At 52.0% G+C, this 52,701-nt stretch overlaps 6 protein-coding genes across 14 annotated transcripts; 3 read left to right on the forward strand and 3 right to left on the reverse strand.

The window, feature by feature from the left end:
- Window positions 1-477: 477 nt before the first annotated feature.
- Window positions 478-1,534, reverse strand: LOC118585684 (lens epithelial protein). Its single transcript, XM_036190509.1, has 2 exons — window positions 1,288-1,534; window positions 478-1,201 (listed from the first exon to the last, which is right to left on the reverse strand). Exon 1 carries the CDS (start codon window positions 1,522-1,524, stop codon window positions 1,339-1,341), a length of 186 nt encoding a protein of 61 aa, XP_036046402.1. The 5' UTR covers window positions 1,525-1,534; the 3' UTR covers window positions 478-1,201; window positions 1,288-1,338.
- Window positions 1,535-1,557: 23 nt separating this feature from the next.
- On the reverse strand, window positions 1,558-9,458 carry Flad1 (flavin adenine dinucleotide synthetase 1). Of its 4 annotated transcripts, none has more exons than XM_036190507.1 (8): window positions 9,384-9,458; window positions 8,767-8,989; window positions 5,970-6,714; window positions 5,128-5,275; window positions 4,478-4,576; window positions 4,204-4,393; window positions 2,295-2,368; window positions 1,558-2,193 (listed from the first exon to the last, which is right to left on the reverse strand). In XM_036190507.1, exons 2-8 carry the CDS (start codon window positions 8,845-8,847, stop codon window positions 2,058-2,060), a joined length of 1,473 nt encoding a protein of 490 aa, XP_036046400.1. In that variant the 5' UTR covers window positions 8,848-8,989; window positions 9,384-9,458; the 3' UTR covers window positions 1,558-2,057. The 4 variants fall into 4 exon arrangements, with proteins under 4 accessions (XP_036046400.1, XP_036046399.1, XP_036046398.1 ...); XM_036190506.1 differs by having other exon boundaries at window positions 9,137-9,458; XM_036190504.1 differs by lacking the exon at window positions 9,384-9,458 and adding an exon at window positions 8,536-8,601 and having other exon boundaries at window positions 1,974-2,193; window positions 8,767-8,908.
- Window positions 9,459-14,635: 5,177 nt separating this feature from the next.
- On the reverse strand, window positions 14,636-18,378 carry Cks1b (CDC28 protein kinase regulatory subunit 1B). Of its 2 annotated transcripts, XM_036189781.1 has the most exons (3): window positions 18,246-18,378; window positions 15,595-15,722; window positions 14,636-15,123 (listed from the first exon to the last, which is right to left on the reverse strand). In XM_036189781.1, the coding sequence occupies exons 1-3, from the start codon at window positions 18,302-18,304 to the stop codon at window positions 15,071-15,073; spliced, it is 240 nt and encodes a 79-aa protein (XP_036045674.1). In that variant the 5' UTR covers window positions 18,305-18,378; the 3' UTR covers window positions 14,636-15,070. The 2 variants fall into 2 exon arrangements, with proteins under 2 accessions (XP_036045674.1, XP_036045675.1); XM_036189782.1 differs by lacking the exons at window positions 14,636-15,123; window positions 18,246-18,378 and adding an exon at window positions 17,648-17,948 and having other exon boundaries at window positions 15,661-15,722.
- Window positions 18,379-18,647: 269 nt separating this feature from the next.
- Window positions 18,648-29,940, forward strand: Shc1 (SHC adaptor protein 1). Of its 4 annotated transcripts, none has more exons than XM_036189777.1 (13): window positions 18,648-18,806; window positions 21,964-22,131; window positions 22,654-22,724; window positions 23,238-23,301; window positions 23,421-23,540; window positions 23,921-23,974; window positions 24,273-24,324; window positions 24,499-24,625; window positions 26,440-26,626; window positions 26,710-26,779; window positions 26,863-26,994; window positions 27,134-27,372; window positions 28,223-29,940. In XM_036189777.1, exons 2-13 carry the CDS (start codon window positions 21,967-21,969, stop codon window positions 28,349-28,351), a joined length of 1,410 nt encoding a protein of 469 aa, XP_036045670.1. In that variant the 5' UTR covers window positions 18,648-18,806; window positions 21,964-21,966; the 3' UTR covers window positions 28,352-29,940. The 4 variants fall into 4 exon arrangements, with proteins under 4 accessions (XP_036045670.1, XP_036045671.1, XP_036045669.1 ...); XM_036189778.1 differs by lacking the exon at window positions 18,648-18,806 and adding an exon at window positions 18,832-19,499 and having other exon boundaries at window positions 28,223-29,013; XM_036189775.1 differs by lacking the exon at window positions 18,648-18,806 and having other exon boundaries at window positions 19,515-22,131.
- Window positions 29,941-30,173: 233 nt separating this feature from the next.
- Window positions 30,174-35,252, forward strand: Pygo2 (pygopus family PHD finger 2). Of its 2 annotated transcripts, none has more exons than XM_036189779.1 (3): window positions 30,174-30,642; window positions 30,981-31,030; window positions 32,640-35,252. In XM_036189779.1, the coding sequence occupies exons 1-3, from the start codon at window positions 30,540-30,542 to the stop codon at window positions 33,702-33,704; spliced, it is 1,218 nt and encodes a 405-aa protein (XP_036045672.1). In that variant the 5' UTR covers window positions 30,174-30,539; the 3' UTR covers window positions 33,705-35,252. The 2 variants fall into 2 exon arrangements, with proteins under 2 accessions (XP_036045672.1, XP_036045673.1); XM_036189780.1 differs by having other exon boundaries at window positions 30,303-30,364.
- A 1,639-nt stretch (window positions 35,253-36,891) lies between these two features.
- On the forward strand, window positions 36,892-50,122 carry Pbxip1 (PBX homeobox interacting protein 1). The gene is made up of 11 exons (XM_036190660.1): window positions 36,892-36,960; window positions 39,544-39,631; window positions 43,106-43,232; window positions 43,437-43,507; window positions 43,575-43,734; window positions 46,064-46,291; window positions 46,406-46,429; window positions 46,693-46,775; window positions 46,876-47,004; window positions 47,598-48,814; window positions 49,234-50,122. Exons 2-11 carry the CDS (start codon window positions 39,578-39,580, stop codon window positions 49,325-49,327), a joined length of 2,187 nt encoding a protein of 728 aa, XP_036046553.1. The 5' UTR covers window positions 36,892-36,960; window positions 39,544-39,577; the 3' UTR covers window positions 49,328-50,122.
- Window positions 50,123-52,701: the final 2,579 nt, after the last annotated feature.

Genomic DNA, 52,701 nt, shown 5'->3' on the forward strand with positions numbered 1-52,701 from the left:
TGCTTCCCAAGTGCTGAAGCTAGCTAGTCTGGGTCACCACAGCTAGTGTACATAGTATCCACATGATAACAAAAGTCAGGCATAGCATGTTCAGTAGGTGCAAAGCCCTGGGTTCAGTCCCCAACACCAACTCAAACAACCAACCGGACAACCAAACAATACACAAAACCCAAAAAGGCTCAGAGGAAAGGGAGTTGACAGGAAAAGGGTTAAGAAGAGCTGGTTCCAGAGAGGGAGGAGAGGAACTATGCATGACCTCCAGGTCAGTGTTGCAGGTGAGAGAGGTGGGCGATGGCTAGGCCAGCTAAGAGAGAGGACGGGGGTATGAGTAGGTGAGGCTGTGAACCAATTCTATACTTGTCCATCAACCGCTCTTTTTTTTTTTTTTTTGAGACAGGGTTTCTCTGTGTAGCTTTGTACCTTTCCCAGAACTCACTCTGTAGATCAGGCTGGCCTCGAATTCACAGAGATCCGCCTGCCTCTGTCTCCGAGTGCTGGGATTAAAGGCATGCGCCACCACCACCCGTCCATCAACTGCTCTTGATGGAAGGAGAGCGTATGCTGGTGGCAGCTGAGGGGAAGTGAGGAGTCAGCCTACCTCCTCAGACTGTGTCCTGAAGGAGGTGTACCCCAGGCCTCAGAGAATACGGCTCTATCCATTCTGCCCACCCTACACAGAGGCTGGGAGGAACCTGGCCCTTCTGTTTGCCTCTTCTATCCCAGCACCAGAGTCAGCAAACCTGGTTCTCAGTCTCACTTCTCCAGAGATCCACCCTTCTTCCTTGCCCGGCGCCCTGGCTCTAAAGCCGTTTCTGGGCATGCTTGCCCCCATTCCCCTTAGACGTTTAGAATTTTTGGCCTCAAGGCTCATTTATTATATGTGTAGATCAGTGATTATCAGAGGTCTTAGGGGCAGTCCACTCCTGGTTCTTCAAGTACATGGTAAGATTAATCATCTGAGTTGGTGGGCCCACTGTGCCAATTTTGAAGAGTACTAGATCCTGCTGCAATCTTGTTGGAGTCTTAGCCAGCAAGCCAAGCTCGTGCCTACCGGAAGTACACCAGAGACGGGAGCTGGAGATGGGTGCCCCAGGATGAGGCAGGTCAGACAGACGGACAACTCAAAGCAGGGTCCATATTTCCCCCTTCACTTGTTGAGGCCATCCTTGTCGAGAGGCAGCTGGCTCCGGGAGTCTTAGAGCTACAGAAAAGATGGGAGAGCTGGGCTGCAGGTTCTACCACAGAAGCTGCAGCCACACCTCCCGATGGCTACCCTCCCCGTCCCACCTGAGGGATGCAGGTCTGGGTGTCAGGGGTGACAGATGGTCCCCAATACCGCTAATCCAGCAGTTCCTTGATACACCAACAACAGAGGAGGATGTAGGCAACTTCCTTCAGGGTTCGATGTAAACCCTCCCACCCTGTGCCCATCTTAACGACCGGCACCTGGAGACCAGTTCCTCGAAGGACATTTCCAAGAGAGAAGGGCAGGGCCTGGGTTAGGGGTTGCATTGGTGGCTTCATGCGGACAGCAGCTCAGTGGAAGGGTGTGGACGCTGCCGCTGGGGCCTTTTATCCACTGTCCCCACCCCTCAGACCTCATGACTAGAGACAAAGGCTCTGGGGTCTAGCAAAAGATGGTTCTGGGCCTTGGAACAGGCTGAGTCAGCCCCATGGACAGGGATGGTGGTGGTTAGAAGGGGGGCTTGGCCTCTCATCTTTCACCCTCCCCAGTGAGGAGAGTTCAACTTCCCTTCCAGGCAGGCAGGCAGTCCTGATTGCCTTCTCCCGTCTGGTAGCTCTGGCTAAGGCTGACAGAGTCATCCCTAGCAGCTCCTTTCCGGGACGTTCTGCTGGACTCTTGGGCCAGAGTGACCACTGCCAGTTCAGAGCTGGCAGCCTCGGTCCAATCCTGCTTCCCTTGACCTTGAAGCAGGAAGGTACAGCCGGAGCAACAGGCACCAACACCAGTGTGTGAGGTACGGTTTACTGACAAGACAGCCCATATTTCCCAGGCCTGCTCCCTTCCCTCCGTCTTAGCCCCAGCTGGCGTAAGATCATGTGCGGGAATTCCTTTCCTCGTCCTCGTTCTCCAGCAGGTACGCTGGACGGTAGATGGGGCGCCCTCCTGGGCTCAGGCACTTCAGGGCTGGGTTCTGCACTGTGTTCTCCTGACTCCCCAGTGATGTGTACCTGGAGTGTTGAAACAGGAGCACATGGTGGATAACAGGTGGGTTCTCCTTATCCCAGCATCCTCTCACCCCCCACCCCCCACCCCCACACAACAGCCTTACCCTCGGTCGTACAGGATACAGTATGGGACAAACAGTTGACGCAGAAAATCCCAGATGTTTCTGTAGCTCCAGTCCTGGGAAATGACAATTGGTCATTAGAAGTCTCCTCACACCTACCACTGCCATCCTGGGGACGGACCCACCAAAGGTACTTTTGTCCCCCTTGGCCTTGGAGAAGGCTTGCTATCCCATCTCTGCTGTACTGTGCTCTGTGTAGGCAGGTTTTAAGGAGAGAGCTGGAGAAAGTCCTCACCCCCTGCCGGTCCCCATTCCACAGCCACCTGCCCCTGTGGTGGAAGCTCTAGGATGCGGGAGGACTGTGTTTAAGTCTAGAGCTTTCTGCCACAGTGGAAGTATCTAACCCCATATTGTGTCTTATTGCGGGCATGTAGCTAGTAGGACTTAAGAAGTCAGTTTTTGGTCTGGAGAAATGGCTCACGAGTTAACCGCACTGATTGTTCTCACAGAGGACCCAGGTTCAAATCCTAGCGCCCACATGGTGGCTCACAACCATCGGGAACTCTAGTTCCGGGGAATCTGACATTCTCTTCTAGCCAACTCGAGCACCTGGTGTGCACTCGGTACTCAGACATACATGCAGGCAAAACGCCCATACACATATTTGTTTAAAAAGGGCCTTTCTCCTCTCCTCCTGGCAGGGTCTTACTATGTAGTTCATGCAGTTCTCAAGATGGCCGTCCTCTTGCCTCATTTTCCCACCTGCTGGGAGCTGAGGTGTGCACCACTAGGCATGTCTTACACATCTCAGGCTGGCCTTGCACCCACTCTACAGCTGGGAATGACCTGAACTTCTGTCCCTCATACCACTCCCAAGTCCCCAGGGGTACGTACGTATGTACACCTAGAGTGGTGAGCTAGAAGGCAGGTGGGTGGTGGGCGGCCTTGGGTAGGTGGCTAGACACTGAACCAGGACTTTGTGGATCCAGGGAAGCACTCCACCGCCTGAGCTCCATCCCAGTTTATGTGGTGCTGGGGGTTGAACCTAGAGCCTTGGACAGGCTAGGCAAGTACTCTACCAACTGAGCCCACCCCAGACCTAAGAACTTACTTTTAAATTTTATCAAAAAAAAAAAAAAATGACATTATGAATCACATGCCATAAATTTCACCTTTTGAAGTAAAGTTCAGGGCTTTTGTTTGCTTTAGACAGTGTTTTACCCAGCTGGCTGTGACTCACTACAGAAGTCACTATGCAGTGCAGGCCGGGCTTGAACTCACACAGTCATCTTTCTTCAGCTTCTCAGTGGTCTTAATCATGTGTGTCTTTTCCTTTCTATTTTTGAAACAGGGTCTCATACGCCCAGACTGGCCTCAAACTCACAACGTAGCCAAGACTTACTTATCTTGAACCTTAAAAAGTTGTGTGTGTGTGTGTGTGTGTGGGTGTGTGTGGGGTCAAAGGGCAAGCTGTGGGAGTCAGCTCTTTTCTTCTACCATCTGGGTCCTGGAGATCAAAGTGAAGTCATCAGATTTGGCAGCAGGTGCCTTTACTGGCCCAGCCATCTTGCCAGCTCTGGCCTTGAACCTCTAATTCTCCTGAAGGGTGGAATCATAGGCATGAGCCACCAGACATGATTTTCAGGTGTGCTGGGCAAGCACTGTATCAAATGAGCTACATCCTTAGCCCCATGATCTAGATTTCATTTCAATTCCAGTTCAAGTATGAACACATGACTACTATAATACTGGCTAGCATAGGCCCAGGCCACTGTTTCGACCACAGTGAAAAGCACAATGCCTGTCACTCAATTACTGCTCAATACTGGTCAAAAGGGTGAATGAACAAAGGCCCTGCCTCCCTTGGGAGACGGAACCCCTGGGCTCTAGCCTCCTCCCAGTGGGCAAGGGGATGGCACAGAGGGACCAAGCAGACATCCTGTGGCATTACCAGCAGTGGGTTGACACGCATGAATGAAGGCCAGCCAGGGTCGGTGGGAGTGAAATGGCTGAGGCTACAGGAGTAGGGGTCAGTCCGCCGGGTGCCCATGAGGACAGCCTCCAGCTGGGGGTGCCTTTCCTGAAGCTCACCCAGGGCCTGCTTCATGTCACCCTCAGCTTCCAACACCTGCAGGTTATACCTTAGGAAGGAAGAGGATGGAGATGAAGGTCAGAGTAGGTACTGCCAAGGCCCTCATGGAGCCCAGACTTCCAGGTCCCAATACCTCTTGATGGTGTCTTGCAGAAACTGTTCCAACTCGGGGAAAGTCGAGATGCTATGGATGTACAGGATCTGGAGAGGCTTTGGAGCATCAGGAAATTTCCTGGGGAGAGTAGGGATCCAGACTTGCCAGGGTGGACAGCAAAGGTGCTCTCCAGAGTTCAGTATCCTGTTTGGCTCCTAGGATCAACACCCACCATCCCACCACTTTCTCCTCAAACCCCCCCTTTTTTTTTCCCGAGATAAGGTAGCCCTCTTCTGACAAGGCTCATATGAGGTGCATACACAGAGCAAACACTCCCTAGGCTAGTCTCCAGTTCCTGAGTTCAGATGAGGCACCGTCACTGCCTCGTCCGACTGCTAGGCTGCTACCATGCCAGGTCATATGACTTCTGGTAACTCTCACCTGCACAACTGTGACTTCCCTGTGTGTGTGTGTGGGTGGTTGGTGACTACACACCTAAACCCAGGGTCAGACATACATCAGATAGATGCTCAATAAATACTGGGGGGGGGGGGGTGATGGTCGTGCTCGACTACCCAGCTACCTTCTTCCCAAGCCCCACCTGTGCACACTTTTTCCCTTTCTGGGATTGAGAGCTGGAGGTTTTGAGTAGGTATTTCTGGAACCTTAGCTCCCAGGGGTAGGCTTACCTCTGCACAGCTGCATGGAAGAGGTGTAGGAGGGCAGTACAGTCCTTGCCACCATTGAAACCGACACAGAGCTTGGAGAGGTGGTATCTATCGAGGGCAGTCTCAATGGTCTGTAGGGCACTTGCTACCTTTTTCCCCAGAGAAGATCCTACCATACAGGCAGGGAAGAGAGTGTCAACTAGGTAAACATGGCTGTCACAGAAGTCATGTTACCCTTGCTTAAAAGTTTTCACTATCTTCCCAGTGTTCGGGGATTGAATCCAAACTCTTTCATGGTGTCCTGCCTTGTCTGTCTCCCTGCCTGCTACTCAGCCCCACCTCACATGACCTTGGTTTTAGTCTTGCCTCTGGGGCAGGGACTGAGGGGTGGGGGGATGGGGTGTTCAGGTTTCCTTTCATCCTCTGCAGCTCCATCTGCTTTCTTCCAGCCTCCTTTCACACTGTTCTCACCCACCTCCAGGTCTAACCAAATCCTGGTCTCTCAGGTTTTTGTCTTTGGTTCAAGGACCCTTTCTCTGACCCAAGGTCAAAGCTGCTATCCTTGGGGTGGAATCCGCTTCCGCCTCACATCTCACCTACAATCACCTGTTTGCAGCTAACCCATTTTGTTGAGCCATTACTCCTCAAGGTAGTGCACACCTGTTCTGAGAAGCTGGAACAACCCCAACACCCATCAGAGTGCCGGTGAAATGGGGTGATCAGTAGTTACTGGAAGAATGCACGGGTCAACAGCAACCCTCTTCTACTTTTCCCTGGCTGTGGGGAGCCCTCTACAAGCATTTCTAGACCTAGCGGAGAACCCAGACTCTGGTCCACACTGCCTTCCCCAAGGAGACTCCTACCTGACTGAGCAAGTTTGTATACAGCCTCACTAGCCTGCTCAACAGCATTGGGCAGGTAGGGGACCAGTGATCCCTGAGGCAGATGTGCTGTCAGATAGGCCAGGCATTCCTCCAAGGGTTCTTTTTCCTCAGAGTCTAGAATCAGCTTCACCTGGTAGTAGTTGCTGCCCCAATCAGGGTAGGAGCCCAGGTTAAGCCTACGTCCAAAGTGGGCCTGGGCCTCAGTCAGGACGGAGGCGATAGAGCCCTCGGCAGCAGCCACGTACAACTCCTTCATGTGGAATTGCACAGCTGAGTTTTGGAACAGTCCTTTCAGTCCCTCCAAGGCTCGCCTCAGCAGCTCCGGAATTCCTGGGAAGAGGTAGACGTTTCGGACAGAGACCAGCGGGAACCTGAAGGGCTGGCCAGTGCGAGGATCAGTGCCATAATGCAGGCGGGCAGAGGAGGGTACCAGCGACAGCTTCTCCCAACCCTCCCCTCCTAGGGTTTTGATGGCTGCTTGGAGCTCAGGATGTGGTTTGAGCTCCTCCCCAAAGGCCTGTGCCACTGCCTCAAATGTTACATCGTCATGAGTGGGGCCGATGCCTCCTGCGGTGAGGACATGAGTGAAGCGGCTGGAGAAGGAGGTGACCTCAGCTGCAATGGTGGCCACCTCATCAGGTACAACAGAGACTCGGCAAACCTGGACCCCCAGGGAGCGCAGTGTCCGGCACAGAAAGTAAGTGTTGGTGTCTTGAGTGTGTCCCTAGGATCGGAGGAAGGAGACTGTCAGTGCTGGGGGATGAAGGGCAGAGCGGGGAGAGCTACATCTGTCTAGTGGTGGGGTGCTCTGTTTGGGGGTACCTCCTTAGGCTGCCAAGGAGCCTGGAATGGGAAGAGGAATGAGAAAGCCCATTTGAATGGAGAGAAGAGGGGACCCTCCTTGGGGCTGCTTTGCTACCCATTCATTCATCCTGGCCTCACTTGCATTTAGATTTGGTTGTCAATTCTGCAGTTCGATCCTGATACCTTTATAAACTCAATCATGAAGTCTGTGTGGCTCTTTCGACCTCGTCACCAACCCTAACAGCTTTAGTTTTAGTCCCTGGCTTCAAGTGCCTATTGGGCAGTCTCACCACGTCCCTGGGTATTGCTGTTTGGCTCAGTGGCATCCCAGACACTGCCCATGGTCAGCCAGGCCTTTTACGTTGTCAATCCTACCTCTGAAAATCCTCAGCACCTTCTCTCTTTGCTGTTCTCACTTCCTTTAGGTTGGGTCTTAGCATCTTTCCCCTGGACAATGCTGACAGCCTCCAGCCACTATGCTCCGTTCCCTGTCTTCTAAGGAACCTTTCTATTCTTTTTTTTTTTTTTTTTTTAGCTGAGGATCGAACCCAGGGCCTTGCGCTTGCTAGGCAAGCGCTCTACCACTGAGCTAAATCCCCAACCCTAAGGAACCTTTCTAATGTGCCACTGTGATCACTGAATCACTTCTGGGCTCAAAAAACACGTGTTGTTTCCAACTGCATACAGAATAAAGTTCAAATTCTTTTGTAATCATTAAAGGCTGGCTATGTTGTGTGCCCTGTCTTCTTTCTTAGCTTAACATCTACTTCTCCACAGAGGGATGACAAGTTAAGAGTTTGTGTTGGACCCTGTCTCAATCTCAAAATAAAAGAAATGAGAACGTTTACATTCTGGAGTTGGAGAGAGAGAGAGCTCAGCAGTGAAGAGTGCTTGCTGCTTTCCTAGGCTTGGTCCCCAGCACTGGCACTGGGCAGCTCACAGTAGCCTTACGTCCCACGCCAGGAATCTCATACCTCCTTCTGGCCTCTGTGGGCATTCTCGGATACACACAGAGACACATAAACATAAAATAAAAACCTTTAGGCATAGTGGTACAGATCTTTAATCCCAGTACCCCGGAGGTAGAGCCAGGTGGATCTTTGTGAGTTCGAGGCCAGTCTGGTCTACATAGTGAGTTCCAGGACAGCCAGGGCTACTCAGTCAGATCCTGTCTCAGAAAGTTTGTGCTCTGGAGTAAGAATTGGGCTAGAATTCCATCTCTACCATTTTTTCCCTTTTATTTGTTATTTTGAGACAGGGTCTCTCTGTGTAGTCCTGGCTGTCCTGGAGGTCATTATGTAAACTAGGCTGGCCTCAAACTCACAGAAATCCACCTGCTTCTGCCTTCCAAGTGCTGGGACTAAAGGTGTGCACCACCATGCTTCTAGCACTTTGTAGGCTTGTGACCTTGGGCAAGTTTCTCACCTCTCTGAGGCTGTTTCATAATCTAATGTGATTTGTAATAAAAATCCCAACTTCATGGAATTGTTGGAGTTTGTGAGGCCACATGTAATATATAAGTACATGCCAGCTTCTGGTAAACACTAAAAAAGATCAGGACAAAATTACTGGTACAAACCCATGCCTGCCGTATCCTCTGGTAACACCCTTGATCATCCAGAATAGAGTCCTCTCTTCTAGTACCTTCCTTCTAGCTCGCCTATCCAGTCTGTTGAGCTCTTTGAATAACTTGCCAATAGGCTGGATACACATTAATTACACCGGTGCTTCCGCTACTTACTGTTCCTACTGTAATTGTTGGGTGGCTCTCCCCACATCGTAAGTTGTAGGGAAGTCGCTCCCCATCCTTCAACAGGAAAACAGGAGGGTCACTTTTCCTTCAATATGTTGAGACTCACTACAGGGCCCCATTTGACAAGCAAGAGGATTCCCACCCCGGTTCACCACCTTTCACCAGAAAGCCCACAGTAAGAGATCACCACGCCCTTCCCCTCTTCAGTTCTAGACACACCTTCAGGATCTCATCTCCAACAATGATGATGCCCGCCGTCACGCTGCGTCCTGGAGGAAGTTGAGAGGCCCTAGATGCCATGGTCTTGCCCTCTCTGCTCTTTTGCAAGGCTCTCCAGTAGCCACTCAGAACCCCAAATAGGGGCCGTAAGCACTGAGGGGCCGCCAGGTCTACAGGACACTGAGTGCCATAGAATGAATACAGAGTCGGGGGTCAAGGGAACCTGGGAGAGCCAGAAAAGACAACGGAGAGGGCAGAAGTGTACCTTCCTTCTTAGAGGAAGGCTCAATCTTCCTTTTCTTCGGCCTCTTTAACGTATGCTCAAGCCCCAGGCTCCTAAAAAAGCGTGCCACGTTCTTCCAAGACCTACCACTTTAGATATCTCCGTCTGCCGAGCAGGTCTGGAATTTGTTCTGTCTGGGTTATCTGCACCTTTAAATGTCTCTCTTCTCTTCGGGTCACCTGTCCCTTTAAATGTCTACCTTATTCTGGGCCTCGGGCCCCTTTAAATGCATCCCTTCTCTCCCTCCACCCCCGCCACCGACTAGAACTCAACCTACTTCTGCACCCTTTCTAGCCCGAAATCTGTTTATCTCACCAGGTTTCAGAGCACTGACCTCGTATCATTGCACCTGCCTATTTTGCCCCTTCTCAGGGTCCTTCACTCTTTCCTTCCCGCGTGTCCTACGACAGCTTCCGTACTCAAAGTCCCGCCTTACAATACTTCATGCTGATTGGTTATTCTGGCTGTTGCTTATTCCTATCAATGGTCCTATTGGTCTAGCTGGCAGTCGCTTACGCGAATTATCTAGAGGCTGAAGGAAAAGCTGAGTTGTTATTGGTAACACCACGTGGTCATCGCTGCCCGGAAATAAAGATAGGGGCCTGGTCTTTGCCCGTGGAGGGCGGGACTTAGGGTTTGGGACGTGAAAAGGGCTTGCTGGGAGGTTCGTGAAGGACCGACAGTCGGTGCCACTTGTTTAGTACTGGAAGAAAATGAAGGTCTGATTCTGTTTCATTCAAATACTAAAATACATTTAGGCAGGGCCCAGTATACGGCCCTGGAACTTACTTGATTAGATCAGCCTGGCCTCGAACTCTGCCTCTTCCTGCAGAGTGCTGGCATTCAAGGCGTGCGCTACCAGGCCTCGCTGCATTTTTATCCTGTGTACTGTTTTCATTAGCTGAGGCTAGTTCTAGGCTAAGGGGTCTGGAGCTGATATTGACGTCAAAAGACCGCCCCTCTTATTTCTCAAGACAGGGTTTCTCTGTGTAGCCCTGTCTGTCCTGGAACACACTCTGTAGACCAGGCTGGCCTCGAACTCAAGAGATCCACCTGCCTCTGCTTCCCAAGTGCTGAGATTACAGGCGTCTGATACCGTCCGGCTTTGCCTCTTAAAATTTAAGGTTCAAGGAGAGCTCAAGACATGTTTCTGCCATACTCCCTCCCCGCCTGAGTCTCTGGGATGGATATTGCGCCGGGTGTGAGGGGCAAGGTGTGGACCTTTGTTTCTAGTATAAAGGGAAAAAAATTACTTAAAGTTCTTTGACATTAAAAGTTAAGAACCCTTTCAGGGCGGTGGTGGCACATGCCTTTAATCCCAGCACTGAGGAGGCAGAGCCAGGCAGATCTCTGGTAAGTTCGAGGCCAGCCTGGTCCAACACGGGACAGAACAAGGCACCAAAGCTACACAGAGAAAACCCGTCTCGAAAAACAAAAACAAACAAAAACCACAACACTTTTCCTGTCCCCCCCCCCCTCCAGAACAGGTGTAATTCGATTCTCGTGTATAATACTTCTCAGTGATAGGCCGGGTGGGTAGGCTTGTCTTGTACCCACTTTGAGTACTCACATCGTCCTATCTTATTCCTGCTTCAGTGCCCCGCCACCCTTTGTGGTGCTGGGGAAAGAAAATAGTTTATAAACTAATCATCTGGATCCTTTTTAAAGTTTTTACTGTCGTTGTAGGTGTAGGGAGGAGGCCAGTTCTCTCCTTTCATGTGAGCCCTTGGATCGAACTCAGGCTGTCGACTTGGGTGGCAACGGCTGTACCTTTTACCTGTTGAACCATCTCAGGAGCCCTACGATGTCTTTAGCGTGTAAATTATGATCCAGCAGGTTTGGATGGGGGCTGAGATCTGCATTTCCCCTAGGAATTTCAGCTGTGACTTGGAGGCATGCTAAACTCCAGCTGGCCATATTTTACTCCACAAAATCCCTTCAAATCTCTCTCTCCTTTTTTTTTTTTAAATTTATTTATTATGTATACAGAAGAGGGTGCCATATATCATTACAGATGGTTGTGAACCACCATGTGGTTGCTGGGAACTGAACTCAGGACCTCTGGAAGAGCAGCCAGTGCTCTTAACCTCTGAGCCACCTCTCCAGCCCTGTTTTTTGTTTTTTGAGACAGGGTTTCTCTGTGTAGCTTTGGAACCTGTCCTGGAACTCACTCTGTAGACCAGGCTGGCCTTGAACTCAGAGATCCACCTGCCTCCCGATTGCTGGGATTAAAGGTATGCGGTGGCGCCAGCTCCCTTCAAATCTCTTAACGTGGGGAACATGTTGGTGATGTGGCCTAGTGGTGAGCACTGGTCTAACATTGTGAGAATCTGGGTTCATATCCCAGGATTGAAAAAACCAAAGTATATATTGGATGCAGTTTCAGAAGGGGGAAAAGGGTGCCGAATAATTTTACAATGCTACACTGAATGAAGGCCCTGGGTTCGATCCTCAGCTCCACATACAAAAAAAAAAAACAAAAAACAAAAAAAACCAAAAACCAGCCTAAAAAGAAAAGGAAAACCGGGATGGGGGAGGGGGCTGGGTGTGACCAGAATGTATTATATAGATTTGTTTAAAGTTATTAGGCTGGCAGTGGTGGCGTACGCCTTTAATCCCAGCACTGGGAAGGCAGAGGCAGGCAGATCTATCTCTGTGAGTCCCAGCCTGGTCTACACAGTAAGTTCTAGGCTAGCCAAGGCCACGTTGTTGTTTTGTTTTTGTTTTTTTTAAATCTTTTTAAAGATTTATTTATTTATTACATATGCCTGCAGGCCAGAAGAGGGAACTAGGTCTCATTACAGATGGTTGTGAGCCACCATGTGGATGCTGGGAATTGAACTCAGGACCTCTGGAGGAGCAGTCAGTGCTCTTAACCTCTGAGCCATCTCTCCAGCCCCCAAGGCCACATTGTTAAGACTGTCTCAAAATGAGCAAGTAACAATAATTTTTAAAAGGATATATTAATAAAAAGCAAACAAATCTCATCACCTACCTATATTAGTCAGTGTTCTCTAGTTACAGAACTTATGAATCTCTATGTATATATATGAATTTATTAGAATGACTTACAGACTGCAGTCCAACAATGGCCAGTAGTTATGAGAATCTAGGAGCTGCTCAATCCCGTAAGGCTGGCTGTCTCAGCTGGTCTGCTGGGATCTCGATCGGCTGACGGAGGTGAGGAGAAGCAGGCAAAGAACACCTTTACTTCTTCCATTGTCCTTAAATAGTATTCCAGCAGAAGGTGTGGCCCAGATTAAAGGTGTGCCTTCCAGCCTCAAGGTCTCAATTAACAGCATGTTGTTTTTCTGCCCAAAGACCCACGTGACTCCACATCTGGATTATAGCTCATTCCAGATATAGTCAACCTGAGAACCAGTGATAACCATCACACCGCCAAACACCCATTTGCCTAAGGATATACTGCCTAATATGTGGTATTTCCCTTTTTTTATTTTTTGAGCTGAGGATCGAACCCAGGGCCTTGTGCTCTACCACTGAGTTAAATCCTCAAACCCATGGTATTTCTTTTTATTGTATTAAAGGTGGTATTTGACTTCTTTCTAAACAAATGGACACTAGAACCATTGATGAACTTGTTAACACATTGCTGAGCCCAATTCTGAGGATACCATGGAACAGTGTGCCCAAGAATTTGCACTTTGAACATTTCTTGATGATATGGACACCATTTGGTTTGTGAGTTGAGGGGGCTTGGAGAAATGATTCAGCAGTTAAGAGCACTTATTGCTCTTGTATTGTAGAGGACCTGGGTTGGGTTCACATGGTAGCTCACAATCATCACCGTAAACATACATACGAGCAGGCAAAATACTGATACATACAACATAAATCTGAAGCTCGGCATAGTGGTGAACACCTTCAATCTCAGCACTTGAGAGGCAGAGGCAAGCCCAGCCTGGACTACATAGTGTGTCTGTCTCAAGAAAACCAAATGAACCTAAATCAGTTTTTCTGTGTGTGTGCGTTTTTCTTTGTTTTTTTTGCAGCTGGGTTTGTGTATCCCTGGCTGTCCTGGAACTCGCTCTGGCCATCAGGCTGGTTATGTGGTTATGGATGGTTGTGAGTCACCAGTGGGTGCTGGGGACTGAAGGCAGATCTTTTGCAAGAGCAACAGCAAATCCTGTCTCAACAAACAAAAAGCCCAGCTGGTTGATACCTGTTTTCTCAAAGCTTAGTGCCATAACTCCTGAGTGTCCTTTTTGAAGTGTTTTGAGACAGGGTTTCTCTGTTTACAGCCTGGGCTGTCTTGGAACTCCTCTGTAGACCTGCCTCTGCCTTCCGAGTGCTGGGATAAAAGGTGTGCGCCACCACTGCCAGGTTCTGCTTGACATTGTTTCTTTTTTTTTTTTTGGATCTGAGGATCGAACTGGGCCTTGCGATTGCTACATAAGCACTCTACCATTGAGCTAAATCCCCACACCCTGCTTGACATTCTTACACTGTCTATACTCCAGGATTTTTGTTACCATTATTTTTTTTTTAAACCATGCCTAAGAGTGTATGCCGGGTGTTTGGTCTTTGTAGAGATCACAAGAGTTCAGGCTCTTGGGACTGGAGTTACCAGCAGTTCCGAGCACCCCAATATGGGTGTTGGGAATTGAACTCAGGTTTAAAGAATTACTATTGTATTGTTGTCCAGATAGTTCTAACACTCTACCCGCCCCCCACCTTTGCATGCCTTCAAATGTTGGAAATATGTAAATAACAACTTTTGACTGTAGGAAACTGTTTGTTTGCTTTGATAAGTCCAGGTTGTCCCAGTAAAACCATTATCTCAGACTAATCAGAGTAAAATACATTTCAGCATTAAAAAAAATTATTTTATTTTTTTGGTTTTTCGAGACAGGGTTTCTCTGTGTAGCTTTGCGCCTTTCCTGGAACTCGCTTGGTAGACCAGGCTGGCCTCAAACTCACAGAGATCCACCTGCCTCTGCCCCCGAGTGCTAGGACTAAAGGCATGCGCCACCACCACCCAGCTTATTTTATTTTTCTAGAAAAACTGGGTTTTCTAGAAGACAGGGTTTCTCTGTATAGCTTTGGAGCCTTGTCTTGGAACTTGCTCCGTAGACCAGGCTGGCCTTGAACTCACAGAGATCCACCTACCTCTACCTTCTAAGTGCTGGGATTAAAGGCGTATGCCACCACCACCTTGCAATTTCAGCAATTTTTTTAAAGATGATTTTTTTTTTAACTGTACCTTGGGGGTGTCAGATCCCCTGGAACTGGAGTTACAGAGAGTTGTGAACTGTCATGTGGGTGCTGGGAATTGACTCTGGGTCCTTTGGGAGAGCAGCCAGTGCTCTTAACCACTGAGCCATCTCTGCAGCACTTGAAGAAATATTTTTACAATAAGTCCAATTAAAATAGATTATAAGTAGTTATTACAATATCCAACTAAATCTCTTTATTGCAAAGAGCCAAGTTTCCACCATCCAGCTGAAAGGCATAGAATCGGAATGATTCCATATCATCACCTGGTTTGTAGGTGGGTGAATGGCTCAGAGGGAATGGGGGAGAGGGGCACACAATGACAGAGACAGGACGATCTTGTACCACAGCTTTAGATTATAAAAACTTCCTTTAATCAAGGTTTGTAACAGGGAAGGGATTTGCCAGATAAAATGGAAAGTTTCCAATACATTGAAACATAAACCCATAAGTCACCATAAATACAATATCCACCAGTAAAACCACAACAGCAAATTCACACCATCCCCGTAACAGCCATGACCGGATTCTCATGTGCTCTCGAGAGATGGCGAATGTGGCCTGAGGGATACAGTCGGGCTTTGAGGTCCCGCTCATCTGACAGGGCTGTGGCTTTGGTGGCTCCGCTCCAGAGCAAAGCAAGTACCAGCAATTCAAACAGTGTGTTGAACATCCTTTAAATACCAAAGTGAGAAATAAGAAAGCAACATAGTCACGCTATCGGAAAGACGGTAGGAAGTGAGGACAGCTGCGTAAAGCTTGAGGCTGAAAGGTGGTTCGCCAGCTTCATTTCTTTGGCTTCTTGGGTAATGGCCGCCGGAAGAGTAAGATGTGAGGTTCTGAAAGAATAGTGAACTCTAAGAAGAGCACTAACACCATTCAAGCAGTCTACAGTGTCCCCCCAGCCACACCCACTCCAGCTTCCTAACAAATTAAGAAATAAGCAGAAGCAGCCCCGAAGCCTGCCCTTCCCGCCATGTACAGTCCTGGGGTGTCCGGTGTCTTAACGAGAAACAAACTTGCCCGTGCTTGTTTGGAACATAGCCAGTTATTTGCAGAGGCCATAATCAGAGTATATGTGGTCTTGAAAAGGGTCCCCTCCTGCTCAACTAAAGACTACAGGTTTTTTGTTGTTTTTCACAGGAAGGTTGTCCCTGGTCTTCCTGGATGTTTTCACTCCCAGTTTTGAAAGCTCTCATTTCTTTGCAGTCACCTAGGGAAAGAATCCTGTAATGATACCCTCCCCACTCCACTGCCTTGGTTTGTAATCTTCCTTCAGCCAGAATGAAGCTTCCTCACATCGCACTGACCTGGTTCATGGATCATATAATGGACCCATCCCTGACTCTGCTGAACACCAAGATTTCTCCATTCAGATTCAGACATCAAATGGGTTTTAGGGACCAGCTTGGCTATGTCCTTGGGCAACATGACATGCCTGTAATGGAAACATATGAGTCTGTGTTAGTCCCCAGTACAGCGTTAGACACTGACCTGCAAAGAGGAAGCTCACACCTGTAATGCTGACACTCACAGGGATATGGGTGGAGGATTACAGGGCTTTGAAGCCATTCTGAGCTAGAGAGAATCTGGGAAAACAAGCAAGTAGCTGGGCATGGTGGTGCACACCTTTAATCCCAGCACTTGGGAGGTCTCGAGTTCCAGGCTACACAGAGAAACCCTGTCTGAGGGGTACAGCCAAAAAACCAAAACCAGCAACAAACAACAAAAACCAAAGCAAACCAAAACAAAGAAAGCTAAGACAGTAACTAGTTCCTGTTATCAGGGAATTTGTATAGTCTTACTGTGGAATATTGTGTGGTAGAGGCGGCTAGAAACCTGGGTTTCATAAATTTTTACCAGAGCTGAGGACCGAACCCAGGGCCTTACCACTTGAGCTAAATCCCCAACCCAAATGATTATGAAGAAAGTACCTTGGAATTAAGAGACATTTTCTTTTTTTTTTTTTTTTTTGAGGATTGAACCCAGGGCCTTGCGCTTGCTAGGCAAGTGCTCTACCACTGAGCTAAATCCCCAACCCCCGTAAATTTTTATAAGAGAATATCAAAAATACAAGTTAATGAACAATTTGAATACCTGGGTATCACACACTGATGATATTTGTATTTTCTCTGATTTCCCAGGCCTTACAGTCCTATAGCTGATTACCCATTTTACCCACTCTAGACCAACCAGTTAAGGAAGAAGTTACTTTGTGGAGAGGAAGGAAATCCCATGCTTCCCTAACCAAAAGGTCGATGGTAAAAAAGTTATCCGGTGTGACTCAGACTACCTCAGGTAGAGTTTATCAAGCTCAATGAAAAAATGCTCCCTTTGTAGGGATAACAAGAAAAGTCCCCCACCCCCATAATTCTAGTCTAAATGTCAGAAAAGAATTTACATTCTAACAAGTCCCAGGCACAAAATTGTGACTTCAATGCACAGGACCAAAAACAAAACAAAAAAACTAAACCCCTCCTTTAAACAAAAATGCCACCGCTAAGCTAAAAGTTACATCATCTTGGGGATGAAGCTACTGATTTCCCAGCCATGAAAACGTAGTATATGTTTTATTTATAGATCTGGAAAACAAAAGTTGACTGGATCTAAGAAGGAAGTGGCTGTTCATCCCATCCAAGTAACAAGCCAGCCTGACCCTGCTTAGTTTCTAAGACCCAGGTGATGTCAGTAAAATGGTGTTGGGTTTCTCTTGCCAAAAAAGATTGTTATATATTTGTCAATACACACCAGTTCTCCAGGGTGCCTGATGTAGAACAAGTGAAGAGTCACAGGAAAGCTAATAATCATTTTATGTTCTCTAGTTAAGGAGCGATGATACAAATTATCAAGTCGCTTTAAGTATTACAAGCAATGCAGACCAGTGTAACATCAACCTATGCAGAACCTGGTCTTCTCTCTTTTTCAACGTAAATTCATGGCCTTGGCAGTATCTCATCCAAACGCTTGCACATTCAGTGCAAGGATGTCTTTACAATCCTTGGCAGCCAGCCAGCATTTTAGACTCTATAACTATCTCACAAATTGTTTCTCTTGCCTGTGTTCTAAGGGTCTCACCTCAGGAGGCTCCTCTAAGCAAAATTTCCCCAACCGTCCCCCTCCACCGCATGCTCTCCTCACACTTGTACTGAGCTCTAGCGCAACGGAAGTCATATTCTTTCTGAAGTCAGCTTACTCCATGACTTCTAAGCCCGTCAGAAGCACTGACCACGCACTGCTTTACACTTTGCTGTCTCGAGACAGGACTCCATTCTAATGTCCAGGCTGGCTGGAACTTGTGACAGTCCTGGAGCCTCGGCTTCCAGAATGCTGAGGTTAAAGGCGTGAACTACCGTAACGGCTTACCTTGCACCTTAACAGAACACCTGAAACCTGTCTGCACGCCATAAAGGCTCAAGTATTTGAAGGGTATCGACCTACGTCCACAGTCTTCAAGCCACTTCCTCCGAACCCGCTCTCTAAAACAAGGCTGACAACCCCGCTCCTGCTCTTCTTCCATGAACGAATAGCCGACAGCGGCGCTCTTACGGAACTGCCCTTTCATGGCGAGCACAACTTCCGGCTGCGCTTTGGCTACCTTCCTCCTCCCAGCAGACTTGGGAATTCCAGTAAAAGCGAGCAGCTCCGACTAGGCAAATTAACCTGCACCAACCAAGCTGTGCGAGTGACGGGTAAATTCCAACACGCTTCTATGTAACACCCGGCCAGCTCCCAAATGCCCTTTCATTGTTTCACGGCCTCCGTTTACCTTTCGCGCATGCGCTCAGCTACGGCACCAATTCCCCCCCCGCCCCCCACCGACCCAAGCCTCCTGCGCACGCGCCGGCCGTACTCGGCAGCCCTCCCCCCTCCCCCGCCGCCCCCGGCCTAGGTCACTAACTCCTCCTGCGCTCTCTCCGGCCAAGGCGCACAACCTGGCTGCAGTCCCCGCGCCGGCACTAACCGGTACTCGAACTCCTCGTCGTCGTATTTGTCCGAATAGTAAATCTGTTTGTGCGACATGACGGCTCTGCCCGAGGGCGCCCAGCCCCGCGCCGCTGGCCTCCCGACAACTCCCAGCAGCACGCGCTCCCACCCTCTTTGGCCTCGCTTTCAAACACACCGCCTGCACTTCCTATTGGTCTCCACGGCCGGAGGCGGGACAGCTCCATGTTGAAGTCCCCGATTGGCTTGCCTTGGCGTCTCCGCGACTCGTAAATGGAGTGCCGTGCTCAGGTTTCCGAAGCAGGAGCTGGGTCAAAACTAGGACTCTTATTGGCTCCCACTGATCCCCCCCGTGCGCCTGCTCACGCAGCCATTGGCCGGCTTTGGAAAGCAGCCGGGTACAGGAGGGACGGCGAGGTAGGGGGGTCAGGGGTGAGTGAGGCCGGAAGTGAGTGTAATAAAGTTTGTCTGGGGAGGCCGAGGCCGGGGGAGAAAGTTGGGGCGGTGACTTCAGCCGACAGTTACGTGATCCGGAACCAGATCGGCCCGCGGTCCGGTGCGGAGACTCCATGCGACCCTGGTGAGTGTAGACTTTCTCTCTGTAGCGACCCACTCCTCCTCCACCCCGGAACCCCTCTCCCAGGACCCTACTTCCGGTCTTGCCGTGTATAAGTCCCGCCCCCGAAACCCCCTCCCCGGAAGTCCCACCTTCCAACTTCAAGGGGCTCCCCGAACCCCTACTTGTCTCTTGCTGTCGCGGCCACACCCTGTCGTCCCACTTTTCTGGACATCCCACCCCCCCAGACAGGTTTTCCTAGCTCCACAAGATTAGTGTTTCCAGCCCTCTGAAGCTGCCCTCTCGGATTCCCGACTGAAGCTAGTCCACCCGGAGCCTGGCGTCCAAACGGGCCCAAACCTGGCTTTGGAGGGAACGGTTCGGCTTGGTAGAAGTGACGCCTCTCTGGGCCCCGCCCCCTCGGGCCCCGCCCCTCCCACGGTCCACGTCTGGTCCGGGGAATGTGGCAGACTCCTGGTCCGGGACCAGGTCCCCCCTCAGGAGACTTGTCCCTGTTGAGCTCGGGTCCACGTCTCAAAGCCCTGGTCCTAAGTGCCGGACGCTTCGCTTGCTTCTGTACCCCTCTCCTTTCTTTAAGCCTTGGGCTTAGTTTTCCTGAGCTCTCGCTCTCCATCAGGTGGGAGGTTGAACTTGGTGGTTGTAAGGAGTGAGATCATTAGCAGTGTCGTTTCCCCGGTAACCTCCTCTGACTGTGAAGTAAGTTGAAGGGGCTGGGCTTCGTTTATGGCAGAACGGACGAGAGCGTGGCTTAGAGGCTCCTTCCCGTGGCAGAGCCTATTCCTGACACAGCCATAGGTGCACCTTCCTGTGGCTGGATTGGACCAAGTGTGGGTTTGCGTGAACCTAACAGGAGTGGAAGTTTTCCTGCCATCAGAAGAAAAACTCTTTTGGAGTCAGGAGTAGGGTTTCTTTCCCTGTCCGCTGTTTTTAAAGGACCCCTCCCCCTAACCAGATAACTCTGGTTTGGCATTCATCCTGACCTCACTTGCCCAACCTTCCCTGCTGGAAACATTCCTGAGGCTTTCGCCATTTCCTGCTATTTCCTGCCGCTCCTGCTTCCTCCCTGCTGGGCTGAGGTGCAAAACACGGCTCTCCCTAGCCGCTACTACCTAGCTTTGGTCCGGTAGGCAACCTGCCATCTCTTGAAGCATATTTAGAGGCTCATGCTTCCCTTTCTTCCAAATGTGCACACTGCTGGTCATTCCTTGCCTCTGGATACGAACGCGCCAAGACAGGGACATCATAGTGTGTGTGTGATTGGAAGAGTGTGGCTGTGGCAGAATTTCCTTCTCTAAAGAGCTGACAGAAGTTCTTTTCAGGAAGAGGTGTGGTGTTCAGTAACAGCTTTCCCGGGACGGGGTCTAAGGCCAGGTTTGAAAGAGTAAAGCATGATATTCAACCCGTTTTAAGTGCTGGTATTGTTAACCACAATGATACAGTTTTTAATTCTCCAAAATAAACTTGAGAGTAGTTTGGAGGTGAGCCTGTAAGAACTATCTTTTACCTTTTGTATTTGATCACTTTTTTTTTTTTAAAGGAAATAAGTGGTATTTTATTCTGGAGCAATGCTGACTGGTCATTTTTTAACTTCCTGATGGCCTTTAGCAGAGCTGTGGCAGGAAACTGGGCAAAGGAATATGGGTTTGGTGGTGTTATGCACTTATGGCCAGATCCCAACTTCTGGTATCCCTTTTCTCCTTCCTGTCTCTATTAACACAGATTGTTTATGGCCCTATTATCTCTTTGTGGCTTGTAGGCACCAGTTCTGTGTTCCGGTTTCCTACCTCAAGACCAACCCCCATACTAGTGTGAGGGACCCTGTTGGGTGGGGCTTACAGCCTACAAGGAGACAAGCATGCTTGTAGGTCCAAGGGTAGCCTGCTCCCTCTGTATCCTCTGGCTTTCCTCACTAGGCCAGTGGGAAAGGGGTTCCAGGAAGTCCGTTGGTCTTTGGTAGGTGACATGGGTAAAGAACAGGCTTGCTCTAGCTCTTGCCTGGTGGCTCCCAGACGCACCACCCCAATGGCCTTCATTCCTCCTATTTCCCTCTGGGCCTCCATCTCCACCCACTGGACCACTTTCCCTTCCTGGTTGCCTGCTTTTGTCCACAGCTGTTGTGGCTAAGGATGCTAATGGCCCAGGTTCCCTGGGGCTGCCACCTCACTCACCATGTGCTGGGGGTGGGGATGGTCTGGGCTGTAAAGGAAATGCTAAACTCTGGGACACCCCCTCACCCCCCTTTTCACCCTCAGCAGGTCTGTTTCCTCCTTTATCCCTCTCCTAGCCTTCTTCCCTGTGGCTTCCTGCTCTCTCTGGCTTGCCCATGTCGGCTGGGATTGATCCCGAGTTCCTCTTAACTCTTTTCTTTCTTTCTTTCTTTTTTCTTTCTCTTTTTCTTATTCTTCCATCTTTCTTTCCTACCTGGCGCCTTTCTCCTCCCCGACAGACTACCAGTTGTTTGTATTGGGCAAGGGAGAGTAGCCTGGCTAACACAAAGTGTGCAGGGAGGCGTCTCAGCCCGTGAGTCAGCGTTGGCCTTGGGATTGGTCTCTCTTCTTAGTTCCCCGCCCCCGGGGAGGAGCCAGTCAGCTCTGGGTCCAGCCTGTCCTCCTCAGCCACAAGAGGCTTCCTGGCTGGGCTGGGCAAGGATGTGGCCTGGAACTGTCTTGGTCTGACGTGGGAGAGCAGAGGCCACTTGTCCTTCGCCTCCCTAGGTCCTCTGTTGTCACCAGGCTGCAGAGGTCAGACCAGGCTAACGGCCTGGGGATGCCCCCTGCCTGGCCCCCTTGCCTGAATTTGGCAGGGGGGCCGGGCTGGGCCAGGCAGCAGTCCCCCTTCTACTCCGGCCATGGATCTTCTACCCCCCAAGCCGAAGTACAACCCACTTCGAAATGAGTCTCTGTCATCGCTGGAGGAGGGGGCTTCAGGGTCTACCCCCACAGAAGAACTGCCCTCCCCATCCGCCTCATCCCTGGGACCCATTCTTCCTCCTCTGCCGGGGGACGATAGTCCCACTACCCTGTGTTCCTTCTTTCCCCGGATGAGCAACCTGAAGCTGGCCAATCCTGCTGGGGGGCGCCCGGGGCCTAAGGGGGAGCCAGGAAAGGCTGCTGAAGATGGGGCAGCCCTCCGGGACACAGGCCTCTTGCCCCTCCTCCAGGACATGAACAAGCTGAGTGGAGGCGGCGGGCGCAGGACTCGGGTAGAAGGGGGCCAGCTGGGGGGCGAGGAGTGGACCAGACACGGGAGCTTTGTCAACAAGCCCACACGAGGCTGGCTGCATCCCAACGAAAAAGTCATGGGACCTGGGGTTTCCTACTTGGTTCGGGTGAGTGAACATCCTCCTTTGCACCCCCCCCCACCCCATCTCACTCCAGCTTTGCTGGGACTTCTGCTCTTCCCCCAACATTATCTGTGTTAGTCCAATAGCTCTTAAACCTGCCCCATCCCTTCTCCAGTCCCGTGACCTTCTGTCCTAGCCTGGGAATCTTCTTCCCCTTTCCTCCTTTGATCCCTACCCCAGCTTACACGATGCCCTGGCACATCAGAGGCGTGTGAGTGTTGAATGAAAAATGACTTCCGATTCTTCCTCCAGACTCCTCCCTTGTCCAGAGGTGTCACTGCGTCCCACCCAATGCCTGCTGCCCCCTCACAGTCTCTCCACAGTGCATGAAGGCCCACTTTGGTGGCCCTTCTTCACTTGGGGGGTAGCCCCAGGCAATGGGAAGGCTACTTCACCTTTACTCCCCTTAGGGACTACGTAGGACAAAGTCCTAGAACCTTCTGCAAAGAGTGAGGAGTGCGGGGAGGGGGAGGGGCCGCTGATCATTCTTGCCTCCTTCCTCCACAGTACATGGGTTGTGTGGAGGTCCTGCAGTCAATGCGAGCCCTTGACTTCAATACCCGGACTCAGGTCACCAGGTTAGTGGAGAGGCAGGCATATTGTTGGCGTCCTTGGGTTGGTGAAGTTACAGAAGTCTCAGTAAGGGGGAGGAGGGAAGTTGGGCATTTGGTGGTGGTGCGGATGGTGACTTCTCATCTGGGGGCCAAGAGAATTTAGAGAAAGTTACAGAAATGTGTCTGGCTGGAAAGAGCCAACTCTGGTCTGGAGCACCACCTTTCCTATCCAGCCTTGGAGATTATGGGAAGAAGGATTAGAAAAGGTGGGGTCGAGGTTGCTGTTGTTTTTGGGAAGGGAATGGAATATTTGGTAACTGGGAAGAGGTGGGGCTATAGCCACTGAGGCCCTAACCCAATCAGCCAGGAAGCGGCCCCTCAGTGTCATCAAATATTAAAGGCCCTTAATTCAATCCACCATGACAAAGAGCCTGGAGTGCTCTGGGAGTCTGGCCTGGTCTTCCCCTCCCCCAGCTCTGTGGCAGCCCCAGGCGGTGGGGAGGCCAGTGGTGGGTCTGAGTACCCCTGTTCCTCCAGGGAGGCCATCAGTTTGGTGTGTGAAGCTGTGCCTGGTGCCAAAGGGGCAACACGGAGGAGGAAGGTATGTGTGGTTGTTGTGGAGGGCGGAAGAAGGCAGCTGCAGGCGCTGGGAAGAAGACCGGAGTGTCTCCTGGTGTTGGGAGTGCTCGATTCTCAGACTCTTCTGGGGCCCTTTCCCAGCCCTGCAGCCGCCCACTCAGCTCCATCCTGGGGAGGAGTAACCTGAAGTTTGCTGGAATGCCAATCACTCTCACTGTGTCCACCAGCAGCCTTAACCTCATGGCAGCAGACTGCAAACAGGTGGGTGGGGCTGCTGAAAGGGACCAGGGATAGTTATGGGAGGGTCAAGGGGGAGGATCTGGAGGCCAAAAACTTGGAGTCCTCAGGAGCAACTGGAGAGTAGAGAAGGAAGAAATTACAGGGGTTGGGTGGGTATAGATACACCTTTAATCCCAGCACTCAGAAGGCAGAGGCAGGGGAAGCTCCAAGCCAGCAAGGGCTGTATAGTGAGACCCTGCACCCCCGCCCCCCAAAAGAGAATGAAATTAGGGGAATGTAGGACTGGAAGCCAAGAGAAGGAGACTGGGGCTCCAAGGTTCTGAGCTGGGGTGAGGAGACACACTGAGCCTGGAGGCTGCCTGACGCTTACCCTTCCCTTCTCCATCCCCTGCCCTCATCAGATCATTGCCAACCATCACATGCAATCTATCTCATTCGCGTCTGGTGGGGATCCGGTGAGTTGGGGAACAGAGGAAAGAGGGGGGTGGGGATGAGAGCCTAGGGGTTAAGAAGGAAGATACTGGCTAGAGGATGGGCGTGGTGGCACATGCCTTTAATCCCAGCACCTGTAAGTTCCAGGACAGCCAGAAAAATCCTTTTTTGAAAAACCAAAAGAGAGAGAGAGAGAGAGAGAGAGGAGGAGGAGAGAGAGAAGATTGTGGAAATACCGAAAAGGACAGAGTCTTAGCAGGTCAAATAAGATGGAGTCGTAAAATTTAGCTAACTGGTCTCTTCTGAATCTATCCTCTCTAGGACACAGCTGAGTATGTTGCCTATGTTGCCAAAGACCCTGTAAATCAGAGAGGTGAGGCCTGTGAGCAACACTGGGTGGGGCCAGTTACCTGAGAAGCAAGTGGGGTCACTTTCCCTTACTTGATAGGGCTATCCTGCTGAGGATTGGGGGGTGGGAGGCTCCTGCCCATAGGTCCTCCCAGCACCTCACCTCAGAGCTCACTGGTAGTTTCCACTGTGCCTCTAGCCTGCCACATCCTGGAGTGTCCTGAAGGGCTTGCTCAGGACGTCATCAGCACCGTCGGTCAGGCCTTTGAGTTGCGCTTCAAACAATATCTCAGGAATCCACCCAAGCTGGTCACCCCCCATGACAGGTGAGCTGTGTAAAGAGTGGGAGGCAGCTCAGGAGCCTCGCGTTGGGATTGGGAAGTAGTTTTCCCTTCCCATGCTTGAGCTCCAAGAGTTCAGAAAAGGTAATGACCTATGTGACTCTGCCCCATCTTCCTACTGTGCTAGGTCTCCAGTGGCTCAGCAGGAAAGTCTGTGGAGGGTCATGCCTGCTGCAGGGATAATTGCTCCCTTTTGTTTGCCTAGGGTGAGGTTGTATTCCAGCACCTCCCACTAGGTTGCCTTTCCTAGCTGGATGGACTCTGACTCTGGCTCTGGCTCAGGCTCCTCATTTTTAGTCTATCCCTGTGTTCTCATATACTTTTTTTTTCCCTTAAAGATTTATTTTTATTTTATGCATATGTGTGTGTGTGGTTTTTTTTTGTTGTTGTTGTTTTGTTTTGTTTTGTTTTTCCGAGACAGGATTTCTCTGTGTAGCTTTGCGCCTTTCTTGGATCTCACTCTAGACCAGGCTGGCCTCCAACTCACAAAGATCCACCTGCCTCTGCCTCCCGAGTGCTGGGCTTAAAGGCGTGCGCCACCACTGCCGGCTGCATATGTGTGTTTTACTGCATGTATGTAAGTGTATACAGTGCCTGTGGAAGCCAAAAGAGGCCATTGGATACCCTGGAACTGGAATTAAAGGTGGTTGTGAGCTGCCATGTGAGTTCTGGGAACCAAACCTGGGTCCTCTGAAAGATAAGCAGTGTTCTTAACCCCGGAGCATTGTGCTTCCCCATTCATTGCTCTATGCTCCCCTGTTTCTGAAGGTCATTAGCAATCTGGATTTTAGCCAGGTGCTGATGGCACGTGTCTTTAACCCAGCACTGGCAGGCAGAAGCAAGTGGATCTCTGTGAGTTCGAGGCCAGCCTGGTCTACAGAGTGAGTTCCAGGACAGCCAGGGCTACATAGAGAGAAGCCCTGTCTCAAAAAAACAAACCAAAAAAAAAGAAAAAAAAAATCTAGAAAGTATTTTCTTTTTTTTTTTTTTTTTTTTTTGAGCTGAGGATCAAACCCAGGGCCTTGTGCTTGCTAGGCAAGTGCTCTACCACTGAGCTAAATCCCCAACTCTGGTATTTTCTTTTTTTTCTGCATGTGTGTATGTGTTGGGGCATATGTTGTGTGTGCAAATATGTACCTGCATGTGTGTGCATGTAGAGGTCTGAAGTTGTTATCATGTCTTCCTCTATTGTGTCATACTTTGTTTATTGAAGGTCAGGATCTCTCCCTGGCCTGGAGCTTGCCAGATATGGTTAGCAGCAACTGCTTGCTCTGGAGCCTGTCTGTCTCCAGAGTGCTGGGGTTATAGGTGGCCCGGCTTGTACATGGGTTCTGGTGATTTGAACTCTGACCCTCACACTTTAGCTACTGAGTTATTTCCGGAGCATCTCTTTTATCTGAGATCCCTATGTTTCTTATTTCAAGTGTCGAGAGATAAACAGTATGACCATCAGGGACTTTGTACGTTAGACCGTCCTGGCTATCCATCCCTGTGTTCAGTAGTGCTTCTGTCCCTCTTAGGAGATACCGAGGCTGTGAGAAGTGAGAGGTTTTGGTTTAAAACCAAGTTAATCTCAATTCTACCTCCTTTCAGTTGGAGGACCTTGTGCAAATCTCTCCACCCCTAATTTTTATTTTTAAAATTTTGGAAGGAATGCCAGCCTTACAGGGTTACATCCCCAAGCCTCAGATCTGACCCACAGTAGATGATGCCTAGTATGTGGTCACTGTTCTTTTCCATTCCTAGGCCTCTTGGCCACCACATGTTTACACCTACCTCACTCCATCCTTCCCTTCCAGGATGGCTGGCTTTGATGGCTCAGCTTGGGATGAGGAGGAAGAAGAGCCGCCTGACCATCAGTACTATAATGACTTCCCAGGGAAGGAACCCCCTCTGGGCGGAGTGGTAGACATGAGGCTTCGGGAAGGGGCTGCCCGACCCTCTCTGCCCACTGCCCAGATGCCCAGCCACTTGGGAGCTACACTGGTAAGCTTCTAGGATGGAGACTACCAGTCTAGGGTGGGGGTGGTGCCTAGGACCTGGGTCTCACCTTATTTTTCTCCTTACAGCCTATAGGGCAGCATGCTGCAGGAGACCCTGCAGTCCGTAAACAGATGCTGCCTCCCCCACCTTGCCCAGGTAGGAACAGTTTTCGGAATGGGACAGAGATGGGTACAGAAGGCAGGTCTGGGATTGACGTAGTCTGTGTCTTTCCTTAACAGGCAGAGAACTCTTCGATGACCCTTCCTATGTCAACATCCAGAATCTAGACAAGGCCCGGCAAGCTGGAGGTGGGGCCGGGCCTCCCAACCCTTCCCTTAATGGCAGTGCACCCCGAGACCTCTTTGACATGAGTGAGCGAGTCTCTTGTAGCCCCATGGTCCTATGTTCCTCCTTTTCCACCTGTCTGTTCTCACCTACCTGACCCCCACAGAGCCTGGGTCTTGGGTATATATTGGGTCAGTTCTCCTAGCCATCTCTCTGCACCCCTAGAGCCCTTCGAAGATGCCCTCCGTGTGCCTCCACCTCCCCAGTCCATGTCCATGGCCGAGCAGCTCCAAGGGGAGTCCTGGTTCCACGGGAAGCTGAGCCGGCGGGAGGCTGAAGGGCTGCTACAGCTCAATGGTGACTTCTTGGTGCGGGAGAGCACAACCACACCCGGCCAGTATGTGCTCACCGGCCTGCAGAGTGGGCAGCCTAAACACCTGCTTCTGGTGGACCCTGAAGGTGTGGTAAGTGGCAGAGGTGCACATGCGTAGGGACAGCAGAGAAAGGGACCTTTTCCTCCCCTGTTGCTCTCTGCGGACCTCCTTTGCTCTTCTAGGTAATTGGTATCTGCCTGCAGGGGCCTGCGATTCCTTCCCTCCTGTCCCTGAGTCTGAGCTGTGTTCTCTTTTGGTTTTTTGAGACAGGGTTTCTCTGTGTAACAGCTGTGGCTGTTCTGGAACCCACTCTGTAGACCAGGCTGACTTCAAACTCACAGATCTACCTGCCTCTCCTTCCTAAGTGCTGGGACTAAAGGCCTGCGCTACCACTGCCGCCTCTGAGCTGTGTTCTTTCTACTTCTGACCAGTCCTCCAGGTCCAGACCTAGAAAGTGCTCACCTGATCTCTGCTCCTTTTCCAAGTGAGGAAGTGACCCATCACCAACCTCAGATGGTCATGGAGTAGAGATCCCAAATTTCTTCTTTCGAGAGGAGTTAAGAGTCTCTCTAGTTCCTTAGCTTCAAACTCAACATCCTTTTCTCTCCTTTTTCAAAATCTGACCTGCCTTACTACCTTACAGCCTTGGTTTCTTTTCTTGGCCTCTTTTCTACATTTGTACTGTGTATCCTCCATTGAGACATACCAGTTCTTTCCAGTCAGAAATTTTACTGTTTATCAGCTTCTATGTTTCTGGGTTCATGTCTCCTTTCACCTCCTAGTTCACTGGCCTATCCATTCCTGTGTGAATATCTTCTCTGTAAAGAAGCCTAGATAATCATGGCTGACTGCCCCCTCCCCGCATCTTCCTCAGTCTTGGGGGTTAAGGTCTTCCTGAACTCTTCACTTGAACTGACCCTCTCATTTCCCACCTTCCCAGGTTCGGACGAAGGATCACCGCTTTGACAGTGTCAGTCACCTTATCAGCTATCACATGGACAATCACTTGCCCATCATCTCTGCGGGCAGCGAACTGTGTCTACAGCAACCTGTGGATCGGAAAGCGTGATCCTGTCTTTCCTGGATGCCCTCCGTCCCTTCCTACTGTGTTCTGTAACTCCTGGGACCTCCGTTCTGTGGGTCTGGCCTTGGGTGGGAACTGGGAGCCCTGTGGACACTGGTGCTCACCTGAGAGGAATTTTAGTTCAGAGCCTGGGGTAGCATTCTGCTTCTGCCCAAACCTCACCAAAGTATTAATGTACAGAGTGGTCCCTTGCCTGGGCCTTGTCTGTGCCAACCTGATGCCCTTTCCCCCAAAGGGCGGGTTCTTACAATGGAAAATGCCCTGTGCTGATAGGCCCAGTGGAGCAATTGCCCTTTGGGGGAAGGGAAATAATCATACCTCTGGTTTACCCCTAGTCTTCAGGGTACCCCAGATCCCTCTTAACTAACATACCCTATTCCCAGTGCATCCCCTTAAAACTTTGTGCCTTTGACTATCTCCTAGGTCTGCAGATACTTTATGCAAAGAGTTCTCAGGCCCTTCATGGATAGGGGTTGCCGACACCGTGGCTTCTGGAGCCCTGTCATGCTCAGCACCCCTTACTGTGGGAAGAACAGGGGCAGGAGTGGCAGCTATCTCCTCTGCCTTTTGATTGTGCAGCCTTTAAGAGATTGCCCCAAGCTGGGCTTGGTGGCACATGCCTTTAATCACAGCACTCAGGAGGCAGAAACAAGAGGATTTGTGAGGCCAGCCTGTCTAGTAGAGTGAGTTCCAGTACAGTCAGGACTGTATAGAGAGGCCCTGACTCCAAAAACCATAGAGAGACAGAAATTGCCCCAGCGCCCCCTCCTGGTGGCAGGGGGAGGGGCAGGATTGGACCACTGCCTTGCTCAGTGCCTCCCGGCCTTGCTCATTCCTCCTGGCTCGCTCGCTCCCTTTCCTCCAAGGGGGTCTATACATTTCTTAAGCCTGGCCCTCCCATGTTTGCATGTGTGTTACAGTCTACAGCCAAACCTAGCCCTTCTTCCTGCAGCCCCATCCAGTCTCCTTCTTTTGGGATGGGTGTGTGTGACTGACATGGGCCTCCAGTATGTGTACATTTAACCCCGGGGGTGGGTTTTGTGGAGGTGTTGAGACTGAATCCCTAATGCCCCTTGTAGGACTGGTGGAACTGCACTTTTTTGTTTGTTTGTTTGTTTGTTTATACACATGCATTTTAGGGCTGTAGATTTGTTTTCCTGGTTTTGTTTCTGTTGCTTACTTTTGAGCACAAATTATGATACTCGATTACATTTATACATCACCTCGTTGACTTTTCCAAACCTTTGTTTTTTTTTTTAACAACTGTTGGGATTTTACTCTCTCTGACCTAAAATGTGCTAGGACAGGGTTCGTTTTTTCTTCTTCCTCAAGAGATCTGAGAAGTTTGGTTAAACGGTGTTGTGGGGTCACGATGTGCAAGCTCACTGCAGAGCCTGCATTCTGCCTGTGGGCCGATGCAGTCAGGACAGAAAACCTTGCAAGCTCACTGTGTAGGCTTGTGGACAAGGGGTAGGCTGGTTTTCAATCTTGGCCTATTTTTTGGTTTGGCTGTCTTATACCAAAGGGAAATAGTCTTCATTAAAGTCCATATTTCTTCTACCTTGGCCTGTCAACATCTCTGGAAAGTCTGACTGATGGGGGCTGTCAGTGGGAGGTGGTGGAGGACCCCACCTGGGCTAGGCCCACTGGGCTCAAAGCCAGCGCCTGCCGGCGGGAACCGAGCCTGCGAGGATTTGGGGGCAGTGAGGCTGCGCGGTAGGGACGTACGTGGAAGGCGACTGGCTCGCGGCGGGGAGGGGCGTGTCCGGACCGCCCCCGGGCCCACGGGGAGCTCGCCCGGCCCCTGTCGAGTGGTGCACCCCACCTGCTGCCAGGCCAGCTCGGGCGGTGTCAGCTGCACTTCGGAGGAGTGGCGAGGCGAGGCCCAGCCTTCCTGGGTGCGGCGCCTGGGCTCTCCCCATCTTCCCCTCCCTACGGAGCTTGGTGGTGGCGACCCGTTGGAGTTCCGGTTCCGGTTGCTATAGCCGCGGGCGGGCGGTGAGTCTGGAGCAGGCGTGCAGTTGGTGCTCTGGCTCTGCGCCTTCCCCCCCGGCGCGTCTAGGTCTTGCTGCAGCTCGGGGGTGCTGCGCTGCCCCTGACTCCCCTCCGGGCGATGGTGCGGCCTGAGGACGCTTCCATCCCCCACCGACGCTGACTCGGGTCCCCCCAATCCATGGCCGCCTCGGCGCCGCCCCCACCGGACAAGCTGGAGGGAGGCAGCGGCCCCGCACCGCCCCCCGCGCCGCCCAGCACCGGGAGGAAGCAGGGCAAGGCCGGTGAGAGCGCAGAGTGGGGCGGGGGCGGTCGAGGCCCAGGACCCTGGAACCTCGGGTGGAAGGGCTGGGGGATGGGGAGGTAGCCTCAGGTGAGAACGGTTAGTGGTTGGGGGCAAGTGTCACAGATCACTTCAGGTTTTGGAGCCGGTTAGCTTTGATTTCAGGGAAGATGTAGGGTGTAGCTGAGAGTGTAGTCACACTAGGCATTTTTCATATTTCACCCCTGTTTCTTAAGTAAGTAAGCAAGTGTACGTGGAAGTTAGAGTCTGGAGAGTGGCTGGGAGGAAGGAGAAACCTCGGGAAAACTGGCCTCCGTCTGCCTATTGTTGCTTTTGCAGGTCTGCAAATGAAGAGCCCCGAAAAGAAACGAAGGAAGTCCAACACTCAGGTAATGGGGGTCCGCGGTGGGAGTGGTCCCTAGAAGCCCCTCCTACTTTGTCTGTCTCTCTGGCTGCCCTTTTGTGATTCCCACGAGGTGCAGGGAAAAGAAAAAGCGGAAATACTCTTCTCTCTTTCCCTTTCGGTTCCTAGTTCTGTCTCGGTGACAGCATTTAACCCAGCCTCACCAAATTTTTCCTTTCTCTTTCTCCCTTTTTGAGACAATTGTCTGGTGTGTCCCAGACTGACTTCTGATTTGCTGCGTAGCCAAGGATGCCTTTAAATCTATGATCCTGCTTTTCCTTCCAAAGCAGTGGGATTACAGATGTCCATCACCGTTCTTGTTTTCTGCAGTGCTGGGGACCCAAAGGATGAGTGTCAGGTGCCCTTAGAGCCCAAAAGAGGATCAGAGTCCCCAGAACTGGAGGTACAGGCAGTTGTGAGCCAACACATGGGTGCTGGGAACAGAACCCAGGGCTTCTGCAAGAGCAGCAAGTGCTCTTAAGCCTGTGAGCCATCTCTCCAGCATGTACTCTTACTTTTTTTGAGACAAGGTGCTGAGCCTCGCTGTGATCTCTTAGCTGGCCTGCATCAACCTCCCAAGTGCTAGCATTACTGACATGTCTCTCCAGGCCCAGCTTGCTGAGTCTTTCCTATGTGTTGTAGTAATGCTACAATGCTTTAACAGTTGTTCCTGTTACAAAAGTTGAGAAAATAGGAGACTTTTAAAAAAGTTAATATTCAGTCAGGTGTGGTGGCACACGCCTTTAATCCCAGCACCAAAACAAAAGATAAATATTCGGTCTCAAGTGCTTGCCTAGCTAGCTTGCACAAAGCCCTGAATTCAAGTCCCAGCATCTCAAAAAGCAGACTTAGTGGTTCATGTCTGCCTCAGCACCCCAAAGATTGAGGCAGGAGCATGGGGATGATGAGAATTTTGTTTGATTATTTTTGTTTTTTGAGACAAGGTTTCTCTGTGTAGCTTTGGTGCCTGTCCTAGATCTCACTCTAGCCCAGGCTGGCCTTGAACTCAGAGAGATCCGCCTTCCTCTGCCTCCCAGAGTGCTGGGATTAAAGGCGTGCACCCCCCAGTGGGGATGATGAGAATTTCAAGGTTATCCTCAGCTACAAACTGGGTTATATAAGACACTGTCTCAAGGGGCGGTGAGGAGGGCTGTTAACTGCTTTCAGGTCAGACCTGGCTTTTGGTGTGACTTTTTTTTTTTTTTTTTTTTTAAATGTTTTTGTTATCTTACTGTGTTTAATTATGCATATGGGTCTCTGTGTATGCCCTTGTGAGTGAGTGAAGTGCTGAAAGAAGCCAGGCTGTGATTCCTCTGGAGTTGGAGGCTGTTGACCCCTCCAACACGGGTGCCGGCAATCTAGCTCACGCTCTTGACCACTGAGCTGTCTCTCCAGCCCTGTCTGCCTGGTTTTTGTTTCGTTTTTTTTGAGAACAGTGCTATTGCATTGTGGGCTCCACCTTCTCTCCTCTGTCATATTCCAAGGTCAGTCACAGTTTGGATCTGAGCAGTGTCAGTCTTCAAAGAGTGTGTTGTGCTTGCGGTGCTCTCCCAGCTCGGGCCCGGGGCTCCCAACCTCTCCTCCTTTTCCCCTAGGGTCCTGCATACTCACATCTGACAGAGTTTGCGCCACCCCCAACTCCCATGGTGGATCATCTGGTGGCTTCCAACCCTTTTGAGGATGACTTCGGAGCCCCTAAGGTGGGGGGTGCAGGCCCTCCCTTCCTTGGCAGTCCTGTGCCCTTTGGAGGCTTTCGCGTACAGGGGGGCATGGCAGGCCAGGTACCCCCAGGCTATGGCACTGGAGGAGGAGGGGGGCCCCAGCCACTTCGCCGACAGCCGCCTCCTTTCCCTCCCAACCCTATGGGCCCAGCTTTTAACATGCCTCCTCAGGGCCCTGGCTACCCACCCCCAGGCAACATGAACTTCCCCGGTCAACCTTTCAACCAGTCTCTGGGCCAAAACTTTAGCCCACCTGGTGGGCAGATGATGCCGGGCCCCGTGGGGGGATTTGGTCCCATGATCTCCCCCACCATGGGCCAGCCTCCTAGAGGCGAGCTGGGTCCTCCTCCTCTCCCGCAACGCTTTGCCCAACCAGGAGCGCCTTTTGGTCCTTCTCTTCAGAGACCTGGTCAGGGACTCCCCAGCCTGCCTCCCAACACAAGTCCCTTCCCTGGCCCAGACCCTGGTTTTCCTGGCCCTGGTGGTGAGGATGGGGGAAAGCCCTTGAACCCACCTGCTCCCACTGCTTTTCCCCAGGAGCCGCACTCCGGCTCCCCTGCTGCAGCTGTTAATGGGAACCAACCTAGTTTTCCCCCGAGCAGCAGTGGTCGAGGTGGAGGCACTCCAGATGCCAACAGTCTGGCCCCTCCTGGTAAGGCAGGCGGAGGCTCGGGGCCCCAGCCTCCCCCGGGCCTGGTGTACCCTTGTGGTGCCTGTCGGAGTGAGGTGAACGATGACCAGGATGCCATTCTGTGCGAGGCCTCTTGCCAGAAGTGGTTTCACCGGGAGTGCACTGGGATGACCGAGAGCGCCTACGGGCTGCTAACCACCGAGGCCTCTGCGGTCTGGGCCTGCGATCTCTGCCTCAAGACCAAAGAGATCCAGTCCGTCTACATCCGAGAGGGCATGGGGCAGTTGGTGGCTGCTAACGACGGGTGACTCCAATGCAGTGGCTTGGGGAAGTGCACATTTCTCACCGTGTTCCTCGTTTTCCACTGGCTTCCCATCCCCATGGAGCAGAAACACGGTTCCCGGAAGCAGAAGCGGAACTGAGGCGTGCAGGCAGAAGAGCCTAGATGGCTGTTTTTTCCTGGGGACTTGGTGCATCGAGACCTTGGGAGATCAGGACGCTGAAGCAATGCTGAGCAGAGCCGATCCTAGAGTCCAGCTGGAGGCGACCGGAGAACAGGGGCTGGAGGAAGTTCCAGGTGGCAAGAATGTCCTGTGCGCAGATGACATGAGCCTAGCACCCGTGCCTACGATACCTGTCCTGTGTAGCCCCACGGCTCCGGCTGTAGATTTTGGAGTCACGTGTTCAAGGTTTCTTCACTCCCTTTTATGGGTTCTGGATTTCTCTCTCTCTCTTCTCTCTCCCTTTGCTTCCCCTGGACTCTCCTTATTCCTTTCTCCTCAGAGCGCCAAATTCCTTAGAAGAAGCAGAGGTCCTGACGAGGGCAGTTGCTTGTCTAGGGGTCAAGACTGTAGACAAAAGATGCTGAGGAGACACCGTCCTCACACCAAAGTCACTGGTCCTTTCTCCGCTTCTCTTGGGCTTTTCTCTTCAGTGACCATATTTTTGCCAAAAGTTGGGATGTGTGGTTTGACTGACCAGAATATTGGAAGTTTGGCTCCCCTGGAAGTCTGGACTGGAGACGTACCCCCTCTCCCCGCACATTACGACAGTGCTGTTCTTCAGCTCTTGGTACCCTCTTTTCCTCTCTCAGGAGAAAGTCTGGAAAGGCGTAAAGCCCTTATACCTCATTCCTTCCCTGACGAAAGGATCCAAGTGAGGCCCTGCTGTGGCTTTGTGGGATGGGGCTGGGCAGCAGGATCCTCAAAGCCATGGTGGTACTAATAGCTAAGAGAACCCGGATTTTCCTGCTTTGCCCTTTTTCATCCTGTGCTATCGTCTGGGCCTGGTGATACAGCAACTAGGGTTGGTTTATTTTGATTTTTGTAGCATTCTCCACCAGTGATGGGACTGAGGCCTGGCCAGGAGCCCTCTCAGCTTCTCTTACCTCTTTGCAGCTAGCCCATGTGCCGGTTCCTCATATGCGTGAGGACAGCAAGCTTGGGTGTGGCCCTCTGGGGGGAGAGCTCGGTGCCTGGCACTAGGCATGGTAACCCTAGGTAAGCCCTCGAGGTCCTGCCCCACTTCTCACGTTCCCCCGCACATGGAAAGAGAAGACACTGGTGGAGTTGACAGCCTTTGAAGCTGAAGAGGAAGCGGGTGACCTGCTTCTTACTCTGCCCCCCAACTCCTAAACTTCTATGTGCCGGCCTCTGCTCCTCCTTGTGTTGTGTTCTGTTTGCCTCTGTTACCTGTTGTTACTTTTGTATTGTCTCCATGGTTTGTAAACAGCTCCTGGGAGGTTCCGTTCCCCCTGGTCCTCTCTACTACTTTTTGGAAGAAAGTGGGTTGGCAGAGATGTGGTTACAGGATCTTTTTTATATGGTTGGACTAATAAAATGACTTGAAAATCCAAACAAGGACTCCCTTGTTAATCTGTTCAGTTGGTGTCATGGCTAGGAGGACGCTTAGCACACGGCAGTCCCTGCTCTCCATCCCCCCCATCAGCTGCTGTGGACTGCTGAGCTGGGGAGGCCCCCAGTTTCCCTGTTCAACCCTGTGTCCTTGATTTGGGAACCCTTGCTTTTGGAGCGATACTTGGGCTAGGCTGGGAGCCAGACGGTTGGAGCCAAGGCCTCCACCATCGGTGGTTGAGTTCTGAGTTTAAGCTGGAATTCATCTTTCTCTGTGTAGATTTGGAGCCTGTCCTGGAACTCACTCTCTAGCCCAGGCTGGCCTCGAACTCACAGAGATCCACCTGCCTCTGCCTCCCAAGTGCTGGGACTAAAGGCGTGTGCCACTACTGCCCAGTCTGTTTTTTTTTTTTTTTTTTTTTTTTTTTTTTAGTTTTGGGGCTGGAGGGATGGCCAGCAGCAATTAAGAACGCTTGCTGTGAGGCTGGTGAGATGGCTCAGAGGTTAAGAGCATGGGCTTCCAGAGGTCCTGAGTTCAATTCCCAGCAACCACATGGTGGCTCACAACCATCTGTAATGAGACCTGGTGCCCTCTTCTGACATGCAGGGATAAATGGAAGCAGAACACTGTATACATAGTAAATAAATAAATCTTTAAAAAAAAAAAAAAAAAAGACACTTGCTGTTCTTGCAGAGAACCCAGATTCAGTTCCCAGCATCAATGGCAACTCACAACCATCTGTAACTCCAGTTCCAAAGGATTCAATACTACAGACATGCAGGTAAAATACCCATATACATAAAATTTTTTAAATGTTGCAATGTTTCATTTTCCATGCTGGAGATCACAGTGCTCCACCACTGAGTCACATCCAGCCCTGGATTTAATTTGTGGATGCTTTGTAGCCCAGGCTGGCCGTCATCACCCTCCTGCTCCAGTCTCCCCAGGGCTGGGATTATAGCACCACCTCTTTTTTTCTTTTTTTAAACCTCGTGTTGGTGTATGATGTATTGAGGGCAGGCGCGTGCACAGCGCACCTGTGGAGTTTTTACCCCACCGAGCCATCCCACTGGCCGCTCTCTTGTTGACTGGTTGTGAGGTGGGGATCTCACTGTGCAGCCCTAGCGGGCCTGAAACTCACTCCGTGGATCTGGCTGATCTCGAACTCATGAAGATAACCTGTGTCGGCCTCCCGAGAGCCTTCCTCCATTTTCAAAGCACCCTCGGCCTGCCGTTAGAAGGGCTATTTCTAAACCCACAACTTGCACCGGGCCCCATCCCCCATCCTCCAGCTGTCTCTGTCCATCCTGGAGCCAACATGGCACCTGGTCCTCGCCCTCTCATCAGACAGCACCTTTCGGTTTTAGGTCTTCCTACTAGACACTAAACATTTCGAAAAGAGGGGAGGTTCCCCCCACCTCAAAAAATTGTAGTTCGCTGGGGCCCACAGTCCCCCACCAAGAGATACACCAAGGGGGAAGTACTGCGTAGACCTTCTTTCCCCTCCTCGGGAGATCAAGTCCAGTTTTTATTGGTCAAAAGTTACCCCCACCCCCACCCCCTGCGGGGAAGTCGACTTTTCACTGGCCAAACACCAGCCACGTGACTCCCCGCTTTTTTTTTTTTTCTTCTTTTTTTTTTTCTTTTTCGTCCTGGGCTGGAAACCTGGGGAGGTTACTACAAGTTAAGCCGAAGACTGAAGCGAGTCAGGTAAAGCCCTAGCTGGGGGTGGGCCGGCAGACTCGCCCACTTTATCCCCAGATAAAAAAAAAAGGAGGGCAGAGCTGTAGGAAAGGAATCGGCACCCCGCGGTCCACACACTGCCCTGCCCAGGACCTGAGGGCGGGGAAGGAAGGGGTAGATGATTCTGAAGGAGGAACTCAGGCAAGTTCTTGTGGTCCCGGGTCCTTCTCTTTAAAGATCAGAGAAGGCTGTTAGAGGGAAGTGTGTACCACACCAGACTTGACAGCTTCGTGCAGCGCGGGAGCACCCCTCCTTTAGCCGTGTTTTAGAAACAGCACAAGTCAGTGACGGCGGCGCTGTTCTTGTTGAATCCTGCCTGAGTGAAAGGGGGACAGCGGGGAGGGGGGTTTCTTTCTAGAGGTCAAAGAGCCCTGCAGATACAGCTGGGGAAGATGGCAGCTGAGCAGCGGCACCGTTTCCTAGAGGGCTTCCTAATAAGGCATCGGTGCACTGGCCGAGGAGGAGAGCAGGGATGCTTTTTTGGTCTCAGGGTTTGGGACCCTGCGTGCAGGGGTTCCAGGAAGTAACCCCCCGCTAAGGTTTGAGAAGGTTTGTCTTGTTGACCCAAATACCATACCATTGCTGGTTTCCATGGAGACGGTGAGTCTGACATCACCCTGGTTGCCATGGTGCTTAGTTCTGGAGGACCTGAGCAGGCTGTAAACAGCCAGGGATAAACAGGGACTTCTCAAGCTGCTGCCACTTCCTTACAGCCACCTGTTAACAGTCACACACAGCAACTGGGCATGGGACGGGTCAGGACCGTAGAGGGAGGGGCTGAGGACAGAAGGCTGAACGAGAATGGCTGTGTGGGTGCCCCTAGAGGAAGGGGGGGTGTGGGGAGGTTGGTTTTGGGGACCTGGTATAGGGAAGTCATTGCAATCATTCTGTCTCCCTGTGGGATGGGTGCTAGTGTCTAGGAGACACCATTAGATGTCTTTTACCTATCTTGGACTTGAATCTTGACTGGCAAGAGCCAGGGGAGTTTTTAAGGTCATCATGAAGGACTTAAACCCAGCTGGAGTAGATAGGGATCATTTAGCAGGTTTTGAAGGTAGAACTGCTAGACTCCCCCACCCCAGGCCCCTTCTCAGTGCTCCGGTATAGCCTCTTCACATCTGCCTTTTCTGCCACTGGGGAGGCGCTTCCTCATCTGTCTCTGACCACAGCCCAGGACTCTGGGTCAGCCTGTCTGTCACTCCATCGTCACACCTGACCCCTCGCCCAAGGGCACAGCCTTGCTTTATGCTTGGCTTGGGAAGTGGGGGAGATACCTTAGCCCCAGCTGCCCTCCAAGCTGATTAGCAGAGCCTCCTCCACGCCCTGCTTTTTTGTTGCAGACTTTAATGTGATTGATGAGTGGTCATCCCACCAACCCCTCTTCTCAGTCACCCTGAGATCCAACTGTAGAATTTAAGGTGGAGAGAATGTGAAAGGGGAGGACCAAATGTGCATCCAGGCCTTAGCTCTGCCAGGCCTGTGTCAGAGAGCTTCCTGCCCGGCCCCATGCTACCCACTTCAATGGCAATCTTAGCTGAGAACCCCTGAACCAGTGGTTTCCAATGCTGTGACCCTTTAATATAGTTCCTCATGTTGTGGTGACCCCCAACCATAAAATTATTTTGTTGCTGCTTCATAACTGTAATTCTGCTACTGTTAATTCATTACTGTATGTAATGTACATATCCGATAGAGGGGTTACAACCCACAGGTAGAGAACCCTACACCAAATGTGAAGAATACTGATGGTGGATGGGGACTGGACCGCTTAAGAAGGCTGCTGGGCCTTCTCTTGGGCTCCGTGGGAGGACTCTAGGGACCATGGTGGACCCAGGTATTGTGAACGAGACGTGGGGCATTTCCCATGCTCTTCAGTCAGTCTCTCTGAGATTCCTCCCCTGGCCAGAACACCAGGGGGTTGGACTTCTCAGCCTTTGGCCTCTTTGACCTTTCAAGGTCAATGCAGTTGCCCAAGGCCCTGTGGATCTGTTTTGTTTTGTTTTTCGAGACAGGGTTTCTCTGTAGCTTTTGGAGCCTGTCCTGGACTAGCTCTGTAGACCAGGCTGGCCTTGAACTCACAGAGATCTACCTGCCTCTGCCTCCCGAGTGCTGGGATTATAGGGGTGCGCCACCACCTCCTGGCCCTGTGGCTTTTAACAAGGTGAATCCCAACAGAAAAGCATGGGATCAGGGCAGGACTGAATTGGCCTGGCTTTTGGAGGCACCTGCCCAGCTTTTGATGCCTGGAGCCCCGCTGTCTGCTGCCTGCCTCCCCCATGGAGACACCCTCCCCCTCCTCCTTCTTCTTGCTCTTTTTTTTTTTTTAATTTTATTGATTTATTTTTATTTGATGTGCATTGGTGTCTCACCTGCCTGTGTGTCTGAGTGAGGATGTCAAATCCCCTTGAACCGGAGTTACAGACAGTTGTGAGCGATCATGTGGGTGCTGGAATTGAACCCGGGTCCTCTGGAAGAGCAGCCAGTGCTCTTATCCACTGAGCCATCTCTCCAGCCCTGGAACTCCCATTCTTAAGAGAGCTTTTCCTGCAGGTGGCCACTCTACCAACCCTGGACCGCTACAAGGATGGCTTCTTCCTGCCCAGACTCAGATAATAGTTGGGTGCTTGCTGGCTCTGAGGTAGGAACAGTGGACCTGGGAGCTACAGGGGAGGGGGGACTCTTGCAGGGGTGGACTGCTTTGACCCAAACCTGCAGGAGTAAGGGTCCTGAGTGGGAGTCCTGGGGATTGAGGAATAAAGAAGACAAAAGCAGTAGCTGGGACAGGGGGTCTTCCATAGCTGCTGACTTATGCCAAGCAAGCTTATCAAGAAGTACAGCATCTTACATACTATTTCCAAGGGGAAATGGCCAAGGTCAGCAGAGAGCTAAATCAGACAATGTTGGCAAAGAACACAGGATACCTCAGCCTTCGGGTGGATAACCACAGTCTAGGGGGAAGAGTCAGGTCACAAGAATGCAGCCTTGACTCCTTCAAGGCACCAGCCCTCGACTAACCTTGCCAAGTCAGGACCTCTGAGAAATTCTTGGGTTGGTCTGGGTCCTGGCACTGCTTTCTGGATCTGTCCTGTTCTCTTGGTCCTGATAGTCATCTGTTGTCCCTCGTGGCTCTTGTGGGGCTCCAGTGGCATGGAGGAGACCTGGCACAGAGCTCTGGTGTTGGGGTTTCAGCCACACCTGTGAAGAAGGGACCAGATGGGTAAGCTGAGAGAAGAAGAAAGGGACTCCTGGAGTGAGGCCAGCAAGAGTAAGGTCATGAGGTGATAGAGGGGAGCCATGTTGAGACTGAAGATCCTTAGGGTAAGGAGGAGACCTACTATAATCCATGTTGGAATGCTGTGAGCTAGAGCCTAGAACCCCAGAAGAGGCTCAAGGGGCCTGATGAAGCGTCAGATGTTGTCTTAGGGTTACTGTGGCTGTGATGAAACACCATGACCAAAGCAACTTGGGACAAAAGGATTTATTTCACCTTATACTTCAGGTAACTGTCTATCACTGAGGGAAGTCAGGGCAGGAACCTGGAGGCAGGAGCTGATGCAGAAGCCATGGAAGGGTACTGCTTACTGGCTTGCTTTCCATGGCTTCTCAGCCCACTTTGTTAGAGAAGTCAGGGCCACGAGCGCAGGGATGGCCTCACCCACAATGGGCTGGATCCTCCCACATCAGTCACTAATTAAAATTCTCTACAGACTTCCCTACAGTCTGATCTTATGGAGGCGTCTTCTCAGTGGGGTCCTTTCCTTCCAGGTGACTCTATGACTCTATCCTGTGTCAGGTTGACATAAAATTAGCCAGAACAGGTGTCATCTGGTGAGCAGACAGTGCAGAGCTGCTGAGTTGGAGAGTAGCCCAACACTCAGTGTCTTCGGCAGGCAACTGAGCCTTTGTGTGGCTGGGTGGGAACAGGGACAGTACTTCTAAAGCCCTTGCAGCCTTCCAGGTGGCATTTGGGTAGGGCAGGAAACCAGAGGGCTCCTGATGCCACCAAGAAGGGAGAAGGGCGGGTGGGTTGGGAACTAGTATCTAGAGAGGTATGATGAGATGTATCTAAGGGATCTCAGAGACTTCCTTAGAACCACTCAGAGGAACTGGACAAAGTGGAGCAAGCTGTGATCCCACTACTTGGGAGATGGAGGCAGGAGGACCAGGATGTTCAGTGTTGTCCTTGGCTACATAGCAAGTTGAGGATATATGAAACCTTCTATCAACAAATTAACTAAAAATAAATAACAATTTTTTAAAAAGACAGTAGCTAGAGAGGCCACAGAACTCCATTTAGACATGTTGAGTTTGAGGAACCCTTTAGGAACCCAGCTGGGGATGAGGAGTTGACCTCAGCAATGACCCTGGAGCAGAACACAGGACTAGTGCTCACTGGCAGGGATTAAAATAGTCTCTGTGCTCAGTCAGCCCTGGCCTCCTGTCATGGTGCCTTTGTTGACAGCTGGGAACCTGGGCCAAGAGTTTCACCTGTCAATCCTCCATTATAAACCAGAATTGTAATCCTTGCCTTGCAGGGGTGACCCTGAGAAAAGTGTGGTTTGTAAATTACAAAGAAATATACCGAGGTCAAAATTACTCCTGAGCTAGGTATGGTGGTGCATACCTTTAATCACAGCTCTCAGGAGGCAGAGGCAGGTGGCTCTCTGTGAGTTCCAGGACAGCCCAGGCTATGTAGAGATGCCCTGCCCCCCTATCTATCTATCTATCATTTGTTCATTTTTGGAGGGTTGTGGGAGATGACTCAGTGGGTAAAACACTTACCACATAAACATGAGGCCCTGAGTTCAGATCCCCCAAAACCCACTAACACTGGATATGGTAGTACAGGTTTGTAATCTTGGTGCTCTTGTGCTGAAATGGGAGTTGGAAACAGGAGAATTCTTAGAAGTCCAAGCATCAGCTAGTCTGCAAATATAGCGGAGAGTCAAGAAATTCATCTCAAAAGAGATGGAAGGTGAGGGCTGACTGCAAAGTTAGCTCTTTTCTTTGAGACAAGGTCTTGCCATGTAGCCCTGACTGTCCTGGAACCTGCTATGTAGACAAGGCTGGCCTGAAATTTCCAGAGATTCATCTGCCTCTGCCTCCTGGAATTAAAGGCGTGTGCTACAACACCTCACTGAGGTTGACTTCTTGACTTTATACTCATACTGTGGTATGTGCGTGTGCCTGCATAGGTGTGTGAGTATGTATGTGTGTATGTGCACAGAGAGAGAGAGAGAGAGAGAGAGAGAGAGAGAGAGAGAGAGATTAAAACAAAGAGTTATTTCTGGAGAAAGATCAGAGCCCTAGATGGGGTGGGCAGGTGGCAAGCTGCCAAGGAGTTATATGCAGAGAAAAGTTGGCCAAGCTGAGTAGTTAGAGCTGAAGGCCAGGCTGCCGGTCGGCACCATGGGGATCAGGCTGCCTGTGGCTGGGGGTAGTTGGGCTTCTGCCGGTAGCTGTTGAGAGAAGGCTGTCAGGGGAGTATAGGACAGTGGGAAAGGCCAGAGAACCCGGAAGGTGGAACAGCTTCGGGGACCAGTGAGACCATAACTGTGACCTGGGTTGAGTTGTTGGCTTGTGGGGGAGGGCAGCTCTGATGAAGGGGGCAGGGAGCCCAAGGACCATTGACCTCCCTCAGGGACTGACTGCTAGGCTAATCCCCTGGTCCCAGATCCTTGCTCATGGCTGTGATTTCACAGAAACCTGGCCTCTGGAGCAGTGAGGAAGGTTAGGGAGTTGCTGAGCAGAAGAGACACTTTGGATATCGCTCCATGGTGGTGCAGGCTGTAGGTTTTTTGTTTTTTGGTTTTTGTTTTTTTTTTAAAATATATTTCGAGACAGGGTTTCTCTGTGTAGCTTTCAAGCCTGTCCTGGAACTCATTTGGTAGCCCAGGCTGGCCTCGAACTCACAGAGATCTGCCTGCCTCTGCCTCCCGAGTGCTGGGATTAAAGGCGTGCGCCACCACCACTGGCACAGGCCATAGGTTTTGAGACCTGGGCTGAGGTGCCTCAGGGCAGCTAGCCCCTCATCTCCATCAGGGCATTCCCGCTCCTGGTTTTGTCCTGATGTCCTGACAAAGTATCCTAGAGCTCACCTCCCTCCCGATAGAACCTGCCTGTGGAGACTCTGGGCCCAGAAGCCAGGATGGACCCAGAGTCTGAGGAAGCCTCCCAGGCCCTTCCAGACCCCTCTGAGGCAGCGGACAAAGAGCCAGCTGGGACCTTAAATGGAGAAGGTAATGGGGGCTCGTGGAGGATTGGACATAAACTGTCCTGTTCTGGGGGGCTTCCTTTTAGTTGGGGGAAGGGCTATTTGCTTGCTGAACTTGGTTTCTGAGCTGCCACACTCCGAAGTGGTTGGGGCCTGTGAGTGCGAGAAGGCTACAGTGAAGGAAAGTTCAGGGCTGTGGGTTCTTTTTGGGCTTTCTCTTCCATCACAGGGACGTTTTCCCAAACGGAAGGTTCCCAGAATGAAAGTGCTACTTCTCTGCCCGAGGAGACTGAGGTCAAGGTGAGGTGCTTTGCCGGGGCTGGGAAGAAAGTGGGAAAAGCACTTCACACAGCCGTACCCCGATCAGGGCACTCTGGGACGTGACGGTCATGGGATGGAGCCTCCCGGAGACACACTCATCCAGGAAGATTTGCAAGAGGGTCCTGTGGCGACAAGCCTGGGACCAGACACGCGGGACCTGGAGAATGAGAACCCTCCACAGAACCTGCCCTCAAGTCCCAGAGCAGGTCAGGGCCCTTCTTGCCTCTTGTTTCCCACCTTTTGGAAAGTATGGGAGGGGGGTGGAGGGAGGGCTCAGTAGTTAAGAGCACTGACAGCCCTTCCAGAGGACCTTCGTTCAATTCCAGCATCCCCATGGCAGCTCACGACCCTCTGTAACTCCAGTTCCCACGGACCTGATGCCCCCTTCTGACCTCCATGGGCACATGGTGCACAGACATACACACAGGCAAAACATTCATACATTTGATAAAGTAAACACATATCAAAGGTTTAAAAACAAGTCGAAAGTGTAGGAGAAGGTGCAGGCCTCACCACTGAGTACATGAGGGGCCAGGCCCTGAACTTGGTACCTCCTGCCCTCTTTCCTCATCACCAGCCCTGAGAACATGAGAACACTGACGCTCAGAGGAGTTAGGCGCTTGAATGGTGGCCTGCATCTGCTTGATTATGTCCTCTCTCCCATGTCCTCTCTTCTTACTTCTAGAACAGCGGTTCTCCACCTTCCTAATGCTGCAGCCCTTCAATACAGTTCCTCCTGTTTTGTTTTGTTTTTTTAAGGTTTATTTATTTATTATGTATACAGAAGAGGGTGTCAGATCTTATTACAGACGGTTGTGAGCCACCATGTGGTTGCTGGGGATTGAACTCAGGACCTCTGGAAGAGCAATCAGTGCTCTTAACTTCTGAGCCATCTCTCCAGCCCCTACAGTTTCTCATGTTGTAGGGACCCCCAACTATAATTTTTTTTTTTTTTTTTTTTTTTTGAGACAGGGTTTCTCTCTGCAGCCCTGGCTGTCCTAGAACTCTCTTTGTAGACCAGTCTGGCCTCGAACTCACAGAGATCCACCTGCCTTTGCCTCCTGAGTGCTGGGATTAATGGCGTGCGCCACCACCACCTGGCTATGAGATTATTTCGTTGCTACTTCATAACTGTAATTTGGTTACTGTTAAGAATCGTAATGTAAATATCTGATATGCAGGATATCTGCTGTGTGACCCCTGTGAAAAGGTCATTTGACCCCCTGCAGTCCCCAGGTTGAGAACGGCTGTTCTTGAACATGACCTTCATTTCCTTTCCTTGTGCCTGCTATGGACCCGCGATGAGGGGAGGATGGAGGCTCAGACTTTCTGAGAAGCTGACTGGACTGAGCCAGAGAACAAAGAGAATAGAAGGGACCCAGAAAGACTCGTAACTCAGCAGTTCCAGAAGGAGTTCGGGGGAGACAGCTTAGTCAGGGGTGGGTGAGAATGAGGAAAGGTGGCTGGGCAGTGGTGGCAGTGGTGGCGCACGCCTTTTATCCCAGCACTCGGGAGGCAGAGGCAGTCAGATCTCTGTGAATTTGAGGCCAGCCTGGTCTACAGAGTGAGTTCTAGGACAGTCAGGGCTACACAGAGAAACTCTCACAAAACACCGCCCCCCACCCCACACCAAAACAAAACAAAAAAAAGAAAGAGGGAGAGGCAGGGACATAGTTGGAGGTGCCATTTGGGAAGAGTCTTGAGCATAGAGTAGGTAAGGAAAGCATTCCAAAGCTTTGGCATCAAAGTGGGGCTAGTCCAAGGTCTGTCCAAGGCCAGGCCAGAGGTGACCGGAGACACACCCCTCCCCTGCCCTCCATCTGTGGGAGATGGCCAGGGAAGGAAGAGGTTGGGGCCGGGGCCATTAGGGGCAGCTGCAGGAGTCTAACAGAGGTAGGACCCAAGGCAGATACTATGGGGCCTGTGAAGAGATCGGATTATGGAGGCCATCAAGTGGAGAACTGTCCAACTGTCTGATGTGGGGTGGAGGGGAAGATTGGGGTTAGTCAGGCAGCTGCATGCCTCTCCTGAACCAGAGGTGGGCCCTCACTAGGAAAGATAGATTTGGAGGGTAGTGTGCTGAGTGTTTTTTCCCCCACTGGGGGAACCCAGAAGAATGTCAGACAGGCAAGCCTGGGGCACTGGGGAGGCCACTGAGGGGCGTCAGTGGGGTGGGCGAGGGATTATGACCTTATGGGAAGGGAGAGAAGATACTAGAGAAATCATTAGTTTTAGGACAGGGCAAAGCCAAAGCAGCATGATGGCCCAGGAGGAGTTCCGAGGGGACCCAGGAGGGTGGCATCCTGTGTAGGAACGTGAGTCGAGGCCCACTGTGGAAGGAGCAGGACACCTTTAGGACGGAATAGCTCTAGACTGGACAGGGCAGTCAGTCAGTACCTGGGCGTGACTGGACAGTCTTCATGCGCCTTCTCTGTGGTCAGGGCTGGGGTTTCCTGTGCCAGCCTTCTCTTCACCTCTCCCCCTGGGTGCTTGTCTCCACTTGCCTCACTACTGTATCCCCTCCCCTTCCTCCAGTTTGGAAAGACCGCCACTGCTCCAGCAGTGATGAAGACACCGACGTGGATGTGGAGGGTCTGCGGAGACGGAGGGGCTGGGAGTCCGGCACAACCCAACCCATGATACCCGTGGACATGGAGGACCAGGCCAAGGGCGAGGGTGCAGGAGGCGAGCTGGGCATCTCCCTCAACATGTGCCTCCTGGGGACCCTGGTTCTTCTGGGCCTGGGGATCCTCCTGTTCTCTGGTGAGTAGTACTCCTGGCTAGGGCCTCTGTCCTTTGGCTCTGCCTTGCTGCCCTGGCCTGTCCTCACCTCCCCCTCCTTCCCCGAGGGCCTACTCAGACTGTTTTTGTCTTCAGGTATGCTGTTGGAGCCTGAGACTGGTGAGTAAGCAGAGGTCCTGGCTTGCTTTCTGTGTCGGTGCTAATGGGAGTCTGTGTGGGGAGTGGTCCTCAGGTAAGGTGTTCAGGGTTGCATATTCTTTCTTGGTTGTTGACCTTGTCAACTCTTCAAGGTGACTTTCGTCCCTTTAGCTTAACAGACCTGTGAGCCGTGGGGTGTGTTCAGGGAGGCCGGGGGTGACCGTGAGAGGGGTGATGGGCTCTAGGGATCAAGGGACTGGATTCAGAGGCTCACTTACCCACAGGGCCCATGGAGCAAGCAGAGTTGCAGGTCTTTCCAGATACTGAGCCAGAGACTGAGTTGGTACATACTCTAGGGAACAGGCAGGTATGTATGGGTTTTCCATAGGCGTGGGGGCCCCTGGTAGGGAGAAGCTGGGTTGCCCTGCCGGGGAGGGAGCATGAAGTTGCTGCTCTTCGGCCCTCAGGATGAACTAGAGCAGCTGCAGGCCTCGGTACCACTGGACAGTAGCCCCAGCCTGCAGAGCATGGGGCTTCTGCTGGACAAGCTGGCCAAGGAGAACCAGGATATCCGGCTGCTGCAGGCCCAGCTACAGGTGGGCCCTAGCAAGAGGGAGGGGGTTCATCTGGCCACCTTTACGGGGCACATGTCCCAGTGGGCCCCCCACTCATCTGACCCTTGAGCCTCACCTTTACTGCTGTCGTCTTGGTCTGTGTACCTCCCCCATGCTAAGGGCTGTCAGGGCTGGTGTACTCGTTTACCTGGCCGGTCACCTCTGATTGGTGGCCGTGATCTTCCTGGAGCATTTGAAGAACATGCCACGGCTCGTGCCAAGTGCTAGGCTCAATGGACAGTGCCTGTCTAGATCTAGGAAGTGGGAATGAAACAAGGAGACTAGACATGGGCCCTGGTGGGTCTAAAAAGTAGTCTGTGCTTCTGGAATGCCATAGATGCTGCGATCTGACGGTCTCAGGACCTGGCTCAGGTTAGGGGTGGAGAAGAAGGGGAACCCATCCGGCTGTCCAAGGCAGCGCTGGGGCTCGAGTCCAGGGCCTTGCATACACTAAGCAGGCTCTCTACCAACAGAACTAGCTCCTGCCCACTCTAATAGAATAGAATTGGGGTAGAAGGCTTTGAGCTCATCCTGACAAGGACTCCTGTTTTCTTCTGTTCCTCACTACATTCCAGGCTCAGAAAGAAGAGCTTCAGAGCCTTTTGCACCAGCCCCAAGGGCTGGAAGAGGAGAATGCCCGGCTCCGAGAGGCCTTGCAGCAGGGCAAGACCTCCCACCAGGTCCTAGAGTCAGAACTGCAGCAGCTGAGGGCCCGACTCCAAGGCCTAGAGGCTAACTGTGTCCGGGGCGGAGACGGGGTGTGTCTCAGCTGGGGTGGAGGCCCCGGTGACAAAGCTACCAAGGAGCAAGGCCACAAAGGACAGGAGCCAGACCCCAGCTTACGAGAGCAGCAGAAGCGGCTGGAGGCTGAGGCCCAGGCCCTGAGGCAGGAGCTGCAGAGGCAGTGGCGGCTGCTGGGGTCTGTGCATCGTGACTTGCAGAGGGGCTTACAGAATGCTGGCCAAGGAGCCCCAGCTCGTGCTGACCTGGCTGAACTCGGCCACATGCTGGCCCAGACATTGCAGGGCCTGGAGGACTGGGGTCGTAACACCGGCCTTCCTGCCAATGACTCAGGGGCCTGGTACCAGAAGAAGCCCCACTTCCAGAATTCCAGGGAGTGGAGCAGAAAGGAGAAGTGGCATGGTGGGCCGAGGGAGCAGAAGGCTGAGCACTGGAAGCATAGGAAGGAGGAGTCTGGCCGGGAGAGGAGGAAGAGCTGGAGGGGTGAGGACGGGGAACCAGCCGCGGGGTGGAAGGAAGAGAAGCCAAGGGTAGAAGAACTGGGGAACAGAAAAGACGGCAAGCGACAGGACCCCAAGGTACACCCTACGAAAAGTGGGAACACCCACTCTGGAGAAAGGCAGAAGCGTTCTTGGGGGAAAGACAACAGCCCTGAGCCCCTGTCCTCCTGGGAGGAGCTGCTGAGGCGCAAGTACCGGCCCCCTCAGGGCTGCTCAGGGGTAGCTGACTGTGCCCGGCAGGAGGGCCTGGCCTTCTTTGGCACAGAGATAGCACCCGTGCGGCAGCAGGAGCTGGCCTCTGTGCTGAGAGCGTACTTGGCGAGGCTGCCCTGGGCTGGGCAACTGACCAGAGATCTGCCCCTCTCACCTGCTTACTTCGGAGAAGACGGCCTCTTCAGGCATGACCGCCTTCGCTTCCGGGACTTTGTGGATGCCCTGGAGGACAGCCTGGAGGAAGTGGCAATGGCACAGCTGGGAGATGACGAGGAAGTGGATGACTTTGAGGATTTCATCTTCAGCCACTTCTTTGGAGACAAGGCGCTGAAGAAGAGGTGGGAATCTGGTGGTGGGGTGGGGGTGGGTGGTGGGGGTGGGTGGGGGTGGGGGTGGGGTGGATTGTTAATAGCTGAGAGGGATTTGAAGGCACTGGGCCCCTGAACGGAAGATGTCTCTATTTGGAGGCTTCTTCATTTCTGATTCCCAGACCTTAGAGAAGGCTTCTTGGTACATTTCCTGTCTTCCCATGGAGGGCCACAGCAGTCCTGAGGGGTCCCCTTTGGAGCTAGGGCCCCCTTTGCCCAGCTTGCCTGAACCTACAGGGCCCCGTCCTTCCTCCCCCAGTGGATCCATCCAGGGAGCCCAGGTCTCTCCCATGCTTGGCGGCAGCTGCCCGAGTTGACTTCCTCCACAAGAACAGGGCTTTCCCATCTCAGTGGGGCCTTTCCCCGCCTTGTTTCCTCCTTTCCCACAGGTCAAAGAAGAAGGAGAAGCACTCCTGGAACCCCAGAGTTGTGGGGCCCAGGGAAGAGCATGGCCGCCATCCCCACCACTACCATCATGGCTGAGCCCTGCTCCTGCTGCAACAGGTGGTCTTGACAAGCACCCAGCTCAAGGTCCCTGGAATTGACTCTGTCCAGTGGGTCCCTCCTGGCTCTTTAGTGCCCTTGAATGTCCTTCACAGAAGACAGCAAAGCACTCGGCCCTGCACTGGTACCACTTTTGCTACAAAAAGACCATAGTTGGTTCTGCTGAACTGCCTATGCAAATACATGCAATGCTAAAGGCCCTGGTACGGCGTGTGTAGGTGCCTGCTGGGGAGCCTGCCGGGGACTATTCTGAAGCCAGAGGGCTGTTCTCCTCTTTGTGGCAGCCCCCAGGACCACAACAGAGCCTGCCAGCCTGCACTGCAGCTGCTGGTTGGAGACTTAGCTCGACTTGCCCTGGGGTTTTGTTAGCTTTGGAGGCAGCTGTCCCCGAGCATGAGGTGTCCTTGTTATCACGCTTCTCTTGTGGCTTCCACCTCCCGCCTGAGCTGCCACTGGGGTTGGTCTGTCCGCGCAGGGGACACCATGCAATTGCCACTCCGGTGGATGGGTACAACCTGGACACCACACTCAGCCTTCCCGTCCTGCAGTCCCTTCCCCACGCTCACCCACCTTTCCCCAGGAGCTAGCCTCGAGCCCAGCCACCAACTGTCTCACAGTTGCCCCGACTGAACCCCTGTGGAACCCTGGGCTCCAATCCAGGCTGGGTAGCCTCAGGCCAGGTCATCACGGTATTCTTATCCTCGGAAAGAGGACCAAGGGCTGAGGAACAGAGTAAATAAAGCTCGGAAGCAAACACCCTGCTTCTTCCACACATGAGTTGTTCCCTTCTTCCGAGTGTGCCGTAGAGGGTTGGGAATACCCCAGCCTGGTGCCTGGGTCTGTGGAGGTGAGGGGGCCACTAGGTGGCACTCGGGCTCCACATTTCTTCAGACTTTGCCTCCCTCCTGCCCCTAGGTACCACCCCGCATCTCAGACCCTACCCAGTAACTAGCTCCCAAGAAGTCCAGAATGCCCCTGGCTCTTCTTTAGGAAGCCCCCTGAGTTCTAACTTCTATGCCATGGGTAGCACCCTGGGCTTCTAGACTACCCTTGGAAATCTCCCAGGGAGTGTAGGGGCAAAGGCATGAGAGCAGGTAAGGTAGCTACTCAGGCCGGGTCAGTTAGGGAGTGCAGTGGGCGCTAGACAGGTGATTGGTCTCTATTATTTAGCAATACTCTCGCGCTACTGTTTAAAGGCTTTGAAGTGCGCTGGCTTGTTCAATTCTGGGGCTAGACATGTGGAAATGGAACAAGGTTGGCTCATTCCACAGACATTTGTAAAGTCTGTTGTGTGGGGCTGGAGAGACGGCTCAGCTCTTGAGAGCACAGGCTGCTCTTCCAGAGGACCCAGGTTTGATTTCCAGCACCCACATGGTGGCTTACCACGGTCTGTAACTCTAGACCCCAGGGATCCAATGCTCTCTTCTGGACCCTGGGCACCACACATAACGTACAGACATATGTGCAAACAAAATGCCTATATATATATTTTTTAAGTCTACTGTGTATTGTATCAGAACCAGTGAGGTCCTAGGAACGTAGACCCTTTGCTATGAAGGTCATCTGCAGCAGGAAGAACTTTGGTTAGACGTGAGAAGGAGCCTTACCTTACACAGGTCAGTGATGTAGGCTGAGTCTTCAGGAAGGAGCCTTCCATTTCTAGGATGGTGATTGGATTCCATGCCCCTCTGGACCACTGTCCCTCAGGAGGACATCAGCTTTAGTCCTGTGCATGCTGCTCACCTTCAGGTGTTCAAAGACCACCCTGCTTAAACAGCTGAGGTGGCCCTGGTGGCTGGGAGACAGCTCAAGGCCCGAGGCAGGCAGGATCCCTTGTCTGTTAGGGTGCTGGGCCTAGAGTGGGGATACACAGGTCTTCTTTGGTTTCCTAGAGGGTTTTGGTATGGGGCTTTCTGGCCTCTTGTTTCCATGACAAGGGCTTATTTCTGTTGGAAACACATTTTGGAGTCTGGGAGCCCTTGAGTCCCTTCCTTGTCCTACACACTCAGGCCTTTAGAAGCTGAGCTGCAGGGTCCGAAACGGCCAAGTTAGGGAGAAAAGAAGAGCCATTAACCCAAGTGGCATGTCCGGGAAGGCTAGGGAACGTGGTAAATTAGGGCCCCTACCATGGTTCTGAGGCCTCTCTCGGTCACCTCCACAACCCACAGCAACACTGAAGCGTGACCTGGAGAGCTCCTCTGACTGGGGTCCGTGTGTGGAGATGAAGGTTGAGAAGGGTTGGTAGTGTGGACCCTGCTCCCTGCCCCCTGTGCTTGTGAACTTGGAGGCACCACTGCAGGACAGGGCCATCCTAGGAGCTGCCACTGGTCCCTGTTGGCTCTCTAGGGTCTGGGCTGGGTGTTTGGCTTAGCTTTCGGCCCTTGCCCTGGGAGTTTCGGGGGGGGGGGTGTGCTGACCCCAGAGTGGCTCTGGGAGCCTGATAGGGGTGTCGCTGGAGTTGAGGATAGCCTTGGGCCTCACCCCTCTTCTCTCCCCCCCACCCCTCTATTCTTCCTCCTCTCCCTTCTCTTCCCCACTCCCCTCTCCTCCCCTCTTCTCTCCCACATCCCCTCCCCTCCCCTTCTCTTTGGAGTAAACCTAGGGCTCCCCGTGCTTGTTTTATTTGAGACAGGATATTGCTGTCTATCTCTGGCTGGCCTGAGTACCACCACATCCTTTCCAGGGCCTTCTATGTGTCAGTGGAAAACTGATTTTTCCTTTAGCCAGTCCCCAGAACCGCTTCCCCAGGGGCCGAGATCTGTTACTTCTCCCTTCTGTTCCCGGCTGAGTTTCCAGGTTCCCCACATGCCTTCAACTCAGCCTTTACCACCCATGGCCTGCCTCTCTCTATGCCTCCTGCAGCCTCGGGCCCTACTCCCTTCTACCCTCCACTTTCGAGAGAATGACAAGTCACCTCTGGTCCTGTCTGTCCCTATTAGCTCGTGAGAGTTAGTTAGGGAACCTTAGTTAGTTAGTACCTTTGAGAGCTGCTCCCAGTCTCCTCTACTGGGCCCAAGGACAGACCACAGACTAGCTAGCCGTTGCCATGGGAACCTCTCAAAGGCGCCCAGATGCAGGAGCTCTTTATAGTCAGCCTTGTTCTAGGCCACAGATGTGTCTGTCATATGCTTACCACAAGGGCCTAGGTGGCTCCCCACTGGAGTGCAGAGATGTCCTCAATCCGGACACACCAGGTCTCTCTCAGCCTTGCTCGGCTTCTCTGAGCTACCTGAGCCACAGAATCCCACTTCGATTTCTAGCTGCGGCTGCTGACCCTCCCCCATGCCTGGCCCCTCCCCCTGGGATGGCCTCCTTTTCCAGCACTGTTCCATTTCCCCTGGGTCAGGTGCCTT

The sequence above is a fragment of the Onychomys torridus genome, chromosome 6, assembly GCF_903995425.1.
Source record: "Onychomys torridus chromosome 6, mOncTor1.1, whole genome shotgun sequence".
Lineage (NCBI taxonomy): Eukaryota > Metazoa > Chordata > Mammalia > Rodentia > Cricetidae > Onychomys > Onychomys torridus.

What these genes read in the sequence shown, in the direction of transcription:
- LOC118585684 (XM_036190509.1), bottom strand. Translation starts at nt 1,524, where the DNA reads ATGAAGCCACCAATGCAACCCCTAACCCAGGCCCTGCCCTTCTCTCTT.
- Flad1 (XM_036190504.1), bottom strand. Translation starts at nt 8,847, where the DNA reads ATGGCATCTAGGGCCTCTCAACTTCCTCCAGGACGCAGCGTGACGGCG. An exon ending in TTGGAGATGAGATCCTGAAG is followed by an intron (nt 8,602 to 8,766) that starts GTGTGTCTAGAA and finishes TTCCTGTTGAAG; the next exon opens with GATGGGGAGCGACTTCCCTA. An exon ending in TGCGTGTCAACCCACTGCTG is followed by an intron (nt 2,369 to 4,203) that starts GTAATGCCACAG and finishes GTCATTTCCCAG; the next exon opens with GACTGGAGCTACAGAAACAT.
- Cks1b (XM_036189781.1), bottom strand. Translation starts at nt 18,304, where the DNA reads ATGTCGCACAAACAGATTTACTATTCGGACAAATACGACGACGAGGAG. An exon ending in GACGAGGAGTTCGAGTACCG is followed by an intron (nt 15,723 to 18,245) that starts GTTAGTGCCGGC and finishes TTTCCATTACAG; the next exon opens with GCATGTCATGTTGCCCAAGG. An exon ending in TTATATGATCCATGAACCAG is followed by an intron (nt 15,124 to 15,594) that starts GTCAGTGCGATG and finishes CTATTCTTTCAG; the next exon opens with AACCTCACATCTTACTCTTC.
- Shc1 (XM_036189775.1), top strand. Translation starts at nt 21,652, where the DNA reads ATGGATCTTCTACCCCCCAAGCCGAAGTACAACCCACTTCGAAATGAG. An exon ending in GGGTTTCCTACTTGGTTCGG is followed by an intron (nt 22,132 to 22,653) that starts GTGAGTGAACAT and finishes CTTCCTCCACAG; the next exon opens with TACATGGGTTGTGTGGAGGT. An exon ending in GGGCAACACGGAGGAGGAAG is followed by an intron (nt 23,302 to 23,420) that starts GTATGTGTGGTT and finishes GCCCTTTCCCAG; the next exon opens with CCCTGCAGCCGCCCACTCAG.
- Pygo2 (XM_036189779.1), top strand. Translation starts at nt 30,540, where the DNA reads ATGGCCGCCTCGGCGCCGCCCCCACCGGACAAGCTGGAGGGAGGCAGC. An exon ending in GAGGAAGCAGGGCAAGGCCG is followed by an intron (nt 30,643 to 30,980) that starts GTGAGAGCGCAG and finishes TTGCTTTTGCAG; the next exon opens with GTCTGCAAATGAAGAGCCCC. An exon ending in GAAGGAAGTCCAACACTCAG is followed by an intron (nt 31,031 to 32,639) that starts GTAATGGGGGTC and finishes CTTTTCCCCTAG; the next exon opens with GGTCCTGCATACTCACATCT.
- Pbxip1 (XM_036190660.1), top strand. Translation starts at nt 39,578, where the DNA reads ATGGCTTCTTCCTGCCCAGACTCAGATAATAGTTGGGTGCTTGCTGGC. An exon ending in TGGGACCTTAAATGGAGAAG is followed by an intron (nt 43,233 to 43,436) that starts GTAATGGGGGCT and finishes CTTCCATCACAG; the next exon opens with GGACGTTTTCCCAAACGGAA. An exon ending in GGGGATCCTCCTGTTCTCTG is followed by an intron (nt 46,292 to 46,405) that starts GTGAGTAGTACT and finishes TTTTGTCTTCAG; the next exon opens with GTATGCTGTTGGAGCCTGAG.